The following is a 72,089-nucleotide window of genomic DNA, read 5'->3' on the forward strand; positions in this document are numbered from 1 at the left end:
AATAAGTATATGCTAGAACAAACAAGCAAAAGAAATTTTTTTCCAATGAAATAATGATGAACAGAATCCCAAATAAAACCTATTCTTCCCAAATTCCAATGATAAAATGTATATTCCCTCTGTACACTGAATCAACCCAAATTTTGACAGAGAAAATATGTTGAGTCCATAGTATAGTACTCTCTTTATGATTAATATTTACCCTTCTTTAGCTGATAACCACAGCAATCCCTTTCATTTATTAAAGCAGCATGGCTTTCCAGTGCTTTAAAAATTTGAAATGTGTTTCTAAAAGGTGTTTTAATTTTATTACTGAGATGACTTACAATAGATTGCTTCCTCATGGTGACTCTCACTGTTGAAATGGTACATCTACCACATAACGTCGATCTAAATGGTATTATAATCATTCATCAAAAGTTTTCAGACATATTTGTTGATGGAATTTCCCACATTAACACTTTCTGATTTAAGTCACTGGGACAATTGAATCCAGTGAAGAAAATTAATCATATGAGTTATGTAACATTACTACAACATTGATGGCTCTCAGTATCTATGTAACTTGCATGTGTGAAACCTTTCCTTACTCTGAAAATCTAAACACACCTAGCAGAGTCTATCAAGCCTCAGAAAAGAATGGTGCTTGGCATCAGGGCAGAGCATGGATTCTCCCTGTCTGCTTTGGCTACAATGATCCTAAACTGAGATGTAATTGTTTAGGCTTTCCAGACTCTATCCCTTCTCTCTTTCCCAGTTTGAAGCCTAGTCTACATCTCCTCTTACACATCTCACTGTCATATTTTCTTGATGCTGCTGATTTTATATATATATATATTAAATATTAGATATTAGATATTAGATATTAGATATTATTATATATTATATGTATGTATGTATGTATGTATATGTACATAGAAGGATTTAATGGCTCTTCACTTTGAAAGTAGATGCCTGCATGTGGGTACAGGTTCTACCCACATTCCACCACCCCTCATTTTAATAGCTATGGACATTTTTGAGTTGTCCTGTTATAACATGAAGGAATCCAAACTCTTACTGGCTGTAAGAATCTTAAGAGATTTTACTGAACAGATGAGCATCTAAACTATCTACTCAGATTTATAAGCGAAAATGTTAGAATTTCCCCACTTCTCTAAAATTTCTTCCTTTGTCTTTCATCATGGCAATGAAAGTAATTAAAGGGGCAACAGGCTAGTTTTCTAATGTTACCTTGTTTAGGGCCTTGGCTCACTCAGTGATTTGCCAAGGTTCTTACCACCAAGATAAGTCATGCTTTATGCCTTGAGGAAGCAAATTTCCTTAAATATATTTATTATTAGCATTTTTTTCCCTTAAGAGAGTTCAGAAAAGAATTCTGGAAATAATAGTGTTATTCTGAAGCATTAAACTAATTGAATTAAAATAAAATTCACAAGATAAATTTCTATGCAAATTTATATCTATTTAGTATCATTCCAAAGTGAGGAATTTTGGTAGCTAGGGGGAAGATTGTCAGTTTGAAAGTGCTCATGCTATATAGATTATTTATTATAAATATCTGTCCTTCGTATGCTTCTTAGTATTAGTCCTCAATAAATGTGATCCAGTTTCAGATTAGGAAAATAAGGATAAAATTGGGATCTAGGAACCAGCCCCCTAGAACCTGGAACTGAGCAGAAGATTAAGAATAAAATTTAGGGTAGGCCATAAATAAAGATGTAGAAATCCAGACAGGCTGAGTGGAAGAAGAAAGGTTGTGGAAACATGAGAAATATGTAAGTTTAGGCCACAAGTACAAACTGAGTCGAATCAGGAATTAAATGACACAGAAACAAAGGCAGAAATTAGATTAGATTATAGATTGATGGCCTAGATAGAGTAGATAGATGGATAAATGGATGATAGATGGTAGATAGATAGACTAAATTAAGTTAAATTAAGTTGTATTGCATTAATTTAAAAAAAGCGCCCACCAGATCCAGACAGAATTCTCCTGGACCCCTATAGCTGCTATATTATTTCCACTATTTCATGTGAGACACTATTGATATTCTTCCTATCTATATACTCTCACTGCTATGCATGTCCACATATATACATGATATCAACATACATGCAAACCTTACCTAGAAACACCAAGTAATTATTGATCCATTCTGTGCCCTTTATGTCCTTCCTACTAGAATGCAAATTTTTTGAAGATATTTTGTCTGTCTTGCCCACTGTTGAATCCTCAGTACCTAGTGAAGTTTTGCATGAAGCTGAATGAATGAACTTACACAGAAACATTTCTATTTCCTATCCATACAATGCCATGTCTTTGGCAGACTTCCGTCAACTGTAAACATTATTCCATGAGCAACCCTCAAGAAGTCACCTATTCATAAGCTGCCACAGCCTTAGGGTAGCTAATGAACAATAGTACAAAGTCCACTTAACTTTCATCCTCCACCATGGTTGATATCATCGTTAATCTCAATAATTACCAGAAGCTCATATCTCTATGGTCACTCATCATCACCCAGAACTTTTTTTTAAGATACAGATTTCTCTCACTATCTGAAAGTAGAGCATTCCCATGAAACCTTTCATAAGCTGAAATGGTGTAAAGTAAAGAAGCAATAACCTCAGGATTCATCATAATAATGGATGCACAAAATAAATCAAGTTAAAGCACAGATGCTCATGGACACAGTTCGAAACTCCAGCAGCTGAGATGCTGAGTGTGGCTCCCCATGAAGGAGCTCGGCAGGACCACTCTAGTTGCTCAGGGTGTGCTGCCTCTAGAATGGCTACGTGCAAAAATGGTGAATGCCATTTTTGCTTTTTGACTTTTTTCATAAAACCGAAAATCCTCTTCAGATTTCCTTCAGTTAGCAAAAACAGGTACTAATGTAGGTCTTTCTTAAAAAGTGAAGTGGTGTAACATAAACTTTGAAAAGCAGGGAATACCTGTACTGCCACATATGTCTTTTAACTCCCTACTTCTGCCATGCTCTATGAAACTTAAATTACATATTCAGCAAAATAGAAATTTTCCCTTAAGGAAATTACTACCTTACAGCTTTCTTAAACACAAGCTGTTTATTCTATCATGCAAGATGTCTCTCAAGGCCAGAAAGTAGAGTTTGTGATATTCTTGTTAAGGGTTGCCACTTTAGACTGTTACTCCCACCTTTTGCCAAACTTTTCTTGGAGGTATTGTTCTCTCAGGAAGGGCCTGGTGGACACCTTGGCTCTTGAAATTCACTTGAGATTTTCGTGAGTCTTTTCCCATTGAGAATATATCTCCTATTTTAGGATCAATCTTCAGACAAATTCTATTGGGGTATTCTTTAAATTTTTATTCACAAGCTTTGTTCCAACTTGACATTGGTCCTCATCCAATTCTGCTTTTGCTTTCACATTTTGACCTTTCCCCAGCAACAGAGTTTCAGTTCTGACAATTACTGTGGTTGGTAGCCTTGGTTAATTGTTTCAATTGCTTTTTCCATAGTAACAACCCAATCATTGCCATGGTCAGCATGTATGATTGCTTCATTTAGAAGCAATTTTCTAGTTTGGATAAAAGGGCTGACAATTACATTTAGTGAAATACATTTCTTATGTGCTTTCCAAGCTAATTAAACCACCCAAAGTCTCATTGATTTTGTTTATTATAACAGTTAGTGTACACTTATTTGAAATGGTTCAAGTGGACACTATTGACGCAAAGAATGATGATTCGACCTAAAGTTTTTAAAGTAATTTTTACATAAAACAATATATTAATTCATCAAACTTTATCACATCTTTTCATCTCCTATTTGTTGATCAGATTCTAATAAATTTCAATCATTGCAATGAACACCAATCTTTGTTGAAATATATTTCATCCTACAAATTTAGAAAGTTGAGATTTAGAAAGTGCTAAATCAATGTTGATATTTTAAGCTATACAATAATTTCCTTTTACTATTTTGTTTAAATATAACCATGAAACACAGTAATCATAGACTAGAACTCAGTGCCTTGAAAAAATTATTTACCCAATAATTATTGTATTTCAAATGTTATAGAGTATAGACTGTCTTACCAAAAATAGTAAATGACAGAGGTATCCGTTCTTCATTTCTTTCCTGAAACCAAATTCCACTTATTCTGTGCTGCAAAGTGTTTATGTTGTTATTCATTTCTTAATTTTTTAAACTCGAACTTTTTAATTTTTTTAAACTCAAGCTTTTTAATTTTGAGATAATTGTAGATTCTTATATTGTTATAAGAAATAGTACAAAAAGGTCCCATTAACCCAGTTTCTACATGGTAACAAGCTGCAAAACTATAGTGAAGGGGAATTTTCACTCAAAAGGCTAATCAGCTCTTTGTTCTTCTTCTGTAGATCTGCTTGCTGCTTAGTTCTTACTCGAAATTAGCTAAAGACTCATCTTCCCTTTTGGTTGTTCTGTCTAAGCAACAAATGTAACTGCATGCAACCCATAGCAACTCCCCTGCTTTGTAACCATCTGAAGATAAATTAACCAATCAGCCCATGCCAAATAAGTTCTATATAAGCAATGTTGCAACTGAGCTCTGGGCCCAGATCTTCAGAGCGCTAGCTCCTCTGGGACCTCCAACATAATAAACCTGAGTTCTCCAACTCTCCGAGTGCTGCTTGGTTTCTCGCGTTTGATTTTTGCGACTTTTCTGCAACAGTAGTACAATATCACAGCCAAGATATTGCCATCACCATATGAATTATTCTTCATGTCTTTTTTTTTGTAACTACAATTTATTTCTCTCCCACCTTACTTATTTAAACACTAGAAACCAATCATCTGTTCTCCATTCTATAATTTTTCATTTTAAGAATGTTATATAAATGAAATCCTATAATACATAATATTTGGAGATTGGCTTTTTTTTTACTCAGCATAATTACTTGGAAATTTATCCAGATTGTTGTGTGTATACTTTGCTCCTTTCTATTGCTGATTAGTATTTCGAGGTATGGCTGCTTCACAGTTTGTCTAATTATTCACCAAGTTAGGACATTTAGATTGTTTCCAACTTGGGACTATTATGAATAAAGTTGCAGTCTACATTTGTTTATAGGTTTTTGTGTCGATATAAGTTTTTATTTCTTCATTGCGTGTTTACTTTTTTAAGAAACTACCAAATTGTTTTCCAGATTATCTGTCCCATTTTTACAAATCGTGCCAGTTTCATTACATTCTCACAAACATTTAGTGTTGTCAGTACTTTTTACTATAGTCATTCTGATAGATGTGTAGTGATATCCCAGTATGATTTTATTTCCTTAATAGTTAACAATGTCGAATATCTATATATGTGCATATTTACCATATATCCTCTTCAGCGAAATGTCTTTTTATGTTTTTGCCTATTTTCTAATTGAATTTTCTAAATTTTTTAATGTTTTTGCTCTTTACTGTTGAGTTTTAATAGTTCTATATATATTTTAGATAATAGACTTTTGTTGGATATATGATTTAGATATATGATTTATAAATGTATTCTCCCAGTCTGTTACTTCTTTTCTTATTCTCTTAATAAGATCTTTCACTGGGCAAAAATATTTTGATGAAGTCCAATTTATCATATTTTCTTTATATCGGTTATGGTTTTGGTGTCAAGCACTCTTTGCTTAGTCATAGATTCTGAAGATATTCCTTTGTGTTTCTTTTTAAAAGCTTTAGAATTTTATATTTTACGTTTAAGACTGTTACCCATTTCAAGTAAACTTTTCTATAAAGTGTAATGTGTAAGTTGAGGTTCTTTTTTTCTTTTTTGTAGCATAAACCAATTGCTCCAGCACCATTGTTGAAAAGGCTATCCATCCTTCAATGATTGCATTTGTGCCTTTGTCAAAAATCAGTAGGCCATATTTGTATGGAGCTATTTTTGGTATTTTTATTCTGTTGTTTTACGTGTCTATCCAAAATCTTGTTTACTATAAATATCTAATGTCTTGAAATTGATTAGACTATTCCTCCCAGTTTATTCCTCTTTTTTCAGAATTGTTTTGACTATTTGATTTTTTTTTTGTTTTTCTATATAAATTTTAGAATCATCTCATCTATATCTACAAAAAAAATCATGCTGAGATTTTTGTAGAAAATATATTAAACCTGTTAATCAATTTGAGAATTGACATCTTTACTGTGTTGTCTTCCAATCAATGAACATGGTATGTCTTTCCATTTATTTACATCTTCTTTGATTTCTTTTATCAGTGTATTGTAATTTTTAGTATGCAAAAACTGTACATATTTTAAGATTATTTCTAATTATTTCATTTAGTTTTGAGTGACTTTAAACCATATGCTGTCCTTAATTTTACCATCCATGTGTTCATATGTGGTATATAAAAATGCAATTGATTTTTTAAACCTGTCTTGTGTTCTCCATGTCTGTTGTGTCAAGTCGCAGTCTATTGATAGTAATGCTATGGGCTATAAAGGCCAGAAGAAATAGCATAGGCCCATCCAACTCATGATGAGCTCCCATAGACATTTCCTGGACAGAATCTAATATGGTGGCTGGGCCAGCCTTTGTGGTTCTTCTTATGATTGCAATATATACCTCAGCAAAAAACTAGCAGGCAACTTTGAAGAACAAGATTTATCACTCACAGGTTCTGGAGGATACAGAGCACATCTGAGGACCATACAACGAGGTCATGGGTAAAGAAGGAGGAAGTATGACCTGGGGCTCTGCCCTTATTAAGGTTGAGGTTGGGGTGTCTAGGATTTCATGGATTCACTCTTTATTGTCAAATTTAAAGCATAAAAGTGAGAATTAGGGCATGGAAATGGTAAAGCTGAGTCACTCAAGAAGTCAGTTATCTAGGTCGCCCAGGCTGGGTGGGGGCAATCTGGTATCTTATTTAATTTGTTTTGTTTTGTTTTGTTGTGCTAATAGCTGTATTGTAAGACTAGCAATTTGTTTATTCGAGAAGGATGTCTTTGAAATGGGCAATTCTGGTCCTTGTATTTCCATATCAATTTTAAGATATTCTTGTCAATTTCTGGGGGGAAAAACAGCTAAAACTTTGATAGGGTTTGCACTGAAACTATAAATCAATTTGATGAGTGTTTCAATCTCATCAACACTAAGTCTTCTAATTCATGGGCATCAAATGTCTTTCAATTTATTTAAATATTCTTTTATTTCTTTCAGTGATGTTTTGTGGTTTATAATGTGCAAGTCTTGTATTTTGTCAAATTTATTTCTAAGTATATTTTATTTTGATGGTTTGTATTTGGAGTTTTTTTCCTTAGTTTCATTTCTTAATTGTTTATTGCTAGTGTATAGAAATAAAATTAACTTTTTTATATTGATCTTGGACCTTCAACCTTGCTGAATTATTTATTAGTTCTAATGATTCTTGTATAGATCCTTAGGATTTTCTACATGTCAATTGTAGATTGAGAAAAATTTTACCTCTTCCTTTCCAATCTGAATGCCTATTTTTTGCCTTGACTATTTACCCTAGCTAGAACTTCCAGTGCAAGGTCAAATAAAAGTGGTGAGATGATCAACTACACAAACAATCAGCCTATAAACCAATGAAAAATAATAAATATTTGTAAAACATGATTTTTTCAAATAAGTAAATAAATAAACCTGGCACATTTGAAGCCCAGCTGGTAATTCAGAGCAAGCAAGAGATGAAGTCAGAAGCGATGTGGAGTGATGAAGGTGATGATCATTCTTAGAGATTATTGCAAGGGCTTGAATTCATACTCTGAGATGCAAAGCCATTCAATAGAATCAGGCAGAGGAATGACATGATCTGATTTGAATTTTAAAAGGATAATTTTTATGAATAGCTATGATATGACATTGCATATAGATATGATATGACATTGCTCTATTTACCAGTTCACTAAAGACCAGTTGGCACAAGAATACAAAAAGCATGGATTTGGCAGTCGCATTAATTAACTACTGTTGACAGCTCAATTAGATAATTTGAGTCCCAATGTAAAAATTTTGGCTTCAGGTTTTGTGGATTAGACTTATACTTTCATTAACTTAATTTGGTTTCCCAAAGCTTTAAGTTACTGTTCACAGCTACTGTCTGAGTTTGTGGTTTTCCAAATTCTCCAAAATAGAGTCTAGGTCAAGTAAGAAGATAAAAATGCATATTTCTGTGTAAAAGTAAATCTTTTTTTCAATTTTAGAAATGTATTTTATAAACATAACCAAATGAAATTGTTTTTTACAAATCATAAATTTTTCAATGACTATCTCATAAAAACTTTAATACTAAATTCTGTCAAAGTACAACACAAAAAGTCAGTAATACGATGCGTGGGATAATAAAGCTAAATGAAGAAAAATGATGTACTAAGGGACTAGAAAATACTGCATCATTTTAATTTGCATTTACAGGCTTTGACAGCTACCTTTCCTTGAATATGGAGTATATTCGAACAAACAGCTAAGTTCTACTAAAATCAGTACATCGACCTACCTCTAACTTTTGAAGCAGCAAGACAAATGGCATATTTTATTTTTATATTTAATTATCTGTGCCTAAAAATACAATAAAATGTAGAGTTTGAATCTGGCCAATATGACCTCAATAATGCATTTTGCACAACTCTACCTTAAAGCACATTATCTAAAATTTCTTTCTTGAAACCAAAGGTTTGTTAGAAAGAGGCTTAAATAATTACAGGAACAGAAGGAAAAGAGACTTTTAATAAGAAATTATAAACCAAGATAACATTAAAAGTACAAAAATTAGGTCTGAAGGGAAATAGATGCTCAAAAATCACTTGAGCATGATTTTAAATCATTTCCCCAAGATTCAAACATCTGTAGCAAGATAAAATATTGAAATATTAACTTTATGTGTTAGATATTCCCTCTACTTCCATATTCTGAGTCCTTTGATAATTCCTGATCTTAGAGCAGGGGTCTCCATCCCCGAGAATAGTGGACCGGTACTGGTCCGTGGCCTGTTAGGACCCGGGCTGCACAGAAGGAGGTGAGCGGCAGGCAAGCGAGTGAAGTTTCATATTTGCAGTCGCCCCCCCCAGCTCTAGCATCAACACCTCAGCTCCACCTCAGATCATCAGGCATCAGATTCTCATAGGAGCACTGGTTGCTGTTGCCAAAAAGATTGGAGACCTTAGAGAATTTTGCTGTTAACAAAGCAGAAATTGCTTCAAACTTTCATGTAGCCCACACTTCCATTTTGCACAAACTTGTTTCAAGTTGTCACCAACCTTCATTTCTAAGAGTTGGTTTCCTAGAGCTTGAGCTATTGTACTCATTGAAGAAGCAGATAGGCAGAGAGATGAGACTGATCCAGCCTGAGTGGTATAAGTCTGTCAGTCTCCTGAAAGGATCAGCTTCTGAGAAGACGATTTGGCCTCAAGAACAAAGCAGCGAAGTAGACCAGGGATCCTAGACATTGGTTTGGAGTTCCCAAGGTCACCAAAGATTGTGGTGCATCTATTAACGTCCAGAGAAAGCAGATGTACTGCACTGACCGTCCTGGGCAATCAAGCCTCATTAGAGGAGTTTCCTTCATACCTCTATGACTTTTATACAACCCTAGGGTACCTAGCAGGAACCTCAATGCTGACTGAAATTGAATAGTCACAATTTGCATAACTGCAGACTAATAGTCAAGTAAGCTAATTGGCTTGGGCTGTCTTTCTCAAAATCAATTCTGGAAACCTTGGGAAGGAGAGTGCATTGTGCAATTCAGTAACTACTACTGCCAACTAGATAACATAAAAAGAAAACTTGGGAGACTGAGGCTTCTTTGAATTACTTTACATTGGGGTGCTGGGGTGTGTGGGGCATTGCAGCCTGAGGCAGGAGGCCAAAGGTGGCAGCCAAAAGAAAGGGTAGGAAAAGCTTTTAGTATATTTAAGAAGATTAATCTGTAAAGTGAGCTGCAAGTATTTCCCCCCTAGACTGTTATTTGATTTTAAACTATTAGCTTATGTAAAAGTTTTGTGAGTCAGTGTGTGCGTGTATGGTGTGTGTGTGTGTGTGTGTGTGTGTGTGTGTGTTTAAAGCTCTCTATCTTTTTGTTTATGCCATCTTCATTTTGGTCTTATCTAGAAAGACTTTCTTCATGGCAAAATAATAAAGAATTTCCCCATGTTTAATTCTATACTCTTATAGAATTGCTTTTTACATTTAAATTTTGATCCACTTGAATTTTATTTAGGTGCATGATAAAAAAGTATGGATCCAAATTTATCTTTTTCCATATAGTTATCAAGTTGTCCCAGTACTACTTTGAAAAAAAAATTTTAAGACTTTTATGGTTTTATTAACACAAATACAATGTGCACACAAGCTGTCTGTTCACTTTCTTCACTGCACATCCTGGCATTGAGATTGGTGACTCTGATGGCCAGCTGGGCTGCTCTTTCCACAATGGCTTTGTTGTGAGCAATCTTAGCACAGTAAGATTTGTTGTACTTCAGCATCATTTCAAGCTCCTTGACAGTGTGCACCAGAAACTTCCAAAAGCCACCGAGGAGCACATGTTTTGTTTTCTTCTTGCTCCCATAACCAATGTTGGGCATCATGCCCTTGAATCTTCTGCACATCCTATTGTCAATGCTTCTGGGTTTCTACCAGTTACACTTAATCCTGACATATAGGTCTTACTGGTGCTGGATGAACTTCTTGGTCCTCTTTTTGATGATCTTGGGCTTCACGAGAGGCCCGAAGGCAATCACGATGCCGAGTAGGAGATGCCTGCCACCTCTGTAGGCAGTGCCAAGGAAGAGAACAGTACTACTTTTTTCAAGGTATTATATTTAACTATGTTAAAATATACATAATATAAAATTTGGCTTCTTAACTCTATTGAAGTGTACAGCTCAGTGGCATTAAGTACATTTAGATTGTTGTGCAACCATCACCACCATCAATGTCCAGAACTCCTTCCATCTTGCAAAATGGAAACTCTATACCCATTAAACAATAACTCTCCCTTTCTCCGTCCCTCAAGCTCCGGTAACCACCATTCTGCTTTCTGACTCTATGAATTTGACTGCTCTAGATACCTCGTGTAAGTGGAATCATATAGTATTTGTCCTTTTGCAACTGGCTTATTTCCCTTAGTATAATGTCTTTAAGGTTTATCCATGCTTTAGCAGGTATCAGAATTTCCTTCCTTTTTAAGACTAAATAATTTACACTGCATATATATATCACGCTGTCTTTTTCTACTCATATAGCAAATAAGAAAACACAGGAAATTTGCCAGTAGTTGGAAACTATACTTTTGGCATTAGCCAGTGCATTGGAGAAAAAAATAAAGTTCTAAAAATTTGAAAGATGAAGTAAAACTATTACTATTACTATTTGCATGTAACATCAATAATTTTATATAGACATTTATAAGTTTATAAAATGTAATATCAATACATTAAGTATGTATACCTATATAATACAATATATACAATACTATATATATTCACATATCTATATAAAATTATGCTAACATATGCATATACATTTACATATTATTATTTTTTTAATTTCGTTACTTTTTAGGTTTTTTTTTCTTTAGATGGATATTGAAGGCTTGTCAAATGCATTTTTAGACACCATGGAACAAATTACAGAAAATTTCTATTTTGCCATACTAAATATGATAAAGGTTATACTAATAAATATTCCAATAGTGAAGTGTGCTTTTATTCTCAATAAGTCACATTACCAAGTTGTATAATTATTTGATATAATGTTAAATTCTATTTGTTTACATTTATTTCTAATTTTTTATCGATTGGTCTATAGTTTATTTTAGAGATTTTGGTATCAAGGTGGTATCACCTTATTAAAAATAACAAAAGACTTTTTTAGGCTCAGGGAGAGCTTAAATAATATTGGAATCTGCTCTATAATTATCTGGTACAAGTGACCTATGAAAGCATCAGAAGCCAGGACTTTGGAAGGGAGGGATTTAGTTCATTTGCAGTATTCTCTGTCCTCTTACGGATATTATACCTTTTAATCTGTTTTCATAAATTGTAGACTGCTTTAATAAATAAATATTTTCTCAAAAATTATTTCATTCAAGATATTTTTCACAGAATTGTGCAAAGTAGTCTTTTATGAGTTTTAGATTTTTCTCAGTTTCTGTTATCTTTTCTCATTTTCCACTTCTTACATTGTGTATCTGTGATTTCTGTTATTATTTTCCTTGAGCAGGTTACCTGGTATCTTAGGGTTCAACTATCTTACTGACTTTCAAAGAATCAGATTTTTAAAATTGTTTTAATGTTTTTCCAATTGTAATTTATTAATTTTAGGGTTTTTATTAATTTATTCCTGCAGTTTATTGTGTTGTTTTTAACACTACATATTTAATTTATGTATGTATAAATACATTTAATATATAATAATAGTGCAATTTAATATTATGAATGCTCCCATGTGTACTGTTTTATATTTATCCCAGAGATTCTAATATACTATTTTCTTTGTCATTCTTTTATACAAATATTATAATACTTATTTAAACTACCACTGCATCAACAGTTTCTTAAAATAAATTTTTAAGATTTCTAGCCAGGAGGACTTTTTCTCTCTGACTTTTAAAATTGTAATTTCTATTTTTATTGAATTGTGATCCAAGAGTATTATATTTATTATTTATTTTTATTTATTTGTTATTTATCACAGTTTGCTTTATGGACTTTGTATCTGGTAAAAGAAAAAAGTCTCTGCTTTATTTTATTTCATTTGCCTGGTATTCAATTGTCCAAACCTTTATTTTAATGTTTTAAAATATCTTTGTTTAATGTGACACTTGTATACAACAAAGTTATTTTTAGCTTTGTGATAAAATGTAAAACTTTTTCTTTTAATAGGTGAATTGAGCCTAATTACATTTATCAAAACCACATTTCTTTGACACGATCCATGTCATATTATGTAATTTTCAATTTTTTTGCGATTTTAAGACTTTCAATATGTTATCTGTTTACATTGTTTTGTGCATGTGAGTGTACATATAACTTTTTTTAATGGTGGCGATTATATCTTTATAGAATTCCTTTAGTACCCTTTCAATTAAATAATCTTTGTTTATTCTATATGGAAAATGTAAGTAAAATTAACTTTTATCTCCTTCTTTTCATTGCCTAATTTTATTCAATACTGTTATCATTCTTTACCTTTGTATTCTTAAACAATGTTGCTGTATTTATCGACTTTAATTGATGTTGTTGATTCTCAATTATTAAATATTTGGAATTAACTATATCATGGGACTTAACATCTCTCCCTTTGTTTCCCTTTTCTTGTTAGTGGTATCATTTCCTCTTTGTCAGAACAGGTGGTATGTATATTTCATTTTGTCACTGATGCCACCTTTACTTTTCCTTAGATTTCAGCTTAAGTTCATGGCTCTGTAGCTGTCTTTTTACTATAGTTTCCTGAAAATATCTATTTGGCTAAATGCCATTCTCAACTTCCCCCAGAAAGGACTATGTAAACAATATTTCTTTAGTTCTTCCTCTTCACTCCTATTTTGCTTTTTTACTTGTGGGACATTAAATATGATACACTGTAGATAGTCTCAGTGGGGCAAGAGAGAAGAAAGTAATGAGAATAAGAATGTGAATAAGGGCACCTATGTTAATATGACATTAACAATGTCATATTAAAATAATGTTAAATGTTACACCTGGTGAATATCTAAATTTGAGACCTGAAATTTATACCACTCAATATGAAAATTCTAGGCAATAAATTTTTAAGTGTCCAGGGATGAAGTAAAACTGTGTGTATTAATTTATTTTAAATGATGCTAATATATGACTTCCAATTACAGGTTCCCTTTCATTCAGGTATTTACCGTACATCAACATATGCCTAGCACAGTTCTATGTGCTAAAGTTCAACAGGGAACAAGACGGACAACAATCCTTTGCCCTCTTAGAGTTTTACATTTTCATTAGTTAGAAGTATTTGTGCTTTGGAGCCTTTCTTCACATAATCTTTGGAAAGTCAGTTTTTCTGAGTCTAAACAGGCACAGAATTTTAAAATTTGCTTTTATTTATGAAAGAGCTTTTAGTTGTAGAGAACTATACAGAAGTCATTTGTTTTTCCTCTTAAGTGCTGTATTTGGGAAGAAGGATAATCTCATGTGTGTATTTAATAAAATATATCAATCAATAATAAACCATTCTATTTGACAATGAATAAGATCTACTAGAACCCTGTATGTTGATGATAGCTTACCTAAATTAGCCAAGTATTTAAATATCTCTAATTATTTATATTTCTTAGGCATTTTATTTAATATCTGAAAAGAAAAGAGGAAAAAGAATATTGATTTAAATAGAATTGGAGAATGGCGAACCCCACTTTACTGGAGAATGTTCAAATTCTACTTTTATACTCTTTAATAGCACTTTATGTACACTAGTATCTTAGTTCTTGCCATTTGAGACTGAAATTATCTATTTCTGGGCCCAATTCCCCAAATGAAATATAAGCTCATCCATGAAGGCAGATGCAATGTCCCTTCATCTTTGTATCTGCTGTGTTCATACAGGGTCTGGCATATAATAGGTCCTTCACTATATTTTTGCTTCCTTGAACTACACCTTTATCTGCATGATAGCAGCTGCAATGATACTAGATTTGCCATGAAAATACTTATATAAGTAAAAGAATACTTCTCACCTGGGTCTGACTCTTGTTTTCCTCCAGCAAAGCAGAGTGCTTTGCTTATATTTCTAGATGCAGGTAGCCAGACCTTCATGGTGGAGAAGAAACTAGGTCACAGAGATGTCTTAGGTTGTATACATGGATCTGTATCTCAGCTCCGTGAAATGTTGTCCATTGGTGAGATGTCCTCCAGTGCCCTGCACAGCATGTTGTGCACAGGCAGTGGGTTTAATGGTTGTTTGGTCCAGATCAGTTGCCACTCTCTCCTGATTTTCATTCCCCTAGTTTTTCTGTGGTGTCAGCCTCATACAGAATGCTTTCCTTAAATTCTCTCCCCTGAGCTTCATACAATTTAGTGATGTCCTAAATAACTAAGAAGTGGAAAATGGATGCACAGGGATTGGCATTTTCTGCCAGGCAGCTGCAAATAGTATGCCATCAAGATGTGAAACGAAACTGAGAGCATCGATAATGTGATTTAGCAGTGAGCAGGAGGTCAATGAGAGAACGAACTCTTGCTCACTTGCTGCTGAAGGCCGATATCTACAAACCTACAGAATCTTAGGACCAAAGAGATAGAAAGGACTTCATGACAACTAGAAACCTCTAGTTCTTATACAGACTAACCCCTTCTGCATCACTTGAGCCATTCTGGAATATTTTCACCGAAGTAGGTATATGTAGGTATAGTGACTCTGCTCTGTAGAATGTGACTCCCCAGAACATGTGCTAATTGAGACCAAGAGACCAAATGTATACTTATATGCTACATTTTGAGGGATAGGAAAATTTATTTGTAATCTACAGAAGTAAAATTTAATTTTTGAAGCAATTACCTAACCAGTTGAATTAAAAAATACAGATTTGCCTGAAATAAACAGACCATTTTGTACCTTGTATTATGTAAATGAATCACACTTTGTTTGCTTTGTAAAGCAGCATTATAAATAGAAACAATTCCTCCTGACATCTAAAACCTCACCTTGTTTTTCCAAATTTTTTTAATTGATACACAGTAAGAAATACATTTTCCAGCACATCTCGGTACAAACACATACAACTGAAATTAAAACAAAAGTTTCACAGAACAACATTTCCCTTTGTATTAATGCAACTTGATGTTTTCTATTATTTACTTCTCTATTCCATTTCATTTGTTTTACGAAATCATGAAAGCTTTAATTTTTGCTCACACCAATTATGCATTCTAAGCTAGCTGTGGCTCTGCTACACATTGTTTCCACCCAGGAGCTAAGCTTATGGAGAAGTTTCTACCTAGGATGGTGTCTTTTCTTGTGGCACATGGAGAAACCATATGCTGGTTTCTGCCCAGAAATAAAACACATTTCACTCACATACATTGGCAAAAGCATGGCTAAGTCTGATGCTCTCAGGTTGGGGAGATAATCCTCCTTTAGAGATAATTAGCAGATGTTTGTAAAAATAATGTAGCTTACCTTTGAGCATTACATACATACATAGTTTCTCATAAATCTTAAAGCCATGTTTATATTATTGTATATTATTCACTTTATTTAAATGATGACAAAAATGAGGCTCATAGACTTTAGAACTAAATGACTAAACCTGGATTCAGGGCAGATATGTGATACACAAGAGCCTGTACTTTTCCTGAACATGTGCAATGACTTTCTAAACTCTCCTTTACGTATGGTTGCTTTTGAATGTCCCAGTCCTTAATTGTCTGCCTTCCAGAGAAAAAAGGAAAAAATGAAGGGAGAAAAACCCAGGCACCTGATCTTTAAATCCCCTGGAAGCCATTTTAACAGGAAGCGGAGGGTTTTGCAAAAGTGGTGGTAGTGGGGGATAGCAATGATATCGTCTCATTTCTGTGTCTGCATCTCCACAATTAGAAGCAGCAATTAGCAATCAGAAAATAGATCTCAATATTTGGAAGACAGGACCCTTATTGCCTACCCTGACATCCAGAGGGTACATGCAAACTGATCCAGATTCACATGCATGGCTGCCTGCCATGTGGCTGTGGTATGGGGGATAGGTAGCTACGACTGCCCTAGGAGCTAAAATTGACCAAAAGTAAATGCAATTTACCATTCAAAATGTATTCCAATGTTGCAACTTTCAATAGGCTCCAGAGTTCCAAAGCAGTTATATCAGACAGATGCTGCCATTGTAATTGTCTCCGTAGAGAGTCAGATTCCTGGTGCTTCCTACTCTGCTGTTTTAACTCTAGAGAATATGCTCTTAACCATTATACTCCTGTAGTTTTATTTTTTTCTCTTCTGGGCAAAATTTGCTAATTGGCTCCTTTATTCATGGGATACATGAGATAAAGAACTAATTGTCTAGACTTCAAAATGAATCGAACTATGAACTGCACCCAAGACTCAAGCTTCTCTGTTAGTCGGGGAAGCAATGTGACTTCCCAGCCCCTGCTCAGGCTTCATAGTGCCTTACTGTAGTCATTCCTTCCCTCTGGAGTTAAAATAGGTCTCATGAAGTAAATGTCTGAGAAAGTTTACTTTATTTCTTAATTTTCCTAAAAATCTCATTCGTGATACTCATTTCCTTTCAACATCACAAAAGGGTCTGGGAGAAAAGGAAAAGGGAATGTCTTTCCTAAATGCAGAGAACTTTTCAGTATAGTCCTGTTGACTCTGGCTCCTTAATATTGCTCTGTCCCCTTTCTCACCATAACAACTACTAGTGCGATCCTAAATCAGCCCTTTCTCATCTCTCTCCTTAATTGTGTTATTTGTCTCCTAACTGCATTCCTGTCTCTAGTCCCTCCCCTTCTAATTGATGTGTTATAATGCCACAAATGTAATCTTTCAAAAATCAAATATTTGATCATGTGACTACTCTACTTAAGAACTTCGTTCTTGGGATATGGACACAGATATTTACCTGGAGCTGCCTTTGATCACCAAGAATTGGGTAAAGCCTGACTCTCCATCACTAGAGACACAGACAGGCAATATACTGAGAGATACAGTCCACAGATGAGCACTTTCCTGCGGTTAGAGGCAGAGAAACTGAGGTATACGTAGTACCAAGCTTGAGTCTTGGGTGCAGTGCATAGTTTGATTCATTCTGAAAAGTCCAGACAATTAGTTTCTTTATCTCATGTATAAAGAAGCCAATGGTAGATTTTAAAAGCTATGCTGAAGAAAAAGAGTAAGAAACAGAATGATTCTAACAGAAAAATGCCATATATGCATATTTAAAGCACATGCCCAGTGTTATTATCTATGCAGCATTCTTGAAAAATGTTTAACCTTAATCCAACCATAAAGAAAAATTAAGTATGTGGACTTTCTAAAATACAGCTGATCTATTCTCTTCTAAGATTCAATATTATGAAAAACAAAACAAACCCAAAGGCTGGGGATAGTTCTAAATTATAGGCAACTAGAGAAAAGGGTGTAAGCTTTCAACTGCAGTGGATGAGCTTTGAAGAGATTCTGCATCAGAAAACACACACTCACATGTACACACCCACACACAAACACACATCCACACAGCGATAAAAGTCATTAAGGTATAACTGGGGAAGTTAAAATGTGTTTACATACTAGTTAATAATTCTGCATTAGCACTCATATCTTCAGGTGAGATAATGCTATAGGAGGGAGTTAGAATTGGCACCAAAGATGAAGGGGAAAAATAAAAGAGAAAGACTCCTTGAACTGACAAGCATAATTATTCCAACATTTTGCACCTCATATTCAGCTGGAAAACATACAAATAAATAACCAAAACCTCATGGGGCCTTCAGCATGGAATCCAAGTCCCTTAGCATTGTCTATGAATCTTTCAAAATTCAACATCTGTCTACTGCTCCTCCCAAATCTCTCCCACCTATCGCACATGGGGAGCCAGGCCAAAGTACAGTGATTCTTGCAGGCTGTTATGATCACTCATGTTTCTGATGCTTTGTTCATGCTTTCTCTGGCAAAAAGATCCTCCTTTCGTTATATACCATAATCCCACCCACTTTTCCAGATTCAAGGACTTATTGAAACTTTCCTACCCTCCACTTCTATCATTTCCTTAAACTCAAACCTACACACACACACACACACACACACACACACACCTCTCTCCCCTTTAGATTCCATAGAATCTCTACAACTCCATCCTAGACTTTATGACTTTTTATTGCACTGATGAGTTTGTATGTCTTTCACCCCATTCTAGATTGCAATTTTCTTAAGGTAGAGGCCATATTTTATTCATGACTGTTTGCCTAAAATTGAATATATATGACTGGGAGATGGATGTTCAATAAATATTTGTTAAATAAATGAGTCAAAGAAAGAAGGACACCATGGTCTTACACTGTCAGGCTGTTGACCAGAAAAGTGAATTGTGTGGCAAAGTCACCAAGCTAACAAGTGAGACAGCACTAGCTAAATCCTAGAACAGAGCTTTCCAATACTGAGATTATGTAATCATGCTGCCTGCATTCATTTGCAAACACTTATCCACTGCCCACGACATTCTTGAAAGTGTTCAGAGATCTGGGATAATAAGAGATGAGAAAGAGACAATTACTATGCTCAAATGTCTTAAAATCTACTGGAATCAACAAAACATATCACACATTTACAACATTGTTATATCTTCAAGGTAATATCTTCAAGGAAGAAAAAGAGAAAATATTTGAGAAGTTTAGAAAAGAAGTTAGCCTAATTTTAGTCTGAGAGAAAATGTTTGCTTAAATCTTGAAAGATCCATGGAATTTAGACAGATGGGGAGAAAACAGAAGGGAAGAAGGAATAGTGAAAATACCACAGAGGCAAGACAAAGCGTGGCATAAGGTAAGTGAAGAAGAGGGTGGAGTGAATATCTCTGATTTTTTCCCTTCTCCTTCATTCTCACAGCCATCATTGCCTTAGATTAGGATCTTATGTCTTGTCTGGTTTACTGGTTGCCATTCCTCCATATTGTCTCCATTCCTCACCCCTGATACCCTTTAATTCTTTTCAACTCTACCACAGGAATTATCTTTCAGATACAATAACCTTATTAACATTTTTCTTAGGATCCTTAAAAGAGTGAATTTTTCCTTCAGGTAAAAGTTGCACACCTCCGATTACAGAAAATTCCTCATGATGCCCCCACTGCCTGCTGCCTCGCCTCAACTCCTACATATTTCCAACTTAAACCCTGTATGTCAACCATACTGAGCTCTTAAATTTACCTGAACTTCCTAAACTTACCCTTTGATCTCTTAGCACATATTGTTCCCAAAGACTGGCGTGCTCTGCATTCCCTCTCCCTTTCCTTGCCTTCCTAACTCATTCTTTTTTAAAAACAAATATTTACTGAATACTATGTGTCTAATGGAGCACTAGATATAGAGGTACAACTGCAAAGAAGATATCTGCAGTATTTCTCCTCACAGCACTTGGGTACATTGTCCTTCACAAATATGCCCCTTTCCTCCCAGCTGGAGATTAACAAACTCTCCTTTGATCCACCAGTAGTATGTCATGTTTAAAAATATGCTCCTGGTTTCTGCTTTATATAAGCTTCATTATAATTATCTACTATCTACTGTTTACTACCGATAGTACTCTGTGATATCCTTGAGGACAAAGACTGTGTCTTTTTTCCCCCATGAATACCAAATTTATTGGTAAAAATACACTCTAAGAATTGATAACAATACTCTTTAAGATTCTGTACTTTCTAATCTCTTTTTCAAGTATCTCGAACAAATAAAAGTTTTTGAAGTAAATGAACACATGATTTTTAATCATTTATTTATTCAATGATTATTTATGAGCTATGACTACATGCCATTTATTAATGAATGAGGGTATAAAAGAGAGTAAAACAGGAAAGTTTCCATATTTGTGGAACTTACATTTCGCTGGAAACATCTTCGGTTATCTTTGCTAAAATAAATTTAATAAGATCAATCAATCATCTACTCAATATCTATTCCCCTTTTTCCTGAGAGAAACCTATGTTTTTAGAGTGGCAAATTACCCACATAAATGTACTTTATTATTTCCCTTTAAGACTAGGTTAACAATTTTATTATGTAAAAAAAAAAAAAATGTTGAATGAGGTCTTCAGGAAAGCTTTTCAGTGGGGAGTTGACTATGCTAATCCACATTACCATTTCCCTTTCCCTTTCTCCTGTCTGCCTGGCTGCCCAGGAACCAAAGAAGATGACTTCCACAAGGATGGAAGCCAAGCTCTAAGGTTGGCGAGGGGAGTGTAAAGAAGGAAGACGAAGCGAGGCAAAGGCATTGTTAACGTTGCAGAGCCACTGCATTCCTCACGGACTGCCTGCCTCTAGTCTTGAGTGAAAGGGAAATACCTTCCTATCTTGTTTAAGATGCTGTTCTTCAGGTTGTAGTACTAGCAATTAAATTCAATTTCTAACATATGCAATAGGGAGCTATTAAAATCTTCATGAAGGACCGACAGAGGGACCAGAAGGGAGACAAGAATGATACTTTGCACGAAAGACAATGTGATTGTTTTAGAGTGGTATGGTAGAAGGTAGAAAAGAAAGCAGGTATAAAGTATATTCCAGATTTTATCTGAGGAAGCACCCAAGGGAGGAATCAAAGGCAAAATAAAGAATGAAGCTAAGGAGGGTAAGAGGAGGTTAAAAACGTTCTTAGAAATGAGAATATTGACAGACATCTTATTTGGTAAGGCAATCTACCGTCATGCTACCCTGAACGAGCCCAAGCCAATCTGATCTCGGAAGCTAAGCAGGGTGGGGCCTGGTTAGTACTTGGATGGGAGACCACCTAGGAAGACTAGGTGCTGTAGGTATAAAAAATAAAAAATGAAAAATAAGGAATTGTAAGCTGACAAGGTCCTTGCAATCTGTGAGGTCAACCAGTGGTTGCCTCGCCTAAAAAATAAATAATTAATTAATTATTTGGTAAGGCAGAGTCAAAGTCATTTAGAATAAACTGGTATTGGGAAGCAATGAGATATCCATGAAATGATGTCTATGAGGCTCAAAGACACTAAGAAATAAAGTGCACAGAGAAGTCTGTGAAAGGACTGATCACTGGTCCTTGAGCAGCAAAAAACATGAAAGGCAGCAGGAAAAGGAGAAGCCAGGAGTATCCTTTTCAACAGAATAAACAAAATAACTCATTATTATGTAAACAAATAAATTTAAAAAACGGTGTCGTGTGTGCCTTTGTATATGTCTGTGAATTTGATCATATATCATAGTTAGATGGTAAGCTTGTTGAATATATTTTTTAATAAATTTATTTTTTATGGTGACATTGGTTAACAAAATCTGATGTTTCAGCTGTACATTTTAACAGTAAGGCAAATATATATATAGTCACACTGTGTGTTTGCCTCCCATAGTTAGATTTTTTTCTGTCATCACATATTTGACTCCCATTACCTTGTCTACATCCCCCCTCTCCCTACTCTCTGGTAACCACTAGTCTATAGTCCATGTCCATGAGTCTCTGTTTGTTTGTCCTATTCCTTTGTTGCTCTTAGGTTTATATCCCACATATAAGTGATACCATCTGATTTTCAACTTTTTCTGTCTGGCTTACTTCATTTAGCATGATTATCTTGAGGTCAAGCAATGTTGTCGCAAATGGCAATATTTCATCTCTTCTTATGGCTGAGTAATATTCCACTGTATATATGTACCACAGCTTCTTTATCCAATCATGTATCGTAGGACACTTCGGTTGCTTCCATGTCCTGGCCACTGTGAATAATGCTGCTATGAACATTGGTGTACAAATATCTTTTCGGATATGAGTTTTCAAGTCTTTGGGGTAAATACGCAGTAGAGAGATTAATGGATCATATAGTACATCAATTCTTAGTTTAAAAATATTTTTAATTACCAAGTTTTCCAGCAAAATCTAGTATAGAGTTGAATCTTAAACTTTTGCTATTTTAATGTTTGTTGATTCAACCAGGACAAGGGAAGGCTCCATGCTTTGCAAACAGTGAGGTACTTTTGGATATTTTCAGACTTCTGATGCTGAACTTTGCATGTAACTTGCTGTACTCTTTCTTTATGATGCTTTCGAAGTGAACCAAAAATATTTAAAAAGGAAAGTGTTGTTACTGTGTTTTCTTTGATTGATATACATAAGGAAGGAACAACTGCATTTAAAGATATTCTATATATTCTGCTTTTAAATCAAGTGAAATAACTTCAATTCCAATTACCTCTAGGTTGCTCTGCTAATGAGTCTTTCCTAAGGTGATAGCTTAACACAGATTCTACATTATTATTTTAATACATGACAAGATTCTGAGAAAAATGGCTTCTCCCTGCATACCTGTAAGAAATCAGTAAATGTTAAAATAAGCAGACAGCTATGATAATGGATTTGATTTTTAGCCACAGCAAGTTCTCTCAATTTGCAAATAGGAAAAATCTTACTCTAAAATGCTATGAATTAGAAGTGAGAATTTTCCAGCCTTGTCCTATAAAGAATAACAATGGCAGAGCCCATTGTGTGTGTGTGTGTGTGTGTGTGCGTATGTATATATATACATATATATATACGCGTATATGTATATACATATATATACACATACATATGAATATGTATATACATGTACATATTCATGTGTATATACATATACATATATACATGAATATGTATATACATATATACACACATATATGTGTGTATATATATGTATAGACATATATATACACATATACGTGTGTGTGTGTGTATATATATATATATATATATATATATATATATATATATATATATATAAAATTAGTTTTAGGAAGCATGAAAAACTGCAACGGTTGCATTTAACAGAGGTTCACATGATTTCTGCATCATAATCTATTCCCCTTTACAACCCTAATCTATTTTCCCCTTTAGAACGCTCATCTGTTTTTGCACAGGACTGCTATCCCAAGTCCCTTGGTGTTTCCCAGTATTACTATCAATCATCAAGTTATTTCTAACATTTTACTTGTATACCTCCTCCAGTATCCTTGTTAGCCTTCTTATAATCTCTATTATAAATAACACAAGAAAATAACAATATTTCATCTACACAATGAAGAGGCTAGTGTTTTGTTTTGTTCTATATATATATATATATATATATATATATATATATATATATATATATATATATATATGTTTTGTTTTGGTTTAACCTCTTGGGTAGCAGTAACATAATTATGGTGAAGATGTCCTTTAATCTTTAACTTCAAATTTCCAAAAAGTGTTTAATGGAGCTATTTGGAGTCTATTCATTGTTGTAGAGCAGAAATTAAGACCCCAGAGCTGGGTTCAAATCTCTGTTCTTCCAGTTACTGGCTATCCAAACTTAGGCAAAGTACTTTGGCGCCTTGCACCTCAGTATTCTTATCCACACAATGGACACAAAAGCAAAATCCGGACTAGGAGTTTTCCGGGAATCAATATATGTAAGGCCCTTTGCAGAGATAGTTCCTGGATCCCAGTAAGCCCTGACAAAATTTTAGCTATCGTTATCTAAACATTCAGCAAGTAATTTCTACTCCTAAAGCATACGTATATTTTGCCATGGGAAACAGAACAAAAATCAGTTTGTTGTTCAGTCACCTGTCATGATGATTGTGTTATAATGACCCCTATTCTGAAATATGCCATGTTGAAAATCCTTAACCATATACTACAGATAATTTATAGTCTGAAACAAATGCCCACATACAAAACAAGTCTTGAGATTACCATGTTAATTTCTGTGTAGAAGTCTCAAACTTGACTATTTATTTCACTTGCATTTATATTAAAAGTTGGTTTTGCTTTTTTTTCTGTTTTGCCTTTTAATAGTTCCAAAAAAGATAAGATTGCCAGTAAATGAGACCACACATTGATAGTATAGAGAGTATCATTTTATAGCAATTAAGAAAGGCACAACTTTATATCTTTTTTATACAAATATCTAAGAGTGGATCGCCAATTCTCCACAGCTCTTTCTCAGACACTTCAGTGTTGTATTCTTTCAGGGAAACCCTCAGCAGATCTCTTGATGGCTTCAATGCACTGATTTGAGAGAAAATGGTTTCCAGTGGAATTTTAAGTCAAATTGGGACAAGCTGAACATCAGTAGAAAATACTCGAAAAATGACATGGAGAATAGAGTCTCGACATGCTCAGTCAGTTTATTTTTTAAAAATTATCTCTACTTTAAGTTCACAATTTCCTGTACTCTTTAGGGAGATTTCAAAGAAGACGTTTAAATTCACGGTCTTTTCAATCTAAAAATTAGCATGCCATGCAGTAGATGAAAATCATTTTCTTTCTTCACGTGCGGCATATTTATACCACTTTTTTGTAATAAAATGTAGAATGAATAGTTACCTTTCATGTTTCAACTCAAATAATTTTCAATATATGATGATAACTTCTGTATCCATGAGCTGTGGCTGCCAGAGAATGGTGTAAAGATTTGCCTTTATATTTCAAATGTACAGACATAATGTTTCAAAGTCAGTACATCTTTGAACTTTTACGTTTTTTGTCCACAGTAGTTAGATACCACCTTCCCCCTCCCCGCCCCCCACCTCCGCCCCCCTGGAATAAGTATAAGTAATTAGCACTGCAAAAGCAAAAGTAAAATGGCCCTACATGCCATTTGCAATACATAAACTTGTAAATAAACTAAACAAATGAATTTTAGGGGAAATAAAAGATGATTAAAGGCATTAATGGTAAATGATGTAATTATTCATCCTTTTAGCAGAACTTATAGTATATCAGTAGGTTTTAGGCACCAAAAGTAAAATGGCAAATAAGAGAGAGAACTTGTCTTCCTGGAAACTGGCATCGTAATGACAATGACGTCTAAAAATCTTTTAGGTACATACACTTAGATAAGTTAGGAGGCTGGAGTATCTCCATGCTGGAAGATAGAGTTACCTTAGAATCCTTTTCATTTTACTATTTTGGTGTTTTGAATAAGCTGTGGGTCTTTCTATATAAAGATGAATATCAAATAATAAACTAAAATAGTCTTTTCTGCCTTTAGATTTATAACGTCTGCATACAGAAAGTGTAGTCAATAAAATGTTATAGTCATAATATTTTCAAACATTTTTTATGCCTGTGCATGTAGCCATGAGTTTAATTTGATAAAAAGGGTAAGGTCTGGCATACTGACGACAGCTTGAGTTAATGGCTGTTCACAACTAAAAGTAAAGAAGTGAAATGGATATTAGAAACATAGAGAGTGATTATATAAGGGCTAGTGATTTCAATGCAGATGTCATTCTTGGAAATGTAACAATCATTTGTGACCATGAAGCAACAATTCTAATAAAGAAAGGCAAACATGGTGAGAATGGTGGAAATAAATAAACTCGTATTTGTTTAAGCCACTGTAGGGTGTTTTCTGACTTGCAAATAAAGGGTTCTTCAGCGTTGAGCTAGTATAAGTGAAAAGCAAGACTTAGATTAAGAATTTGTCATACCTTGACATAGAGGCCAGTTGACATGACAATAACGTGCCTACACTAGGGCCATGGTTTGACTGAAAGAGAGTAACTGAGCTACTAATCCTATGGGAGAGAACCAGGCTGGGACACAGGGATATTCAGCAGGCACAGAAAATAATAGGTGGGTTTTGCAAACATAATGAAAGTGGCAATTTGCTGAGGTAAAAGAAGTTCAAAGAAGGCTTTGCCTGTGATGAAGGTTTAAACACAGGGGGAAAGGGCAAATCCTACAGCAGTGGTAATTCCCATTTCATCTTTACGCTCTGTATATCCAGCTGTGTAGCTAATCAAGCTTTCTTTTCCCTTGTGTATATTCATTTCTTCCTGATATTAATTTATATGTGACATTGATTGCATCAAGCAATGAACCTTCAAGCAGTAAGCATTATTTTCTCACTTGAAAAGAGTAAAGTTAATTAACACCTTTGGCATTTGAAGGCTATAAAACTTGCCTAAGGTCACCAAAAATGAGCACTCACGGGTCTTTATTAGCAACTTTTGCTTATCCCACTGGGTACCTGTAAGTCTATTTTTGTCAGAATTTTTAAAGAAATAAATTATTTATATACTAATTATGGAAAGTTATTATTTTAGTTGGTTATTAAAAATGGCCACAGGAAATATATTAACCTGTGAAGTAAAACTGTATTTACTGAGCACAGGAAGATAGAAAAAGAAAAAAAAGAGAGTGATGGTGGTGTTTAAAAAGTCAAGTAAAGGTATAAAGAATACAATTGTTTTAGAAAAACCAAACAAGAAAACTAGGAAAGATTCTAAAAATTGTATGCTGCATTCTAAAGAGATTTTAGAGGAACGAAATAGAGGCCCAAGAAAGAAACTATAACAAACATCCCTTCAGTTCATCCTTACAAAGAAAACATTAAAGGCTTAAAGATTTTGTAAATTGCTCCAGTCACTAGAGTACCTGAGTATGTCTTGAGTTCTTCTACAAGATATAAGAATGTTTCAAATACAGTACAAGCCCTAATAGCATATATGTTACAATGTAAAAATCCCTTTTTCAGAAATATTGCAAGTGATTTTCTTTCCCAGGAAATGTAGCAAGGTAAAATCAATTCCAAGTCCCTAGTTTATTACTTATTGTTCTTTGTTCCACATATAAACTTTCCTGTTAAGAAGTCTCCAGAATGGCCAGGAATTTGGTGAAGGGAATAATGATGCAATGTATCTGTTCAAAAAAAGCTTTCAATTAGAATTGTAGACACAGTGTCATTTGAGAACAATACTACATTGTTAGGCACCACATTTTCTCTTTTTAGGACATCTAATGAGAGTATAGGTGGTATATAAACACAAGGTAGATTAGGATCCTAAACAACCTGTAACTCATTGCCAATTAATTGGAAAGTAAACTACTACTTTTCATAGCATCAGCCAAACTGAAATGGTCTGTATGCTGGTACTAGTTACCCTCATCTGTATGCCTTAATCATTAAAAAATAAATAAATTTAATTTATATAATAAGTGCTAAATTATAAAACTACAGTTTATGATTTAGGAAAAATAAATTAAAAAGGATATGCATAATTATTTTCCTTCAAAAAATGTTCATCTTATTGTTATTTATAAATGTCAGGAAAATGCAGATAAAATCAAAGTTCAGAAAACAACAACCTGGCTAAATAAAATATATTATCTCATCATAAGAAATATTATTCAGTATTTAAAATGTTTCCTGTAGAGCTCACTTATTGGTCAAAAAAGATGTATACTGTATTTCAAATGAGAAAAAAATCAGGTTTTATATCAATAAAATCCAACTTTTTATAAAAGAAGTTGGTTGTGTATATAGAGTTTCTTCATCCTTGAAATCACAGAGGAAAAAAAGTGTAGAATGATACACAATTGTGACAATGTTATCTTTGAGTGGTGAAATTTTTTAGCAGAGTTTTGTTTCCTTTTTGTTTCTGACATTGATAAAGAGACATTTAAAATGCTATTAAAATTGATATTTTAAAACTTCAAATTTAGAGAAAACTTTAAAACTTATCCAGTCTCACCTTTTACCTAGTAGTATAGTGCTTTCTGCTATATTCTTATCATATAACTCAGCTGCTAGTCAAATGCCTCTAGGCAAGTATGGCTCACTTAATTTCTAGGCAGGATGAATGAAAATCTTCTATTATCAGAATTGTCTTTTTTTTCTTTTTCTTTCTTTCTTTCTTTCTTTCTTTTTTTTAATTCAGGTTTCCTACATGTAACCTTTCTTTGGCTCTTGTTGTCCTCTGTAAGTGGTAAGTGAGTTACACAGGCTTATTCTTTTTTATCTTTTATCTTTTTTGTTTTTTTTTAAAGCGGTCTTCCTGATATGTAAGGACTTCTTTGTACTCAAAATCCTTTCTTTTTTATGTTTCTTTAAACTCTTGGCACAGGCAGATGGTAGAGGATGTGAGAGAGCAGAGAGATGAAACAATCAAGAATGCTGCTCGAGCAGCCCACCTATCCTGAACAAGGTGCCAGGTGGCCCCACTTGCAAACACCCTGTTTTCTGCAAACAGTTCTCTTAGGGGTTTCTTAGGGGATGGAAGTAAGGTGGAAAGTATTTTATGCAAGCAAGATAAAAACATGCACAGCCGTCCTTGTTTAAAATGAAATTCTGCTTCACCTTCTTCCTATAAGAACTATCCAGAAGTATCCGAATGTTTTTTGATGGACTCACAGTGAAGGAGTGGAAAGGAGAATTAGACATAATACAGGGGAAGACAGTATCTGGAGAAAAATTAAAAACGATTACTTTTGTAATCCACAACTGACTTCACGTGTTTTAAATATTGTCAGCTACTTGAGCACTTTATTGCTGAGGCGTTTCTTTGAAGCATTCACAGTACTTGATTCAGATTTTGCACGTGTTAACTAACACTCAGAGGTATTCTCTATGCTTAATACATGTTATGTTAATCAAACGTACATATCATAGTCACCCACACATAAATCCTCACTATGAGAATCACAGGCACACAGACTTTCTTGAAACAGGTATAAAAGAAAGTTGATTTATTGACAAATAAGTCACTGAAAAATAAACAATCCATAATTATTCCGGTCAATTGAAATATACAAAGAACATAAGTGAATTCACAATTATTCTATTCTCTGTAGTCTGGCTTTATTATAGCATTACTAATAAATTTTCTTAGAAATTAACTGAAAAAAAATTCCTTATGCTATCTGCAAATTCCCTATATTATCAAATTGACATCTGCTGCTTAAAGTTAGGTGTTTTTATAGTTGTGCTCTCAGTTTGAACTCTAAGTTTGGATGTAAGCATTGGTTTCAAATTGACTTCAGCATCTTTCTGGCTGAGGAAAATATATGAACAGATTCCAATTTAACATAAATATAGAGTGAAAAAATTATATACTTTGGAAAATATTAAGTCATGTACATTATAAAAGTAAGTAATAATTCAAAATACTATTTCCTAGTAGTTTAGTATCTAAAACCTCCCACAGAGGCCCTATTTTTGGACTTTCAAAATAGCTCAGCATAGGATAGAGCATGAAATGCATTTGGGCCCCTTTGTATATAGGAGCATCACGATGAGTCAGCAGTCAATCACAGTTTTCCATCCCATGGGTCGTAGATCAGTTCAAAGCCCTAAGTGAGAAAATTCCTGTCAGGTTATATAGGGTGAAAATTCTTCTCTCACTTTAGCAGGAGAAGAGCAGATTTCCACAGGACTGTTTTAGTCCTGCTACTCACAGGTCACCCAGGGACATCACCAGCTCAGATTCTTGATGGTAACCAGAGAAAGTGGGTGTCACTCACCTGTGCCTCTCAGAGAAGAGCGGAAACGTGGCAGGAGCAACCCTGGTTCAACAACAAGGACTTTTGCCTAAGGAAGTACAAAGGCAGCCTCCTGAGCCCAAAGAAAAGCAGAGTCGAAACAGGACTAGAACATGCAAGACTAGATCAAGGGTAAGAGGAAGACATGTAAAGATGGAGAGATAGAAATATTCCTGAGTGTAACTCTGTAGTAACACGGTGTCTGCTTCCTTCTCTCCTTCAGTTGTGTCTCCCGGGTGATTTAATCTGACCACAGTTTTTAATTTCAATTACCGTGCACATCATTTCTATAAGTGCTATGCTGTGCTATGTTGTGCTCTGTTGTTCTTTCTCAAATTTGACTGATTTTTTTTGGTAGTTACTTCTTCGGTCACATTTTCACTTTTTAAAAATTTCTTTATGCATGTTAAACCTCATTGTTTTATACAGTGTCTAATAATTCTAATATCAAAGTCTTTGTGGGCCTGTTTCAACTCGTTTCTGCTGGTTCTCACAATTAGGGCCTTGTTTTGTGATTTTTGATTCTAAATGAACATTTTCCTTTCAACTTTATTTATGGGAGTTAGGTAAGATGTGAGTCGAAGTAAAATCTCTTAGAGATACTGTTTTCCTCACACATTCTATGAGGGCACTTCTGATCCTGAGCCTCATGCAGTTAAATCATTAGCTTGAGCTTGTTCAGTCCACTCTGTGTGAATTTAGGCCGCAATCCATGAAAGATACCCAGTGTTTTGAATTTTCAATATAGATTTTCAATACAGCTCAAAGCTACAGCATGCTTATCTCTCCACTTGGCAGGGTTCACCTTATACTAAGGGCATAGTTGCTAGCACTTGTGCAGGAGTCTGTTTTTAGATTTCCCATCATGCCAACATCCTAGTCTTCATCTTCTGTCTACTCTACCCCATGCAGCTACCAAAAGAGAAAGCTAATTTCTCTCTCACAATTCTGGCTTTCACATCATTTATTTTTCATTTTGAATTTTCTTTATTTTTTGTGCCAGCTCAACTCAACATTTTAATTGTTTCAAACAAGAGAGTAATTTGTGACATCTATTTCACCAAACGGCCTGAAATAAAAGTGATTACTGCCTTAAAAAAGGTTCACGTTCTGATATATTTCTCTCATTAGACTATGTTTATAAGCTGTCTCTTTCTAAGACCTTGCACAGAGCTGACCCAGAGCAGGGCTAAATAAAACTTAGATGAGCAGAGTGAATACATTTCATGACGATCTTCCTGTTTGGACTCTGACCTCAGCAACACTGGGCCTTAGCTACACTGAACATATTTGTTATGCTCATTCCCACATCAAGACATTTCCAAGATTTATTCCTTTCTCACTTCCCACCTTCAATAATTCCAGCTCAGAGAGCTCTTCCTTAAGAATCCTTTCTGATGTGTAGACAAGGTCAATTCTGCCTAACTATGTTTATGCAACACTCTGTGCTCCTCTTTCATGGTGTTATCATAATCACAATGAAATGATTAATCTAGGGATTAACTGTTTGATGTCAGTCTTCCTGATAGCTAGAACGTAAGCTCATGAGCAAAGGAATAATGCATTTTGTTCGTGGAAGGATGCTCACCACCTAGCACAGTGCCTGGCATATAGGTCCTTTGTTAATTGTCTATTAAATGGATTCTTAAATGAAGATGAAAAGCATTATACAGACATACTAAAAAGGGAGGAATTGCACAGTAACCTCCTTCTTGACTTACTATAGGTGCGTAACAAAAATGTGGAAACTTAATAGTCCTATATAGATGATAAACAGTGTGTAACCAATTCTCCCTTCCAATGAGGCAGGTAGGTAGATGCTCTCAGGAAGGCAGCCAGGAAATTGTCCTCTGTTCAGGTCCAGAAGGTTGCATTACCTATAACCTCAAGTATTTAAAGTGGAGAACACATATTTTAAAACATTTGTATCATTAAGCTTTTTATGACCTCAAATTTATTTAATTTAAGACATTAACATATCTATGTATAAGTCAACTTCATAGTATTTCCTATGGGGCATTATCAAATAAAGATAATATAAAAGATAACTGCTAAATGTATAAATAAATAAGGGAACACACCAAAACACTGCCTCTGGTAATCAAATACATATTTTCTCCTTCACTGAATTGTATCATTTTAGGTGCCAAATAAAACCTTTATGACAGTCTCACTTATAGAGTCCCATTTCATCCAAGCATGAAACAAAACTCTAAGGAAAGAAAACTCAAAGTAAAGTAATGTTGTCAAGAAATATTGTATTTATTCCACGTTGTTTTAATTATATTCTTTTTATGATCTGACCAGATTAGGAAAATCATCTTAAAGATACTGGAAATAAATTTATGCTAAACTCTAAAGCAATAGCTTAATAGTCCATAATAAAGTTAGTATAATTGCTTTAATTACATCTATAATTACTTTTTACTCCATATATCTCTATGACAAAAAAAATTTTTGTTTTGTATTTTTCTTGTGAAAGACAAAAAAATAAATAAAAAAGCAAAGGCAAAGCAAACCCTCTAAACCAAACATATATAGGTTTACATTAAAAAAGAGAATTAAAAAGATAATTTTAATCCAGAAATGAATATGTAATTTTCTCTTTTGGTATTTTCATACTAAGAAATTGCTGACATTTTCTTTGTAAACAAAACTGAAAATAAACAAATAGAATTACGTATTGTTTAAAAAGAAATAAATCACTTTCTATGACTGGAGGATCCAGAATCCCCCAAATCGTGTGTGATCACAGGTACAGTGATTTCAAATAGCCACAGCCAAAAATTCACTTTACAGAGTCAGCAAATTACTTGTTCTTTTCACTTTGCTAAAGGAAAAGTTAAAGAGTTGGGGGTGGGAGGTGGGGGTGGGGAAGACCACCTGGAATGGTAAATGAATCTAATAGAGGAGATTTAATCAAGACAAAAACAAATAATATCTTGGACCCATTTTATGGTTTATAAAGTACTCACACAACATGTTACCATCCGACCCATACAAAAATTACATGAAGACTTCAGCCTACCTTTTATTTTTTTTAAATGAGGCATCTCAGAGGCTAAACCCCTTTTTCTCAAGATCAAAAGCTAATAAACAGTAGAATCAAACTGGAGGCAAGATCTTTGTTCTACAACTAGATGCTTTTCTTACGGGCATTTGAATTTTGATTGAGAAAATAAACTGTTCCGGCCTAGCACGGAAAGATACGGTTTTGCAAAAGACATGTCTAAAGCACAATATCAAAGCATACTGTCAGTTAAATAATGGACTAGATTAATAGAAACATAGACTAGTGTGAAAGAGATAATCGGCTAGCTTTAGTCTGTATTGTTAAACCAATAGGGATATTATGTAGAGTTCTGAGACCTCTGCTTTAGGAAAATTATAAATCAAGGGTCACTACCAGATTGGAGGCCCAGTCAAACCCGGCCCAGAGATATTATTTGCCCAGCCAAAAAACTTAAAATATGCGTTCCTTTAGGTAGTTGCAGGCATTGCCCAGTTTTCCATGGGCATACTCACTCTCTGGTGTCTCATTCACAGCAATTGTACATATTTATTCTCTCCCTGCCTCTTGTGGGGATTTGATTTTCCAGACCACTGATACAATAAACTAAAGAATTTTTCAAAAAGAGTGACCAGCTGGTGAAAGGATAAACTGTGTCTTCAGAGAAGTGATTAGAGAATTAGGTAAATCTAACCTGAGAAAGATAAGGCCGTGTGATCAAATTAAATAAAATTTGAAGGCAGATTTCATTATGTGTCTATTCTGCTTTTAGACATTTAAAGTCTGCTCATGGCTACAGGACAAAGACTAAATGTTTGAGAAGTCAAAATAAGCTCCTTCCTCTATAATCTGACCTTTCCCGAAACTCATTTCCTCTCAACGAGGAAAACTACAAGTGACCTCTTTGAATGCCATGTTCTCACGACTCCATGTTTTTGCACAGACTAGGACCTGTGGCTTTAATGCTTTGCTCATATTTGCCTAAACTAATTATTTTCTTGTTGCAATGCAGCTCAAGCACCTTTTTCTCAGAAGTCCTCCTTACTTCCCTGCAGAGCTAAGTGCCACTTTCTCAGGCTCAAGTAATACTATGTTATATTTTCACTGAGCCTCACTTTTACTCCTTCTGCATTACTCCATGAGAACTTTCTGGTGCGGGATTATGTCTCTTTAGTTTTTGAGCTCTTAGTCCTTAGTGCAGTGTCTGGCACATAAAAGATGCTCCAACAAATAATACTGACACATCCTTTTCAATATTTAAACACCTGGTGGATGGAAGAAAAATTAAGATTACTCACTGTGAGTGGGGACTTAAAACAGGACCGCTGAGTGAAACTCACAGGAATATAGATTGCTGTGCAGGGAGGGGGAAATCTTCCCAACAAATCAAAACTTCTCCAAACACAGAAAGGCCTCCCAGGTGAATAAGTGAGGGGGACAGCCAAACATACACTGAGGACAGAATCTAACTTTGAAAACTGAGTTGATTCAGTGGGACTTTAAATTCTATTCGATCCTGAGTCCGGTACTTCTCTAAATGTATGACTATCCATGCTGAGAAACTGCTGTGCACAGAAACACCACAGTAAAGGTTTGAGAGAAACAATCTCCTCCCAGGGGCTGCGAGCAGGAGGAAATTCTACTTCAATAAATTGAATCTTAAGGGAAAAGAAAATAAGAGGGGTCAATCTGGTAATTAGTGTGCTCCTGATGACACTTGCTAAGGTTTTCAAAGTGTTCCTAAATCACTATAGTATTTCACACAGAAACACTGCCAGACAATATAGCTTCTGCAGGTTCACAACCAGAAATAGAATCCACATGCCTTCTCCTATTGAGAGACAGACATTACACTATTTAAAGGCTCCAAAAATCTGGGCACCTTGAATTAAAATTTATGAATAAAGACCAAAAATAAATGTGTCCCACAATCTGGAGAGGAAATAACTTTAGAATTTACATTCTTTTTTTTTTTTTTACTTGCTATAAACCGTCTCTCTCTCTGTCTCTCTGTCTCTCTCTCTGTCTGTCTCTCTCTTTTATCTTTTGCCCAATTTTCTGTCAAACTTAGGTCCTCCTACCTTCCTCTTTCTTATCTATCCATCTGTCTATCATCTCTATTTAGGTTATTGCTCTGTCTTTAATGTTATCTTTCTTTCCTGTGTTTGAACATAGAAAGATTCTGTACATTCACTTCAAATTTCACTGAATTACATGCACAGGACACTGCCTATAGCATTTCTTCTTCTAACTGAGTCACAAAGATTCTACTTGGAGGCTATCAGATGGATAAACGGACAAATTTTAATTCCTGCTTCACACAGCACCCTGAGTTTCTAAAAGTCCAGAATAATGTTACATAGTTCTGCAATTTCTAGAAGCCAAAGGTTTAAAAGACTAGTGAGCATAGAGGTAAAACTGAGAAATGACCTACCTAATTACAGTTAAGATCCACAAATGCTGACAGGCTCCACTTTATGAGGCAACTAACTCTCTCCAGAGCGTCCATGGCCTTTTCTCTGAAGCAGTTGCAATAGAATGCTTCGAGCACAGGAATCAGACTGCCTGGATTCTTGGATTACTGGATTTAGCACAATAGCAGTTTATTGTGTTCTTATGGGAAGCTTTATGTTTCCACATATATAATAATAATAATAATAATAATAATAATAAATACTTAAACCATGTTTTTTTTCTTTTGATAAGTAATGAAATTAATCCCTATGAAATTACTAGATATCATAAGTGTTTAAAAAGTGCCTTCAAAACATTTCAGTATTAGAGTGTTACGGAGGCCAAATAACCCCAAGGTGTTGAATTCACTACAATCCAGTTATTAGAATAAACCTCAAACCCTGCTGTACATTTAAATATAAAAAATTGGTTATAAGAACTACATGACATTGTAAATAAATCACTATAAAATTATTCATACTACTCTGGAGAAAAAATTTAATCATATTGGATATACATTTATTCATTCATTTTAGCTCATACATATTTATTAATCTCCATCTAAGTACTAAGGATTTATGTAAAGGCCAGCTTATTCCCAGAAGAGCTGATGGGATGCAAAGTTAAGCTGTCCTTTAGCAACTTTGAGACAAAATGAGCAAAGAAGACCCAGCTTAAATCTTTATTTTAAACATATTATTTTCAGGTATGATGCTCCCGAAGAGTTTTCCCCATTCATGCATCAGTATTTTTGTTTCCTTAGGTAATAGTAAATTGATTCCATATTATATATATAAAGTCAACTCCTAAGTGATGTAAGGAAATGAGATATAAGCCAAAGCCTGAAGAAGCATTTTCATTATCCGTATATGGCTAAAATTTTATCGTAGTTCAACGTGATTCCAGTGCCCAATAGACATTGAAATTTTAAATGGTGTGTGCATAGGGGATGGACAATGTTGGTCCTGGCTTTAGATTTCATAGCCCAAATCCACACAAGTCATGCAGTAGTAGGATGTCACAAATAAGACCCAATTTTCTGCCTCCCTCTCTCTTTCTCATGTGCACATGTGCATACACACACACACACGCACACACAAATAAAGCAATAAGTAAAACTATTTGCCATGAGAGAAGAGCAATTGCTTGTTAGCTCTTATCTCTTGAAAATTTACTGGATTTAGACTAGAAATATTTTATTGAAAATTTTCATTCTTCCCAATGAACATTTCCATTTAAAGGATTTGACTTAGATTGTCAATTAATGGAAAAAGTTTCTATTCTATAACTATAATAAGGGATTCTAGTTATTCCCAGTAATGCCAGAGATTCTGTTTCACTTTCATTTTCTCTTGATTTAATCAAGGATTTCATATTTAATTGTAATTTGAGAAATTAAAATCTAGTAGTTTCCCACCCTCCAAATAAATTTTCATCAGAGCTGGCTTTTCATTCCTAAGTCTGCTTCATTTATAAATTTTCACGTCTCTTCAGCTTCAATGGTTGATAAATTATCCTCATCATGCTACCGGTGTTGAATATAATTACCCGTTTAAAGGAATTAGAGATTATTTTACAAAGTGAGAAATGTGACTACTAAAACAGAGGGCAAGAAAAACTGTTTGAAATGACAGTGTTGGGGCTGGAGTGAGAGTGTTTTTTTTTTTTTTTTTGATTTACTAAAATTATACCATCCGACTTGTGGTTATAGTAGATATCAAAGGCGAGCATCAGCATATTGAATAAAATTCTTGGTAGAAATAATACACAAAGGACACAGCTTTAAGCAATGAGAAAGGAAAAAGACAAGTGTTTCATGTAATTTTACACAAAAGATCAAATTAGATTTGCTTTAATATAGAAGTTACAGGAATTTCAAAGAAAATGGTCTGCATGGTTTAGATATAGTGAACTGAAAATGATTTGTTTTTTAAAAAATAAAGACATTTTATCTGATGGATGAATTGTTTTTTATTCAGAGCAGTTCTTTATGATTCTTTATATAAAATGTTCAGCATTCGACCACATTATTCCATGACCTTGCTGAATTCGACTTTAATGTCTTTCAGGTGAAGGTTCAAATCTCAACTTGAAATATCAACATTTAAAAAAAGTCCCTTCTCCTCAGTCTTATATTATTAGTTTTGGGCAAGCAAGTTTATTTTGACGTCCACAGATAAATTTATGGAATTAGCTACAGGTTTTGTAAATGGGGAATTTGTTTACAACCACACACACATTAAAAAAAAAAAAAAAAACACCTTGAAAAAACAGAAAAAAATAGCAAACATCTTAAAATCTATTTTTCTGAGAAATTCAATAGAGAAAAATCTATGTTGTAAACTTATAGTTGCCATTTAAACAATTGGAGAACAAAAGAGACCAGATATTATAACTTAATTTATTATAGAAACTTGATAAACCTGAAATAATAGCTAGCCTAAACATCAGTCAAGGCCATAAATCTCACAACTTTTTTCTTATGAAAACAATGTATATTTGATCTGAAAATTCAGCAAATAACCAGGAATGCCAGTTATAAATGTATTGCCTCTCAGATCCAAAATTATCTTTCAATATATGTCTTGTGATAATGATACACATTTAAGCATTTCTCCTTCACAGTGAGCATGGTGTTATATTTCCTCAGTAGTGGGCACTGGCTGGATATGAAAGAAGAAGGAGCTCTTCTGATGTTTCCATCTATTGCTTGGGGAGTCAACTATGTGTGTATGAGAACATCTGGTGGACTCTGCCCTAGAATGTGGTCCCAGAATGCGTGGTCAAGTAACATTGCAGCTTGCTCTGGCAATAACCTTTAAGCAGCCCTTTCATTCCAGCACTCCAAAGGGTTCTTATCCAAACTGTTGCACCAATCCACTTCACCGTAAACACTAACATCCAAAGTGGCACCCATATTCCTCATGCAAGCCCACTCACAGCCTGCCTTCCTTAACTCTAGGGGGTTCCTGTGCTCAACTTCTGCTCTCTATATGCCCTGTACATCTTGCCTGTGGTCTGGGAAGATTCTGAACACCCTGCTCCCTACTTGTGTTCCAGGTCACCTTCGGCTTTACCCAATAACTGTAGACCAACTCCAGCCTAGCCAAACCAGCAAACTTCTTTGCTCTCTAGTGAATGGAATCACACCTCCAGCAAGCTCTGAACACTTTTTGAGTTTGTCTTTCTTCAGTACTCTCTCTCATGCCCAGGATACCATATTGAGTTTTCTTATATCTTATGGTTACTCTTGGGACATATTTAAATAATTATTTATATTAAACCCACCTCGTTTAACCTATTGTGGGGTTTTTAATCTTCTGAATAAACCCAGACTGATATATCATAATATATAGCTTTAATCTGTATATCCATGTTAGTAATAAAAATAAAATTGTATATGGCAAATTCCAGGCTTTCCAATCAGGCTTCATGGAATCTCTTCTCACTTTTCACTGAGTCTATTTCTCTTGCTATAAAAAAAGTAATCTGGTCTGCAATTTCGCTTTAAAGAGAAAAGAAGCAAGTAAATTGCCAATGTTTAAGTAATCATTATTTAATTTTATTTTAATTAAAAATAACGACCTTTTAAATTTTGTATATCGTGTGTTATTCACTTGAGTATTAGGTTTGTTTGCCCCCACACCCCCAAACAACTAGAAAATTGGACAAAGTATATGAAAAGATTTTTCTTTTCAGGCGTTGAACAGCATGCAACACCAAAGTTTCATGCATAAGAGTAAGAAAACAAACAATATAGGCCTTATAATAACTCTGATTTTATGCTTCGAGGCATTTTCAGACCTCAGCATAGGGAGAGGTGACCCAAGCAGAGAATAGTAGTGTCACTGATCAAGTGCAGGCAGGCTAAGATGCTAAAATTTATGGACCATAATATATGGAGATATATGCTGAGCAAAAGTTCCAGAAATCTGCCTTTGGGTCACGGTGAATCTACAGTAGATTCTAAGCTGCCTGTATGATGAATGAAACTCCATCAGAGCAGGCAGAGAGTAACTGGGTACCTATGAGTTGAGCAGGCCCTAAAGCTTATACAGAGCTAGTAGATATACAATTTATAGTGAGCCATAGTGGAGACATGTAGTCACATATTTATAACATTGCATTGAGACAGGAGAATCATACTGTAGTAGAAGGGCTAACCTACTGAAAAGCAAAGACTACTCTAAACTTGCCCTATCAAATCTTAAAAATAAACCTTTATGGGCTAAAGAGAATTTGTCTTAACTTGTATAAATGAGTTCTCTTGACACCTTTCTGCTTATAGCTGCAACCTTAAAATAAACTGAAAACATTAGTTGCATGCTAATCACTTCAGAGTCACATAATTATTGGTATCAGCCCATAGAAAGTGCAATAGCCTTGAGCCAAATCTAACTTCAAATTTTTCAAAGAATAAAGACTAAATTAAACGTATTTCTTTGATGAAGCTATTGGATCATTAACTGGATGCTAACAGAAGCCTTATCTTCAAGGTATTTTTTTTATTACTGTCCACTTGATGGCATTGGGATTGTATCTTGTACAACATTTTTCTTGCAAAATTAATATAGTTATAATTAAAATATAAACTTAAAACACATTTCATATCTTGGTTTTCTTTTCCAATGCATTAGAGTTAATTGTGTGGTATACTGATAGTGTTGTTTTCCTTTTAAAATGTAATCAGAATAAGATATTAAAATAGACTTGGCAAAATTTATCACCATCAAAACACATGAAGAATCTATCTTCATAACATGCTTTATTAGTTGCTGTGCACAGCAAGTTAGACAGACATAATCTGTCTCCTGGGAATTTACAATCCAAGCCTGACAATGCTGATACAGATGTTGCCGAGACAATTCAAGTAAAGAAATTAACATTAAACAGATAGATAGCATGAATAAGTGAATTTTTTTTAAAATTGCTAACAACAAACAACTTTAATTACACAATAATTTATATTCTGACACTTCTAATATTCTTGTCTTTCAAATAACTCATCAGTCTCCCAAGACCTGTGCCTGAGGTTCATACATGAAGGCACCAGGCATAATAGAGACTGATAAATGAAGTTGTGGCTAGATGGACCACAGAAAGAGAAACATGAGAGGTTGGAAATTCCAAGGAAGGAAAGGAATTAGTTTGATGTGTCCTAGTGATTAAAACTAGGGATATAAATTTGCTTTTCGAATCAAAATAGGAAGAAAATTTAAATTCAATATTGATCTCTCACGTCACTCCTGAGTGTCCTATGTTTGAAATAATTCACTAAATAAAAATAAAATAAAAACAAAAAAATCCATTAATTGAAGATAAAAAGTAATGAACTCCAGCAGCCTTATAAGTAACTACTGGCCTCTGTGCCTGGGATCAGGAAATTTTATGATGATCTTGGAATAAAAGAGTGTCTATTATATTTTATTTTTTCCCCGTAAAAAACAGTCCTCGGATTAAAATAGCAGGAACAAGTGTTTTTATACTTTGCATTTTTTATTACGCTACATACATTTCCAAAACAAATAATAAAACATGGTTGAATAAACACATCACACAAAGCTAAATATATATATAAATGAGAGGAGCCTTTGGCATGGTACACAAAGTTAAAGGCGACAGAATTTTGATAAAAATGGAGAGCTATTAAATCTGCTTTACCGTGCTCTATTTTCTTCATGGAACCCATATCTGATTCTAGAAGAAACAAGATGAAGCTGGGTCAGAAATGCTGTGGAAACATCACAGCTGGTTTTTATTCACTTAGGTCTAGAGAAAAAGCAAAAAGCTTATTAGTGACTATTTTTTCAGAACAACAAAATAATTCTCTTTAAAATGCATAAAAGATCAGACTTTTAAAAAATATGCTCAGTGCCCTCATTAAAAAAAGTTAGCTTTGGAATATGAAGTTAAGATAATGGCGTATTTGTTACTTTAAAATATTTAGCAAAAGATTCACCCCTCAGAAACAAAATCTGGTTAATACTCATTCACATTTGTATATGTTAACTGGGCTCCTTCAGCTTCCTATATTAATCATGGACAATAAATATGAAAAGACACACAAAAAGAAATAGGCAAAAAAGTAATGAAGTTTATGATATATATATATGTGTGTATGTATGTATATATACATACACACACATATATATATAACAGAAAATATATATATAGATATATACACACATATATATATATATTCTAAAAATTATTACAGAGAAAGTCAGTCTTGGGAAAGGAAAAAACATTTTAGTCAACTAAAAACACCAAGGGGAATTTTTGAAAAGAAAACTAAATTTTGAGTAACGTGGAGTGCTGGTTTTCTCCACCATGTGAATAACCTTCTTAAAGAGCAGAACCATTAAGACAAATATTTCAAATCACTATTGAGATGTCCACACCCAGATGTTTTCTAGGCCAACAGAGTGTGTTAGACTTCAATAATTGTCTCTCATATTTGCTTTTTTCCACCCAGTACTTCATCTTTTGCCTTTGACTTTTTAACCTCCTCGTATCTCATTACATCCCCTGCTTCTCATGCTCAATACCCTTCCAGTTAAAAGTTGATGTTATCCAAGCTTCTATTTGTAGTCTGCAAATTTTACAACTTGCAGCCCCAGCCTGGGTCGTCAGCTAGAGTTATTCTCTCCTTCACCACCTGTACTCCTGGGAGGAAGAGATCATGACAAATTGAATGCCAGGAAGAAACAGAGAGAATAAACAGTGGTTGCAATCCTGCACTATGTGTTGCATTTTATGTTCTTTTTTTTTTTCAATCTCTGTTTACCTAAATATCTAAGTAGAAATACATCTTACACAGAACTGATCCGTATTTTGTCCGTAGTCCCCATATACAAGCTTTACATAAGACACATAATCGCCCTGCCAGTAATTGATTTATGTTCAAAGAGTACTGATGCCCTTCCTGACTTTGAGTTCTCTTTCACTCTTTTTTTTATTAACTTGATATTAGAATGTACTGTGCCCCAATCGTAATTCCTTTTTCTGCCTATGCCCACTATGGAGAGATAGGGCACAAACTTTTTTCTTAAATGATTAGCTGGAAGTGGTACCTTTAAAGTTATGCGATTCCTCACCCTTCCACCCCCTGCTCAGTTTCTTACATGATGACAGTCTGCATTGGAGGTCATACTGAAAGAAATGACAGAGGATGCTCTGATTCTTTCTCTTTCCTGATCTTGGTAACGCCAGCTACAGCAGTGACATGGAGCTGTGGTAGTGGACTCAAAAGAAAGTCTCTTTTAATTCTTTCTCTTATTGATCTCAATTACTTCCTCTATACAAAGATCCTAGTGCCTGAAGAATGAAAGTTTATTCTTTTTTGGTTATGGAATGTTTTACTGTGCTCTTATCTTGAAATATCACCACCCCTCAAAATAAATAATTTATTAGGATTTTGTAAACACAACTGCTTAATTTTTCTTTTCCCAGATACCATGGAAATTTAATGTAAAATATAAATAACAGAAAACATTATAATGAGTTTTATTTCCTTTATATTTTATTTTGCAAGTTTTCTACTTTCATAATCAGAAAAAAAGTTATCTTAAAACAAAAACATGAGTTTTAAAATCATAATAAAGTGAAAAAATGGTTGCAATCAATTTGATAGACAATATACTCATATTCTCAATAAGCAAAATATTATAACAAATAAATAATGTGGGTACCTTATGTAAAAAAATGTGCATACAAATGAAGACTTCATTTAAGAAAGAACAATTATGGAGACATTTACAACCTCAGTTACAATAAAAGTGCTAACTAAAGCTAAATAATATATTTTTTATTTTTCAAAAATAATAAATATTTTAATATTTAATATCCAGTGTTGTGAGTTTGCATTGAATAATACTCAAACAGAAGTACAAGTGGATCAAAGGTTTGAGAAGGGAAACGACAAACTATCAAGAGTCTTAAAAAAGTTCATAAATATTGATCCAACAGATCAAATTCTAAGTGCTTATTCCAAAGTGGTAATTAGAAAAGCTTGTAAGATTGAACCTCGACAAATTATTTATAGTTACTATAAAATGTAACAACTTTCTTGGTTATTAATATATGAATGATTAAATAAAATGTGACAACCTTTTGATTGAGTAATTTATATATTCAAAATCTTTTTTTAAAGAATATATAATGCTATGAAAATAGTCACAATACGTTACAATATAAAAAAAATGCAAAAATAAACATTCCCATATGTGGATTCCTTTATCATATTTATAAACAGAGAGAACAAATAGACTGAAATGCTAAATGTGGTTTCATATAGGTGACGGTATAAAATTTTGGAACCTCAGAAATATTTCTATCACAGAAATTTTAAGAAAAAGAAAAACTCTATTAGGGTTTTTCAGTACACACCCCAAGGAGATATTGTTCATCTCTGGATGAAAATGAACCAGGATAAAGCTCCATAACTCTTTCATAATCTAAGCTGTACAATGTCACATCAAAGACTATTTTATTTGAACTTCAATACAAAAGCACATCCCAAATTGAATTAAATATTTCAACATTTTGCATAATCTAGCATTGTTCGTTGTCAGTTCAGTTAGTTAAAGCATAGGGAAAATATGTAGAATGTTTAAAATCAAGTTCTTTAATCACTCTTTAAAGCAAAACCCCTACAGTGAAGGCCCTGCATTGCCTTTTTGATCCCTCTAATACAGCTCTGTGATGCATTTGTGGCCTCGCCCTCCAGAATTTGTGCAGTGAGGCCCTTAAACATTCTCCTGGCAGGTTACATATTCCTCTCCCATGGCACTCTTGCTCTGGCCCCTCTCGGAACGTTTGCTTTTCTCTGGATTGATTTCTTGCAACTTTGACAAGTTTCCAGTACAAATTCTACCTTCAACTTGACGGATTCCTTGACCACTCTTGTTCACAAGCTTTTCAAAATATGACAGAACCCATTTTATATGATAGTATCAAAAAATTGTCATTTGACAATCTCATTTTTGTTATATAACTTTTATATTAGTGTTAAACTTTGCATGTTCACAAAATTTTCTGTAGAGAGTAAAATTCAGTGAATTTAAATTCTTTGTATTCCTTTCATTGTCAAGAGGAGTACAAAGAAAGTGTACGCTGAAAAGAGTAAACAAAGAAAGTGAATGAAGGGGATGACCTTAATTTATTGTGTAGCTCTAAGATGTTGTTTTCTTTGGATAAAACCAGATGTGAATCTCAATGACAAGAGGAAAGAGGTTTGTCTATTGATGCTGGGTACACAGAATGCTTGTGCTTGAAAGGATAGCTAATTAAATACTATGAATAATATGTAGTAGACATTGTGTTTCTTAATGGATTAAAACTAGTCATATGTCCAGAAGTCTTGCCCAAAAATGCACTTTTACAAATTGGAAAATAATTTAAAATAACATTTCTTTTATAAGGACAGGTCGGATGAGAAAGAAAAAAATAGAGCTGTCACAAGTTGTTATTTGAGATGTTGAATTCAACATACACTTTAATTGGTAGACACTATCTTCATTCTTTTTCCCCTTTAGAAATAAACATAAATGACTATTTCTATAACTGAATTTTGAAGGACAAGGAAGTTATTGAGAAAATAATTTTATATTGAGAGATGGATGTTTGCCAGTTTAGGGGAGGGGCTTTTCATATTTAGTTCACTTTATTTGCTTGTTTATTTTGTTTGCTTATTTTAACTGAAATAGTGTATAGACATATAAGCACGCATTCAAAAAAAAAAAGACAAAATTGAGGTGACTACAGGAAAAAAGACAAACCATAAAGAGAAATCATTTGTGATTTTTGAAATATTTTGTTTTGTAGTTTTTTAATATTTATAATAATAAGACAGACAAAACATAATAAAGAAAAAAATTATAGTATTGAGAGAGAGAAATATAAACTGACCTTACTTCTGCAGGCCTTCCCTTACAACCATAGTTCCACTCAGATTTTGAGTCCAAAGCCATTATGTCCTTGAGAGCCATATTTTGCCAAGAAAGGCTTCTTTCTTATCTCTTCTATTTTTCATGTAGACCTTGTATAGCTATATGAGGTTTCTTGTTATGTAGTAAAAAAAATTGAAATAAATACATTAACATTTTATGGGAAACTGTGACTTTCTTCAATAATTTTTGTGTTTCACAGAGAAGGCCTTACTGCATTTTGTGTCATGGCTGCTAACTTTGTGAAAGTCTTATATTTCTCAAACTGGGGTTAGCAAACATATATGCAGGATTTTCAGGCTATATACAATAAATTTTTTAAATATGAAATTTTTATTTCAATAATAACTTAAAAAGAAAAATAAATATAAGTACAGCCTGAAAATAAGCTGGAGTGTTTTACAATCCACTTTCAGTTGGGTGTTGCATTTACCATAACACAGATAGCAACCAAAAAAATCTAAAATACATTTCATTTTTTATTGACATGTCTAAAGGGCATCAAAACCAATCTAATTTATAATCCAAAATAACGCTCCATGGAAATTCTCTCTCCTTTTCTAGCTTGCAATACTGCTTACCCCATTCTCTCTAAATTTTTCTCTCAGCTTCTCTCTCTAAAACTAAACTCATCCTACTAACTAACTCTCCTCTAAGCTCCTTCCTATATAATGATTCTTTTCTTTCTTCCCCTTTCCTTTCATCCTTTTCTTCCTTTCTCCCCACCCCCCTCTCCCCCACCGTCAGGTAACTGAATATTCTTTTTCCTCTTTCAGTATCTCTTGTTCATACTTCCCAAAACCAAAGATTATTTTAATATGATTAAGAAAACCTTTTAATTTGTCTAAGAACTGAGGACAGGAAAAGGAAAATGCTTAGCTGGTGAATCATATAGAAAGACTCTTAAGAAAGAGAAGAAACTGCGGATAATTGTATACTAATAATTTTGTGACTGTTAAATAAGCATATTCTGACCTTGTTTTGGACGGCTAATCAATGTCTATTCTGTATTCGAATCACAGTCTCATTTGTGTTATATGGCCACATAAATTAAGAGTATTTGTGTTTAAAATCACATTTAAAAATTTTTTTCAAACTAGGAACTGAAGCTCCTGAGAGGCCCATGGTAATTTTCTCAATAGCTCTCAAATTTTTACATTTGTGAATGAGCATTCTGAATTGAATGTGGTATGAAGTCTCTAAAGTGAGGTTATAATTGGATAGACTTCACAGTATGTTTGAAATGGAAAGCATGTGAGAATAGCAAATGGAAAAATGAAAAATTTCAGGTGTCATTGGGCAGAAGTAGAAAGGAAAGTGTCAAGTATGTCCTGTGGGAGGAAGGAATAATTTCTATAGCCATCTAAGCTGGCCTGCTTGGACAAAGAGAAAATGGATATTCATTCTGTTAAGGGAGCCAATTTAATTAACATTCTTTTAATAACTTATACCCATTTATCCTTCAATAATATTTATATTAAAAGTATGTAAAGATTTTATTGGAATAAAATGCAAGCAGAAAAGCACCTTAAATGGCAGCTTGATAAATTGTCACAAAATGAGCACAGCCATGTAAACATAGACAGATCAAAAAACCAGTTGAGACACCATATCCCACACACTAGGATGGCTATAATACATACATACATACATACATACATACACACACACACACATACATACATACATACATAAATAGATAAATAGATAAATAAATAACAAATGTAGTCAAGGATGTAGAGAAACCGGTACCCTCATACATTGCTGGTAGGAATGTAAAATGGTACAGTCATTATAGAAAATAGCTTGGAGTTTCTTCAAAAAGTTAAACATTGAATTACCATATGAGGTAGAATATTTACTCCTACATCTATATCTCCCCAGAACTGAAAACAGATTTTCAAACAAATACTTGTACACAAGTGTTCATAGCAGCACTATTCACAATAGTCAAAAGGTAGAAAATACTCAATTGTTCATCAAAGGGCCAATGGGTAAATGAACTGAGGTATATACATAAAATGGAATATTAATCAGCCGTAAAAAGGAGTGAAGTACTGATACATGCTACAACACGGATGAATCTCATAAATGTTATATTAAGTGTAAGAAGCCAGACGCAAAAGGTTTTATATGATTCCATTTATAGGAAATGTCCAGAATAGGTAAATCCATAGAGACAGAAAGCAGAGCAGTGGTTGCCAGGGCCTGGGAAAAGGGGAGAATATGGACTGATTTCTTAATTGGGATGGGATTTTCTTTGGGGATGATAAAAATATTTGAAACTTGATAGAGGTGGTGGTTTTACATTGTGAATGCACTAAATTTCAATAGATTATACACTTTAAAATGTTTCATTTTATGTTATATAAATTTCACTTATTTTAAAAGAAAGGTATTTTTTAAAACTATACTGGGTCATTTTTAACTTACCACATTAGAAAAATGCAAACATTTGATAATGCACAAAGACAACTAAATTTTGAGGAAAGTCACTCTTAAACGCTGGTGTTAGAAATTCAAATTAGCACAAACTTTGAGGAAGGTAATGCCTTTTAATATAAAAATTCCAATTTTATATAATCACATCATGTATAATAAGAAGATAAGGCATAATTCAAATGGTTATATTAAGTATGAGACAGTCATACAATGGTATGCTGCATTGTCTTCATAAAAAGAACAAAGAATTCTGTATAAACTGATATGGAAAATTTCTGAGATATGCTGCTAAGCAAAAAAATCAAGATTCTGGTTCATTTTGTGTAAAAAAATGGATTGCATATTAATGTATATTTGTGTAGGCACATAGAATCTTTGGCAGAAAAGAAAACAATAACAAAAAGGATTTTACATATCGGTCTTCACTTTTCTCCTTTCCTAATCCCACTAGCCCATTCCAACTTGGATTCTGTTATTCCATAACACATCATTGAATATGATGGTCAAAGACACCTCTATTCCACCCAAAGCCTCACATACTTCTTTGTCTGCATCCTTCGGGAGCTCCACCTCAGCAACTCTTGACCAGATAGAAGCATTTTCTCTCTTAAAACTCTTCTCATTACTCAGCCTCGAGGACGCCACACCATTCGTTCCTGTGCTTCTGATTGCTCCTTTTTAGTTCTGTTTATTGGTTTGTTTTGGTTTTTCCTCTTTGTCCCAACCTATAAATATTGAATGCCTCAAGACTTAGTGCTAAATTCTTGATTCTTTCTATATAGAATCTTAGTCCCTAGGAAATCTCATCCACCCACATGGGTGCTATTTAATTATCATCATTCCCTGTGGATGTCCTGCATGTTCAATATAATTCCAGAATTATATTCCAACCAAGCATTCAACATCTATTTTTTTTTTAACTTTTTTTGTGTGAGAGAACATTTAAGTTATACTCTCTTAGCAGATTTCAATTATACAATACAGTGTTATCTATCATCTACAGTCATCATGTTATACATTAGATTCTCAGACTTTATTCCTTATAACTGAAAGTTTGTACCCTTTTACATACTTCTCTTTACTTTTCCCACCCCGCCCCCTCTAGCCCCTAACAACCACTTTTCTACTCTCTGTTTTTACTGACATCTACTCTTGGCTATCATATAAATATCTCAAATTAACATGTCAAAATGGAACTCTTGATTTTTCCCTGTGCATTCTTCCCTCAATCTTTCCCACACTAGTAAAGGAACTACATTTATCTTGGAGCAGCAGTCAAAAACATAGAAATCTTCTTCCTCCATAATTCATTCTCAAGTCCTTCGTAATATATCTCCAAAATAGATCTGGGTTCTCCTTTTGCCATTTCCACCCCTCCACTCAATTCACCCTCGTCTCTCTCCCTAGGCGAGCACTAAAGTCCTGTAACTCTTCTCATTACGTTCCCTCTTGCCTCTTCCAAACCACTCTTTACTAAGCAGCCAGAATATTTAAGGAGCATAAATCATATCATACCACCCTCTCACTTAAAAGTTTTAATTAATTGGTTTCTATTTGCATTTAGAATAAAACTCGCTTTTCCTCATCTTACTAAGCATGACATGATCTGACCATGGTGTCCTGTACCTTGATAAACTTGTTTACAGCCACACTGGCTTCTTTCATTTCTTGGAAGCATCAATCTTGCCTTGGCTTCTTCCCTTTCACTCTAGGATTAGAATATGTATGCTTCTGTTTCTTTGCATGGCTGGCTCCTTCTCCTGCTTCGTCTCTCAGCTTCAAGATCTCCTTCCCAGAGACGTTCCTCTCACCATGCTATCTCTGAAATATGCACTCTCCCTCCCGCATTACTCTGAATACACTGACCCTGAATGCTTCATTTATAACAATTCCAAATTTTACATTTGTTTGTCCATTCTTATTTTCTGCCTCCAATATTGGACATTAAGTTCCAAAAAGACAAGATTTTTACCTGTCTTTTCCATCATGCCTCTTAGCCACTCCTCAAGAAACACCAATAGATAGATGTAGGGGAATGGGAGTCAGAAAAATAGAGGAAAAGTCAGAGTATCCCATGTAACATTATTCCTGCTACATATCATTTTCTGATATTTTCAGTTGAAAGAATCATTTATTATTGATCTAGTACATACCTGGCATTCTGCTAACAGCTAGAGAATTAACAGCAAACAACAGTTTACAGTCTTATGCAGAATACTGATAAGTAAAAAGACAATTTAAATCATGTGTGCTCCAGTAGGGGAGAGTGTACATTGATATATGGAATTTATTTCTTTACTCCCTTGAAACTAGGTGGGCCCTAAATCCAATTTGAGGCATGGCCCTTACCTGGTCTGGCAGCTGCTGCTCTCTGCCTCCTTTCAGAACTCAGCTACTATGCAGTGAGACACCTAAGCTTCATGGAGAGCCCACATTTAAATGTTCTAGTCCACTGCCAGCATGTGAGTAAACTATCTTAGATATCCTGGCTGAGCCAAGCTTTCAGATGACTCAGACCCCAGCCATCACCTACCTGACTACGACTACAGAAGACAGCCTAACCAACTCAAAGATATGAAGAAATAACAAGCTGTTATTGTAAGCCACTGTTTTGAGATAGTTTGCTAAGAAGTAACGGATAACTGAAACACTACTTTTTTTAAAAATATAGTATTGATAGGTTTTGTTTGTTGATATTGTGACAAGAACAGAAAAACAAAAAGAGTGCAATTGTTTAGCTGAGGGCAACTGAGGCTAAAGAAAACATTCCTATCAGTTTTACATTGCTTCGTGGAAACTCGGGTTCATTTAATGCCTCTGAAGGCACCTTTCCATACTTCACTCTACCCATGTTCTCATATGTGTATTCTCCCAACCATCCAACCATTCATCTATCCACCATTGCCCCACCAATTCACTCATTTAATATTTGGAGCTCCTACTTTGAGGCAAGCCCTCTGCTAGACAATAAGAATGCAAAACTGAATGAAAGAAGATTTTTGTTCTCAAAGAGAATCTCTGCGATTGGGAAAACTTACCCTTAAAAAACTGCAGATAGGCTGTGAGAATTATAAAAATAGCATTTAAAAATAGCATTTTTGTTTGTTTTCCGTTTGGTAATTTTGAAAACAACTTTCCCCTACATTCCCCGAAATCTCAAACACATTTCTCTGTTCACATGTACTGGAAGAAAAACATCTTGACTAATAATAGAAAATATGGGAATCTACCGAGGAAGATGGATTTCTGTGGGGGCTGATTCTGGAAACAGAAAAGACAGAGTAGCTGAAAAGGAGGGTTTGTGCATCATCCCCTTTAGTCACTGACTTCCAAGAAATAACAGCAGATGCAGGAGTACAGGAGTCAGAGAAATAAGGAAACAATTGTCTGGTTGCCTTTAGAAACATCAGGTACCCTATTAACATCAATTATAATTTCTAAGTCTTTATCAACATTTATCATTCACTTCACTTTATATGTACAGTTTATATCTACGTGGTTTCAAATATTAAGGCAGGTGAGTTATTTGGCAACATTCTGTCCACTTCATCAATGTACACTGTACAATATAGTTGGTAATAATTTGAGGGCCATTTTCAATTTTCTACAGTTTTATTATCCGGGCAATTCTTCATTTCCAATACATATTTATTATGTGCGTACCTGCTACAGTGACACTGAGAGTAAACTGAAATGTTTTCACCTGATGATAAATATTTCCGCTTTTTATTTTTTGTGTCCATTCTATCTGCCTCGTCGTATTTTTATAAGTATGTTTATCTTTGGTAGTCAGACCATGCTGCATGCAGTTAACCATAAAAAATTCATGTTTCTCCAGTTCGCTTCAAAAGCACAACCTGATCTGTCAAAACACATTTTTAAATATCAAAATGCCTTTCCACTAGGGCCTTATTTGGTGCTGCGGTGCTTTATAACCCCATGCTACAGAGGGAAAAAAGGTGAAAAGATACATAGATACTCTCAGCTGCTAAAGGACAACCAGCAATGCATTGACTTTTAGCAGGACAACCATAAACCAGCAATGACTTAATAATTCATGTTTGTAAATTCCATAAATGCACATTCAGACCTTGGGGAAAAACATGTTTTCAAAAACAAATAAAATTAATCACTATGATTTTTAAGTTGTTTAAGATACAGCTAGCAAGGTTAGCCCCTTACTGTTAGCACTCTTAATTTTAAGGTGTATGTTAATTAGTAAAAGTTCTCTAGGCAACTAGTTGTGAAGGTACTGAAAGTTTCAGTCTTCATGTGTACTTTCATATGCAACCCAGATTTGGGGTATTAAACAGGCTTATTGACAGTTATATCTTCCCCTATCTCTATAATCCTGTGCCCCAAACACTAGTTAGGGTTGCCTATTCTTTAGAAAATTTAAATTGCATGAATTTTAGTCCCTATCTTACCCTCTAGAGGAAGTCCAACGACTTTCTCAAGATTTCTGTGACACAGAGGTGCTGAAGCTCACCCAGTCCCTTCTGGCTCTGCATAGCCACCTTTGTTGAACTCTTGATTTCACTCATTTTTCAACTCCTACTGCTGTTTATTTTGTCTTTTACATGTTCATCCGAAATTTCTATGCTTGCTCTTTTTCTTTCATTTTCCCCAAGATGACTTCATTTGTATTCATTTGAATGTACAGATTTAATGAAAAGTTTTGAAGAGATGAGCTTTAAAAATATTTTTAAATATTAGGCTTTAAGATTTTGACCATCTTTCTCTTAAAGTTATGGTTGCCCATTTCTGCCAGATAGGGTAACAAAATTTCTGGTGCAAATGTCAATGTCCTTCACATTTATTATGCAAAACATTCGGCTCCCTCTTCCCGGCTCACTGCTGTGTGCTGAAATGAAGGACCATCTACTCTAGACCTCAGTCTTCTAGCACAGAAGACCTGCTCAAAGTTTTGGTTTTTTCTTAATCCTTTATTAATCAATCTCTGATATAGAATAGATGAGACTAGTATTCCAAGGTGAGTTACAGGGATTGAAGGAAATGGTGGAAATTAATATGTCAATTTATATGTTAATCAAATGTATGTTCATTTTATGTGTTAATTTATGTTAATAAAATAATAAATTAATTTTCACTAATATGAATTATGCTGCTCTCAAATCAGAGACGGTGGTGACTAAATCCACATTGGGTTTTAAATAATTTTTCACTTTATTACAAAACCTTGCTTTGAATCTAAGTTAGGTACCTCCTTCTCATTTCCACAGAATTCATCAGGACACAGATTACACTGTATTGTCATTATCTAATTGTCTGTATCTCCCATTAGGCTGAGATTTCCATGAGCAGAAAATACTCTGTATATTTTTGCACCATCTCTTTTAAAACCTAGCATTGTCCGGAAGTAGCTACTCAACAAATATTTGTTACATGAATGAATGAATAGCATCAGATCCCTGACAATGATAGGACCTGGATGTTTGACAGTATAGCAGATATTACAATAAATGATCATAATAAAAACTATGAAGAAAACCACAAAAAGGTGCTCCTGTCTAGATTATTCATTCCCAAACTGAGGACATTGTGGCCAGAGAAAAGAAGTAATTTAGCTTAATCTCACACTGTAAGGACTACACTGGGGCTAGAAATCAGACTCCCTTTCTTTCTGGATCCTGCATCTTTCTGTTACACTGCAGTTGCGTCTGGGGAGTCGGGCATCCTGCCTCTCTGAACAGTGGATGAAGCTAGTGGACAGCTTTACAGAGGCAAACATTGATTGCTTTTGCATCTCTTTACAAGTAGTGTGGGATATGAAACAGCCTCCCCACTCCGGGTAGCCTGAGATGTCTTTTCAAGTTTAGAAAAATAACCTGAGGGAGCACCATTCTTGGCAAAAGTATGACGACTTTCCAAGGGCCTTTAGAGTTTTCAAAAACTGTCCTTGGACACTGGGAAGCTTTAGTTCCATGAAGGTGATTTAGGCTCTTTCTTGTGGGCATGAAAGGATTAAGATTTAAGAATCATAGGTGAAATTCATTTAAGAATAATAAGAATTAACCACCAAATACTGCTTGCTTGTTTATTTGTTCCACAGATATACCTTCCAGGAAGTATTTTCATTGCACATAACAGATGAGAATTGTTGGAAAATAATTTATAATCCACAAGATTAGAAAAATCTCCTTGAGAGTAACCACCAGATATTTAATTTCCACTGTGTCTTTCCTATCCCTTAAACTTTGTCTGCCTCCTGTCTCTTTCTTTAGCCTCATTCACAACCTCTCTTTCATTCAAACCCTGCATGCAAGCTACAGATAAGCAGCTGGAGTGTATCATGAGAGAGGCAATATATCAGAAATTACCTCCGTTTAAATTCCTGCTCCATCACCTTCCAGCCGTGTGATCTTTCTAGCTGTGTTGACTTTGCTGTTATTCCTCCATTTGAAAAACAGGTAGAATGATAAGCAGAACTAATTGAGTTATTACATGTAAGACACTTGCCTAGCACATAATAATTGCTCAATAACTGTTACCTAAGATTGACATCACCTTATCTGCAATTCCAAAACAAGTTTGAACTCTTAAGTAGTTCTTTCATAAAAAAGCCTGACCTGAGCTGAACTCTTTTGATAGCAAAGCCCAAATTGAATTAATGTGAGACTGTATCTAGTCTCCATTTATTCCTCTTGGTACAAATATACATTTGTTTTATTGAAGAAATTAGTTTGATTACAGTATGCTGTGCCAGACCCCACTGGATATTATAGAGTATATTATAACTCTATACTGCGTTTCTCAAAACTAAAAAGATCTGAATTGTGAAAGACATTGGGACCCAAGAGTTATGTATAAGACAGTTTGGGCTTGTATTAAAATTATTTTAATACTTGCTAAACATACCACTGCCTCCTTGACATAGTATTTACATTACTCTCATCCTACCCTTGTCATATTTATTCAGTGAGACCCAGATCCCGTGTGCACAGCTCTGTAGAACTTCCTTTACTATTCCTAACAGTTGGCGTTTTCTCCTTTGTGTTCCTCCACAGTTCTTAACGTTGCACTCCATTCAATTTTCTTTGCTATATTTTGTAAATTGTATCCTGAGAAAATTAAGCAGCACTTCAGTTAACATAAAATTGCCCCCAATGAATATTTTCTGCTGACTACTTTCTTAATAAAAGTAAACATGAAATTTTTAAAAATCTGTTTTTAAACTGACTTCAGTGTCAGTTTATATATTTTTAATGACAAAATTAACTATGTAACTAATAAACATGCTTTCTTCTTTGTGGTTTGAAAAAATAATTATGTTACTTTTATGAAATGTGTCCTGACAAGTACATGCATATAATTTCGTGAAAACACCATCACCAACAAAACAGCAGGCTTCCCACCGCCAAAGGAAAAACTATCCCCATTGAGTACTGAACAATCACAGATGTTCCCATGATATACTACTTGAGATACATATGAGAATAATTCCAACAAGATATCAGAGGGCATTTTGAAGCTTTATGGATCTAAAAAGTCATTATGCAATATAATCTTTAAGATTCTCTGTCAACATGTTTTGAGAATTTGTTCTTTTATTGTCTTTTTACAGCATTTATTTTTCTTATTATAAAAACAACGTCTGTTGTAGAAAAATTACAAAATACCTATAAGCAAAAGAAAATAGAAGTTGTTAATAATCTCACTATTCAGAAACGTTACATATTCATTGTATCATTTGCCTATATATGAATATGTAAATAATGTATGTGTAAGTATGCATGTGTGTGCTTGTATATCATGGACCTCCTGTGTTTTAGTTATAGTGGAATGGTTATATTATACTACAAAGGGAGCAACTATACTGTAGAGCCTCTAAATGTAATTAGATATAGTCTTGGAAAAAAAAGGGATTGGTGGGCTGGATGAAAAAAAGTGAAGAGATTAAAAAATACAAATTGGTAGTTACGAAATAGTCACAGGGATGTGAAGTACAGCATAGAGAACACAGCCAAAAATATTGTAATAACTAAGTATAGTGCCAGGTAAATACTAGATTAATTGGGGTGATCACTTCATAAATTACATACATGTTAACCATTACACCTGAAACTAATATAAAATAATATTGAATGTCAACTATAATTGAAAAATAAAAAAAAATATAAAAATAAATAAATAAGTTGCAAACATATAAATATATAATTGCAAGTTGTGATTTTCCAGGAAGGAAATAAACAGAGGATTGAAATATAGGAAAACAGTGACAAGTGATAAAATTGTTAGGGGAGGAATGTCTGAATAGGCAATTTTTAAAAAGCAGTGGGTCTAGAAGACTGGGCAAAGTAGAGAATGAAACAAGATAATGATGGAGATATTGATAGAGACCAGACCATAGAGCATCTTGCAGTCCCTTGTAGGGATATCAATTTGCTTTTAGGAACAATGAGAAAACAGAAAGCTTGCTGAAGAAAGACTGATGTGATTTGACTAAATCTGGGTTATTCAACCTCAGCACTATTGACAAATTGTCTCAGATAAGTCTTTGTTTTAAAAGGCTGTCCTTTGTATTGTAGGAGGTTTAGTAGCACCTCTGACCTCTATCCAACAGATGCCAGTAACATCCCCCTCTGCCCTTATCTATGACAACCAAAAAGTCCCTAAAATCAAAACAGTTCTGCTTAAAAACAACTAGTTTAAATGATTAAAAATTATTCTAGCTACTAGGTGAAAGACAAATTCATTTTTTCTCTTATAGGAGCATACTTCCTGATCACAAAAGACAGTCATCTTGTCACCATGAGGGAAATCAGCCTTAAAATGACACTAATCAGTGGATTTTAAAGCTGCACGATGCATCAATGAGCTGCTGAACCAACTGACCTGAATCTGGCACACAAGAAAGCAAGTCAAAGCACAACATCAAAGACCAGTGAGTTCCTGTGTGGAGGTAGCTAGTGGTCCATGTAGAGAGAGTAGTATGTTGGACCATGAAGAAATGTCTTGCAGTTATGACCATGGAGAAGTTGTAATGGTCAAGATTCTTTTCGAAGCCAGAATAGAAATGACTTGAATTTATACCTCAATCCAGCTAGCATCCCATTCTTCCGCTCCATTTCCCAGCAAAACTTCTCACAGAAGTTGTCCATGTTCCAGATAAAGAAAAAACTATATACAGTTTGTGTATTATCTTGGTATGTTACCAAGGTTAAATCAGGCAGCACAAAATGGACTGTTCAATAAATGCTGGACAGATGGCATTCTGAATAATTTTTAAAAAATAGATTTCCTATTCCACAAAATTGGGAATAAAAAATAAAATCTAGATTAATAAAAATAAAATCTAGATTAATAAAAGACATTAATTTGAAAAGCAAGACTTTTAAAACTATGAAAAATAGTTTAGAGGAACTCTTCTATAATATTGGGATAGAAAGAGATATTTAGGGATCATATAAAAGGAAATCTCATAAAAGAAAAAAATATTGAAATGTATGACTAAAAAGACAAGAATTTTGCTGTCTCATGCAAGATTCCATAAACCGAGTATAAAGATGCAGTCTTAAAAAATATTTTTATAATACATCTAACAGACACAGGATTTACATATAGAATATATAATCTCTTCAGATTCAAAAGACAAAGACAGGCCAATTGAGATACATGTTAAATAATTCCAAATAGAGGTATCACTAATCCCCCCCACCAAATATGAGTAGCTCTCCAACTTCACTATTAATTAAAGAAAACACAAGTCAAAGCAAAAACTGTCAACTTTATTCAAAAAATATATTTGGAAATTATATTATACTTACAAAAGTAATCCTGACAATTCCCAATTTTGTCAAGCATGTGGGAATCAAGAATTCTTACAATTTCTACTGAGAACAAATTAGAATAACTAATTTGCAGAGTGATTTATAAATATCTGGTAACAGTTAAAATATGTCGATTCTAAAAACATCAAGCAATTTGGTTTTTCAGTATATGTGTACCTTAGAGAAATTCTGTGCAAAAGTATCATGAGACATTGCAATATTATTTGCAACAAAAAGAAAATTTTAATATTCGCCCAATGTAAAGGTCTATAGCAGTTAAAATAACTGAACTATATTTATATACAAACAGACTAGAATCAAAAAAATATAATGTTGGTTACTCTAAATAATATTCTATTGACCATTCTGTGCATTTTTGGGTGCTCATTAATATGCATTTCTGTTGGATACTCACAGAAGGTATTATATGTTTTACTTTAGTAGATTAGATTACTAGATTTAGTAGATGATATTGGTTTCAAAAGTTTTCAAAGTGGTTATGCCAATTTACATACTCTCCAGTAGTGAAAGAACTAGAAATAACCCAAATATCATCAACAATAAAATATATCAATAAAGTGCAGTACATTCATAAAATAAAATGCTATTGAGCAATGATAGTGAAAAAACTACTGCTTCACACATATAATGCTGCGTGAAAGAAGCCTGAACATAAGAGTTTATATTTTATGATTCCATTTATTTAGAGCTAAAACAATAACAAATCTAATACATAGCAATAAAAGTCAGAATAGTGATTATTTAGAGGAGTTATGACTGGATGTGGTCTCTGATACAGCTTTCCCGTACCGATAATGTCCCCTACCTCACATGATCTGCCCGAAGGTTCTAAGGGTTTACTCAGTTGCAGCAAAATTCAACCAAGTTCACACTTAATATCTGTGCACTTTATATACATGTTAATTTAATAAAAATTTTAAAATTATAATGTTATTTTTAAAAAGTAAAGTACGTAATACATAATTGATAGACTAGACCAACAAATATGTAAAATTTCAAAAGTTAACAAAGCAGAACTATGTTTTATGGCTCTCTAGAGAGAGAGAGAGAGAGAGAGCCATAAAACGTAGTTCTGCTTTGTTAACTTTTGAAATATATATATATATAGAGAGAGAGAGAGAGAGAGAGAGAGAGAAGATTATGCCAATATACATACTCATCAGTAGTGGAAAACTATAAATAAATATATATATGTTTAATTTTTAAATTTTTTTCTCCCCTAGGGAGGGAGGTCAGAGAATGAGCTTGGGAATTTGAAAATAAATGCCTTCATTTATTTGTAGGGACAATGATAACACCTATTTTTCAGGAATGCTGTGAGAATGAATTAATTAACAAATATAAAACATGTAGAGCACGTTTGGGCACATAGTGGGCACTAGCTGATATATACCATCATTCTTGGTTCTGTCATGAAAGGGTAGTATTTCAGCAAGAAGTAGGATTAGGTCTTTGACGATAGAACTTCGGAATTGTCACCTACTTTGTCACCACATGACTGAGTTCAGTAAATTGACAGTTTCTACTCTCTTCATATACACATTTAATGTGTATGTTCTCTGTGTAAATGTGTTTATAGAGATATATATTCTCCATATATACGTGTATATATTCTCTAAACTGCATCAGTTGTTGCAGATGTGAATATAATTAAAGAAATGTGCCTATATTCAGTAACCTCAAAATGTAATGAAAAATGCTTTAAGTTAAAGTTTAAAGTTTAACCATTCTGTACAACATCGTTACCCTTTCTCCAAAGAAAAATTCTGTTATAGTGGAAGATTTAAATGTTCAACTTTATTTGTTAATTATGTTTCAGAATTCATATCTTTTATTTCATAAATCGCAAGTGAGATAATCAGCATAGAGAACAAGTTTAGATTAGTTACGACATATAAATGTTACCGAACTGCTTATTTACCAATGTGTTTAATTGATATGTTTACTCAAAGCATGGTGTGGTATGCTTTTTTAGCCTCACAAGTAAAAAGATGAAACGAAAGAAAAGAGGCACATGGTAAAAAGATATAACATGTATGATCGGCATCCCAGAAAGAGAGGAGAAAATAAATAGGGCATAATTAAAGAGATGTGGCAAACAATTTTCCAAAACTAAGCAAAGACATTAACCTACAGATTTGAGACACCTATTCTGCACATATCATAATAAAAGTTCAGAAAATTAAAGACAAAGACAAAATAATAAAAGGTCATCAGAAAAAAAAAATTACAGACTATGAGAAGTAACTTATAAGAAGTGACTTATGAGAAGTAACTTCTATATAAACAATGGAAACCAAAGACAGTAGAATGACATAGTCCTAATGCTGAAAGAAAATGACTACCAAAATAAAATATCATACTAGTGAAAATACATTTCAATAAATAAAGTGAAATATAGATATTTTTTGTCCAAAAACTCAGAAAAAAAAATATACGTAGCAGACACTTCACTAAGAAAAATATTATAAAAAAGGATATTCTTCGTCTAGAAGAAAACATAAAGGTCATGGTAGGTTGTAGATGCAGGAGAGAATGAACAGAAATAAAACCAGTAAATCTGTGATGACATAAAAATAAATACTGATCAGATAAAAAAATAATAATGTATAATAGCACATTAATCATAAATAGTAGTATATTCATAAATAATATTAAAAATCATAGGAAATCATAAAAGTAGTAAATAGAACTAAAACATTTTAAGATTTTAGTGTTGTCTAGAAAGAAAGATTGATAATTAACATTAGATTTTAATTTACTAAGGGCATGCAACACAGAAAAGCCCAGAAGAAGATGGCCTCACTGCTGTATTCTACCAAACATTTAAAAAAGAATTAGTGCCAATCCTTCTCAAACTCTTCTCAAAAGTTTAAGAACACTCCCATACTCATTTTACAAGGCCAGACAAGAACCTTATAAGAAAAGACTACTCCAGGCAGATAAATATAGAAGTAAAAATCTCAACAAAATTCCAGCAAAACAAATTTAACAGCAAATTAAAAGGATCATGCACCATGATAAAGTGGAATGTATTCCAGGAATAGAAGAATGGTTCATACACAAATCAATACATGTGATAAACCACATTAACAGAATGAAGGATTTAAATCATAATCATCTCAATAGATGCAGAAAAAGCATTTCGTAAATTGAATAACCTTTCATGATGAAAACAGTAAACAAACTAGGTTTAGAAGTAAACTACCTAAACATAATAAAAGGACATATATGAAATGTCCACAGCTAACATCATACTCAGTAGTAAAAAACTGAAAGCTTTTCTGCTAACATCAGGCATGCCCACCTTCATTATTTCTATTCAACATGGTACTGAAGTTCTAGCTAGAGAAATAAGACAAGACAAAGGAATAAAAGGTATACAAATTGAAAAGAAAGAAAAAAAAATTATCTCTTCACAGGTGATATAATCTTATATGTAGAAAAACCTAAAGATTCCACACACACATTTAAGAAAATTGTAAGATCTAATAAGTGAATTCTATAAAATGGCAGGATAGAAAGTTAACACACAAAAATTAGTTGTGTTTCTATACACTAATAATGAAAAATCTGAAAGAAAAATAGAAAATCTGCAATAGAATCAAAAAGAATAAAACACTTAGGAATAAACTGAACTATAGTAGTGAAAGAGTTGTAAACTGAAAACTAAAAAAACATTGTTGAAAGAAATTTAAAGGAGACACAAATAAATGGTAAGGCATCTAGTGTTCATAAATTGGAAGACTTTATATTGTTAAAATGTCCAGATGACCCAAAGCGATCTACAGACAAAATGCAATCTTTATCAAAATCCCAATGGAATTTGTTGTAGAAATACAAAAGCAATTCTAAAATTAATATGGAACCACAAGATAGTCAAAAACAATCTTGAGAAAGATGAACAAAGAAGCATTACATTTCCTGGATTCAAAATATTACAAAGCTACAGTAATCAAAATTGTATGATACTAGCATAAAGACAGACAGAAAATCAATGGACTAAAATAGAGAGCCTGGAAATAAACCCATGCATCTATGGTCAAATTATTTTTAACAAGAGTACCAAGTCTATACAATGAGGAAATGATACTTTCCTCAACAAACGGTGTTAGGAAAACTGGATAATCACATGCAAAAGAAGGAAATCGGATGCTTATTTTACATTATACACAAAAATAAACTCAGTATGGACTACGAATTAAATGTAATACCTGAAACTGTTACACTTCTAGAAGAAAACATTGGGGGAAAGCATTATATCATTGGTCTTGGCAATGATTTTCTAGATATGACACCAAAAACACAGTCCATAAAATCAAACATAGACAAATAAAAACTTGTGTATATTAAAGGACAAAATCAACAGAGTGAAAGGCAGCCTACGGAATGGTAGAAAATATTTGCAAATTATATATTTGATAAAGGGCTAATATCCAAAATATATAAAGAGTTTCTAGAGCTCAACAAAATATAAACAAATAGCCTGATTTAAAAATGGACAGAAGATTTGAATAGACATTTCTTTAAAGAAGACATACAATAGTCAACAGGTATAAGAAAAGATGTTCGAAATCACTAATAATGAGAAAAATGAAAAATCAAAACCATAATGAGATATCACTTCAAATCAGTTGGGATGGCTACATTAAAAAAATAGCAAATGTTGAACAGAATGTGGAGAAATTGGAATCCTTCTACACTGTTGGAGAGAAAATGAAATGGTGCAGCTTCTGTGGAAAATAGTTGGGAGGCTCCTCAAAAACTTAAAAATAGAACTACCATAAGATCCAACAATCTCACTTCTGGGTATTGTATCAAAAGAATTAAAATAAGGATCTCAAAGAGATATCTGCTCTCCCATGTCATTATAGCACTATTCATAACAGACAAGTTATAGAAACAATCTAAATGTCCATGAGCAGATAAAGAAAATATGACATATACACACAATGAAATATTTTTAAGTCACATAAAAAAACCTCATCTTGTCATATGCTACAACATGGATGGTAAGTGAAATAAGCCAATCAAAAATAATCTAAAGACTGTATAATTTCATTATTTGAGGCATTGAAAGTAGTTAAATTCACAGAAGCAAAAAATAGACTGTTTGCCAGGGGCTGGTGGTGGGAGAATGGAGAGTTGCTATTCAATGGGTATACAGTTTCAGTCATTCAAAATGAAAAAGTTTTAGAGAACTGCATTACATAAATATACAAGAAAAGAAGATATACAGATGGCGAAAAGGTACATTAAAAGATGCTCAACATCACTAATCATCAAGGAAACATAAATGAAAATTACAGTAAGATATCACTTCACACCTATTAGAATGGTTATTATCGAAGAGAAAAAATGACAAGTATTGGTGAATATGTGGAGAAAAAAGACTCTTGTGCTAAACAGTATAAAGTTTCCTAAAAAAAACTTAAAAATAGAATAACTGTATGATCCAGTATTTATACTTCTGGGTATTTATTTGAAGAAAACAAAAAACACTAACTTAAAATGATATATGCACCTTGCACTCATTGCAGCATTATTTACAACAGCCAAGATACGGAAACAAACCAGTGTCCATCAGTGGATGAATGGATAAAAAAGTGGACATTGTGTTTATATATATCACATTTTTTATGCATTCAGCCATGAAAAGAAAAAAATCTTGCTATTTGTGACAACATGAATGGACCTTCGGTAAAATAAGTCAGAGAAAGACAAATACCGCATGATTTCACTTACATGTGTAAAAAACAAAAACAAAAACAAAAACAAAAACAATCTGTTCTTTGTATAGATACAAAGAACAGATTGGTAGTTTCCAGAAGTGGGGGGTGGGGTGGGGTGTCTGGAGAGAAGGAACGAAATGAATAAAGGGAGTCAAAAGGTACAAACTTTCTGATATAAAATTAAATAAATCATGGGGATGTAATGTACAGCAGAGGGATTACAGTATTAGTTAATACTGTATTGCATATTTGAAAATTGCTAAGAGTAAATCTTAAAAATCTCATCACAAGAAAAACAAATGTAACTATGGTGGTGGATGTTAGCTAGACTTACTGTGATCATTTTGCAATATATGCAAATTTCAAATCATGTTCAATTGAAACTATGTTATACGCCAATTATTTATATCTCAATAAAAACAATAATGTGAATGTAGTTAACATTACTGTACACTTACAAATTTTTTAATAGGATAGATTTTATTTTATGTGTTTCTTTTACCATGAAAAAGGAAAAGAAGGAAGAAAAGAAGGAAGAGAGGGAGGGAAGAAGAAAGGAAGAGATAGAGAAGTTTGCAAATTAATGACATTATTTATCTCAAGAAGTTTAATAAAAAGACAAATTAAGTATAAAAGAGAAGAAAACAATAAAGTGAAAAAGATAAAGAATAGAAAACAAAACAAATATACAGTAGAGAATCAATATAGCAAAGGATACTTCTTTGAAAGGTAAAAAAATGGTAAAATTATTGTTTTTTTTAAAGAAAATATATACATGTAATATCGATGTTAGAAATTAAAAAGAAAATATCACTAAAGAACCTGCAGATGTTAAAATGATCACAAAATTATATTATAAACAACTTTACCCTAATAAATTTGAACAAAATTAAATAATATGTATACTTATTAGGAAAACACACTAGAACTGATATATGAAGCTAGAAAAATTTAACTTGTTCTTTAATTTTCTTAGTAATTTAAAAAGTTAAAGAATCTTCAATTTCTTTCTACCATGGAAACTCCAGGTCCAAGGGGCTTCAGTATTAATACTACTATTATAGAAAATACCACTATTTACTACTAGTGCATTATTTAGGAAAGAAATAACCCAGTAATGGAAAAATTATTCCAAATATAGAAAAAAAGGGGACATTATCAGTTTTTTATGAGGACAAGATAACCTTGATTCCAATAAATGAAAAGACATATAAGAAATAAAAACTGAACCGATCTCACTCATGATCATAGATGAAATATCCTAAACAAAATATTTGCAAATTCAACACTATATAAGACAATTATATGAGAAGGTTGAAAACTCTTCCTCCCAAAATGTAGTGTTGGTTTAACATTAAAAAATATCAATGAATGTATTTCATCACATTAATATAAGAGAAAAAATATAATCCCTGAATATATGCATTTTAGAATTTTCTAAAATGCAACAGTTGTTACTATTTTAAAACTTACAAATTAGTAATATATGGGACATTTTATTCTAATACAAAAATTTCTAAACAAATCTAACATTTTGAAAATTTTCTTTGAACATTGGGAACAAGGCATGAATCACCATTTCCTATTTAATGTTTCATTATTTTTCCTAGTTATTGCATAATGCAAGAAAAAAATGTTTGAAAAAATATAAAACTCTTATTACATCTTTCTGTATTAGAAAGTCCAAGGGAATCTACAGATAAACTATTAAAATAATGCTAATAGTTTGAACTGTTAAAAGATCAACAGAAGTATATTAAAATTTTGATTTTTTTTTTTTGAGCCAACAAGATTTGAATATCACAGCACCAAACAAAAGTGATGGGAGCACTCCACCAACAGAAACTAAGATTTTTTAGGGAAAACATTGAAGGAAAGCATATTTGATTGGCTATAACTTAAGCAATTGCCTTATTTGAGAAAGCCTAATTGACTGTGTATGATTGATTGTTCTTAAGTTCATTTGACTCAAGTTTAGGTTTTGGTTTGTTTACTGAGACAACCAAGGCATTAGACCCATCCCAGTCCAATGGCTTCCTTGTCAACTACTTCAACAGAATAATTTTAAGAATTAACGCTAGATATAAAGTCACAATAAAACATAAATGTTTTCTATATTTCAGCATCAAAGATTTAGAAATTAATAGTTTAAAAATATTTTTAAAATAACATACAAATTGTGTATTTAAAAAATACCAGAAAATTGAACATAACTCTACATTAAAGAAAATTAACCTTTTCTGACAGAAATTAAAGAACACAAATAAATGGTGACATATACCATATGTATAGATTTGAAGTCTCAATATTATAAAGATATTACAGTAATCTCATCTGAAATCTGGACAAATTTTATTTTTTTCATTTTATTTTCTTTGACTTTTTTCCCTGGAACTTGGCATATTGATTCTGAAGTTTATATGAAAATATATACAATAATTCAAAAATTGAAACTGTCTTTAAGAATATCAAGTAGAATACTCCCTCTGTCATATACCAACACTTGTAGTAATTAAGTATATCTATGTACTCAAGGATAAGCAGAATCCAGTAAGCAAAAATCCAGTAAGAACAGCCATATATATGTAAGGATTCATGATTTACAGCAAATGCTGCCCAACAGAGCCATGAAGAAAACACAAGGACAATCTTTTCAAAATATCATGCTTGAACACTAAGACATTCATATAGAAAAAAAATTAATTTGAACCCTACTTCATATCATGACACAAAAATAAACTCCAGGTACTTCACAGAACTATATGAGAGGCATAAGATAATAAAAACTTTAGAAAACAATGTAAACAGATATGTTTCTTACTGTTAATAAAGTTGAGGAGCACATAACCCATGTAGTCTCTTGAAGATCAATTTAAGATTTAATTTTCAGACTCCACTTTTGAGCAGACTGAGTGTATTACTGCTTTAGCAGGTCACTGGACAGAATTTCCTGAGCTGTGATATCGACATACCCTTTGCAAACATCCTAAAGGAAAAGTTGAATCCTTCCCTTTGAGCTGTTTAAACTATCTTTTCCTACTTTATTATTTTTTCAATTAAGTAAATTTATATTGTAAACTAGAAATAATCTGTTTTGACTGATTATTATACCTCCATATTATTATGAATATTCTTGACAAGCTGAAAATAACAATATAAATGAGATGATATATGAATGAAGTTGCAAATGCATATTCATCCATCATACTTGTTGCATGATTTTATTCATGCTGTTCTGTACAGTCTTCTCAAATTAATCAATGTGATCTATTTATAAAATGGCACATTTAGCTAATACAAAGAAGCATTGGTTTTTCAATGGAGTATAGAAAGACTGTTTTAACAGAGGTGACCAAACATGACATACAAATGCTTCTTAATTATTTAAGTATATAAAAACAACTTGAACGTAAAATTGAGCCTATCCATAAAAATACTTGATACTTAAAGAACACACAATGCATTGGTCATTTTCTGTTCCAATGTGATATATATACAATAAAAATAACCCATAAAATAACAGCTATGTTATTCACTATGCAAATTTAAGTACCACTCCCTCAAATATAGAAAACTAAGCCCCTCAAATTAGTAATTTGACCAAGTCATGTTTCTCACACAGTATGTCACACAGTATTATACAAATAATTCTTCAAAATATAGATTATATATGATATAAACTAAATATATACCTAAATCTTTCTATATTTAGTACATAAATGTTTCCTTCTGTGAAAAATAAAAATTTAATTTATTTAAAAATCAAAATGATTTTTCTATTTATAATTTCTCATCCAAATGCAAACTTTCTTTTAAGCAAAAATTGTTATACTTACATGTCACAGAGGAATAATTCTACAAAATTAAAAACATTTTATTCTGATTACAGTTATTAAACATACATTTATTTGGTAAATGTTCTCTACTAGTAAGGATATTTCCTAATTGTGTCTGCACAATACAGTGTGGGAGGTCATTTTTTGAGGATTGTGTCACTGCAGGAATCTGTTTATAGAATAAAACTTAGCTGATTACTGTTTCATTAACTTAAATTTATAATTCTGTTTTCAATAAATGCTAGTTTTATCTCTTTTGCTTCAATTGTTTAAATGCTGAAGTAAAGTTTTCACTTCATGTGCATTGCTTAGAATCTCTATGGTTACATGAAGTTATATTTATCAATATATTTCCAGTAATGTGCCTAGCTGAGAGCATGCCTGTAGCTAACGTATCTGTGAGTTATTTCCTTTCTGTCAGAAAACAGCAACTCCTTGTATTGCCCTTCAGTGGCTAAAGTAGGGGCAGCTTGTGTTATAGAAGAGTGACACCATGATACAATTTTTAATCCCACATTTCATTTGTTTGCTCTTATTCTGTAAGCGACTATCACAGTTAACTAACCTCTGACCTCAGCTATTCTGTAGTCATTTTCCCAGGGAAGAATTTAAGCTTTTTCTGACATTATGAGCATTTCTTGACATTATGAGTATTTCTAACAATGTAAAAAAAAAGATGAGGAAAGTATCGTCAAAGATGTAATATGGAAAAGACTAAATGTCAAACTAAATAATGATAATTTGATTACTTAATATTTCTATAAATATTCCATTAAGATCTCTTAATTAAACCTCCACCTATACTCTTTGTTTAAAACAAAGGGCAGCCAACATCATTTAGAGAAACAAAATATTACAGAGTGGAAATTTTCATCTGACCTTGGTATACAAAAATGTCTTCTGGATTTTTCCATCTTGATTTACAAGGTCTATGTTTAGAAATCTGGCTGTGGGATGACATTGCAAAATAGCACACTAAAAAACACATAGTCAGTGCTTGGGCAACTCACACTGGTTCTTATCTAGGACAAGTGCTTAAGTATTCTTTTTTTTCTTAATTCAAAGTCGTTATTCCAGCTTGAAAGCACTCTTTAGTCTCCATAGTAATCTTTTGACTATACAATAACATGATCCTAAATATCTTCGTATTTGTTCTGAAATAAAAGATACTACTGTCTTTCTTATTTCTTGAACACTTGGAAAGAAAAGATGAAAATGGTCCAGAATAATTCCATGACTTTATAACTAAAGGATGGAAGTTTTTCAACAAAAGTTCCTGTTTCTCACCTGTCAGAGCTCTGGAAAAAGAAGAAATCTGGGAACAAGTTCTCATAAATATCACAGCCCCTGTTCTCAAAATAGTTTAACATCCAAAGAAAGATTTAGATAACACATGTACTTAATATACAAATATAATTTACATATATACACATACTTTATATTCGTTCATATATTTATTCATATATATGATATACATACCTTATATTCAGAATATGTAACCACAGAATATGAACAGTATGTAACCACAGTATATAAAACATTTTGCAATTATATTGAGGACTAGGCAGGATGAACAAAGGTGGAGAAGTTTACTAAGATAAATTGAGATAAATAGAGAGGTAAAGATTTATTTTGTAAACTCTTTCTAAGATCGAGATATTGATACCTGCTATACCTAATAAAAACAAGTGCCTTGTGTATTTGTGTTAGACTTAAAACTTACTTGAAGTCAGAGATATGCATAATAGATATCTTAAATTATAAAAAGACTAGATTGTCTTCAGTGAATGATGAAGAGGAAACCAGGTGACAGCAATCAGGGAGTAGCAAGATGATTAATTATAATGGTGTTAGCCTCAGAGTATCAGTAGACTTTTATTACAAAAGGAAAATAAAGTAATAGTTTTCAAAAAAAGGGGCTTACAAAGAGGCAACCGACCAAAGCTATTACTTGAAAATATTTTATTTTGAGAATGCAGAGTATTCATGAGACAGCTAGGTACAGCTAAAACTAGAAGGTAGAAGGGGTATTTGGAAAAGAGGCTGAGGATACAGTGCTGATCACCTAGCCACAATTCTAGGAACACAATGGAAAGATTTGGGTAGCACCAGAGGAATGCACAGATCAGAGCTACACAAAGGCAAGAGTTCCACTGATAACAGGTGACTGTAGAACCTCAGAAATCTCCCAGTGCCTAAGTTAAATGTGCATGGAGCATTATGGGGTTCATTCTCATAGTTTCTTAGAGGAGAGTGGGTGCTCATTCTAATGCTGGCATAAAGTTGCATTGGCAAGATGACTTTCTAGAAGCTCTTCTCTCAAACAGTATGTCTGGCAATGACTGATGATTTCAAAAGGAAACAGAACAAGAGATGAGTCAACAAATGAACTGATGGTTGCAGATAGATAAGTTTAGGAGGAGCATGATAATAAAGACAGCACTACTAACAAATAAACCTGAAACTTCTAGAGACTCCAAATAGTTAAGTGTGATTTAAGTGAAAAGTAGTAACTTCTGAGAGAGATTAGAGAGAGGACAAGAGAGAGACAGAAGTACCTAAACCATGAAAGGCCTTGGTCTATTAAGGTAATTTTTCTGAGTGGTCTAAAAGCCACCTATATCTAAAACACCTTGTTAAATTTGCACATATTCAAATTCCTCTCCAGTCCTAATAAATAAGACTCTGAGCAAGAGGGCCTGAGAATCAGTCCTTTAAGAAGGATACAAGGGATGACAAAGGCCAAAGTTTGAATAACACTGCTTTAGTATTTAATTTTGTAGGCAAAAAAAGGAAAAATATGAAAAGTATTCAGGAGAGGAATATCACCATAATTGTCATTGTTGTCATCATTTTTACATCTAGTGTCCTATATAGTGTACATAAAAATTATCACTGATTTAATGTACTTTATAAGTTTGAGCTAACATAAAATTTAGGCATAGATGTTTTATTTTGATGACTTTTTGCTTTTACCAGCTATTTCAATTAACTCATCCACCCTGAATATGTCAGATAAGAGGGGTTCTAATATATCTAAAAATATTAACAGTGGCTGGTGTGAAGTTGGTATTATTAGTGATCTCTTTTTTTTTTATTATATGTTTGGTGTTTTCTCAATTTTATTAAAAAATTATTTTATTAAAAAATTATTTTATTAAAAAATTACTTTATTTAATAATCAAAATAAATAATTTATGTACAATAAAAATTAAAGAAGAGGCAAAATATCATCAATCTAACACAAACGAAGAAATGCTAAAATAGCAATATCCAAATTAGGCTGAGATATTAAAAAATAAAAATTATTAAATGAGAAAGAAAAGTTATTTCACGGAGATAAAACTAAAATCTGCATCTTTTATGGGACATCAAATCACATTATATAAAGAAAAAAATTAGAAAGTTACAGAAATACATTTGTTGTAGGTAATGCTTTAATATAATTCTCTTTAGAGATTACAAAAATAAAAAATTTAAATGAGACAAAATTTAATTATATGAAAGAATTTATACAACAAACTCTGTACTGTATAAATAGAGATTATCTATTCTCTTAGGCCACCAGGATATTAAAATTTCTTTGCTAACTCTCTCATTTAAAATCTTGGCAGGAAACAAATTGCACACAAAAAGTGGCTAATTTAAGATGAGTTTTAAAAAGAAACCATTTACAAGAAGAAGTCAAAGTGTGGGGAAACCACAAGGGATAGTGCAACATCCAGGAGGTAATCCTAGATTTCTAAGAGTGAAGAGAGGAATCTGTAAAACCCTGAGCAAAGTAGATAGTTGTATGGAGAGATGGACTCCAAAAAAGCTGTAATCTTCAGAAAAGGGAAGAAGCTGAGGGAATAAATACTTAAATCACCCTCTCTTCTCTCTCTCTGATCGAGGGGCTCACTCTCTGCCCTTTAGTGGCTGAAGACAATTAGTAGCCAGTGGACATGGGAGGCCACTGATTCAGACCACACTGTCACCCTCCTGGACCACAATCAGGGTAGAGAAATATGGAGATTTCATCTATCGAGTCGAATAAAAGATATCCAGCACCATCACAGAGAAAAACTCCAATGTAAGAATAAAATGAATGTCTTCTTTTCTGATCATAATTATTTCAGTTTACTCCAAATTTAGCTAAAATATTAAAGTTAGATCAAGCCATTATATTGCTCTTTCCTAATGTATTCACATGGGCTAATCATATAAAAAACTCCTCTTTCCATTGATATATTTACTTTTATAGCTTACCAATTAGAAATAGAAGCTAACTTTTATTAGCTAAATTATTTTATCTTGCTTAATTGGACAAAACTCAGAAGTATTAAAATATTACTAGAATGAGTATTTTGTGATTAGTACATAGAATTTTCCCTTTTATCATACTGCTTATAAACAAATTTGAAGGTTGTTCTCTGTTCATGAACAAGTTTAAAATTTGTTCTCTTTTCCTCTATATAGGAGATTATTATGAATCTAAATACGAGATCATCACAAACAGAATTGTATTTCCTATAATAAGAGTTAAAAGATCAATTATTTGCATAGGGTGGGAGAAATTGGCCAGGTAAAAAAAAATAGGTGCTGAATTTCTAGAGTTATAACCATCTTCAAACCTACATAGTTATATTCCATTTTAAAGACTGTTCAGTCATAACAAAATTCCTAAACAAAAGACATCTACAGACAGAATGCAGCCCTAATGTCACCAGTTCAAGAAACCCATCACAACAGAATAATTTAAATATGTAATAATGAAAGTTCACACAAGTAAGCTAAATTACTTAAAAAGTAAACTTTTCCTATAGAATACTAGGTCAAAAGGTAAATAAAATAATAGCAGATAATTTATAAAATTATGAAAATAATGCCACCTACGAAAATGTTATAAAATCAAGTTCCCACATAAA

At 33.3% G+C, this 72,089-nt stretch overlaps 2 pseudogenes; one reads left to right on the plus strand and one right to left on the minus strand.

The window, feature by feature from the left end:
* Window positions 1-10,295: 10,295 nt before the first annotated feature.
* On the minus strand, window positions 10,296-56,924 carry LOC120595040 (60S ribosomal protein L32-like; annotated as a pseudogene).
* On the plus strand, window positions 21,342-21,460 carry LOC120595160 (uncharacterized; annotated as a pseudogene).
* Window positions 56,925-72,089: the final 15,165 nt, after the last annotated feature.

Source organism: Pteropus medius, unplaced genomic scaffold, assembly GCF_902729225.1.
Source record: "Pteropus medius unplaced genomic scaffold, Ma_sr-lr_union100, whole genome shotgun sequence".
NCBI lineage: Eukaryota > Metazoa > Chordata > Mammalia > Chiroptera > Pteropodidae > Pteropus > Pteropus medius.